General features: G+C 44.4%; 5 pseudogenes across 1 annotated transcript; 1 reads left to right on the top strand and 4 right to left on the bottom strand.

Moving 5' to 3' along the window:
- Positions 1–20,455: 20,455 nt before the first annotated feature.
- LOC147988381 (uncharacterized) lies at positions 20,456–22,030 on the bottom strand (annotated as a pseudogene).
- Positions 22,031–22,512: 482 nt separating this feature from the next.
- On the bottom strand, positions 22,513–30,366 carry LOC125532552 (G-type lectin S-receptor-like serine/threonine-protein kinase At2g19130 pseudogene; annotated as a pseudogene).
- An 8,092-nt stretch (positions 30,367–38,458) lies between these two features.
- Positions 38,459–40,227, bottom strand: LOC147988380 (uncharacterized; annotated as a pseudogene).
- A 4,196-nt stretch (positions 40,228–44,423) lies between these two features.
- LOC125531772 (uncharacterized) lies at positions 44,424–50,695 on the bottom strand (annotated as a pseudogene). Its single transcript, XR_015616709.1, has 12 exons — positions 49,950–50,695; positions 48,661–48,776; positions 47,751–47,784; positions 47,578–47,655; positions 47,390–47,491; positions 47,050–47,303; positions 46,752–46,961; positions 46,571–46,663; positions 46,387–46,488; positions 45,759–46,222; positions 45,508–45,672; positions 44,424–44,651 (listed from the first exon to the last, which is right to left on the bottom strand). The product of XR_015616709.1 is annotated as an uncharacterized LOC125531772 (transcript).
- A 19,577-nt stretch (positions 50,696–70,272) lies between these two features.
- LOC147988379 (uncharacterized) overlaps positions 70,273–72,089 on the top strand; it is a 3,704-nt pseudogene continuing 1,887 nt past the window's right edge.

Below are 72,089 nucleotides of genomic sequence, written 5' to 3'. Positions count from 1 at the left end.
GGGGGTGCACCAGCCCACCTGGGGCTGGTCCCCTCCCACACTTGGCCCATGCAGCCCTCCGGGGCTTGTGGCCCCACTTGGTGGACCCCCGGGACCCTCCCGGTGGTCCCGGTACGTTACCGATAAACGCCGAAACTTTTTCGGTGACCAAAACAGGACTTCCCATATATAAATCTTTACCTCCGGACCATTCCTGAACTCCTCGTGACGTCTGGGATCTCATCCGGGACTCCGAACAACATTCAGTAACCACATACAAACTTCCTTTATAACCCTAGCGTCATCGAACCTTAAGTGTGTAGAACCTATGGGTTCGGGAACCATGCAGACATGACCGAGATGACTCTCCGGTCAATAACCAACAGTGGGATCTGGATACCCATGTTGGCTCCCACATGCTCCACGATGATCTCATCGGATGAACCACGATGTCGAGGATTCGATCAATCCCGTATACAATTCCCTTTGTCTATCGGTACGATACTTGCCCGAGATTCGATCGTCGGTATCCCGATACCTTGTTTAATGTCGTTACCGGCAAGTCTCTTTACTCGTTCTGTAACACATCATCCCGTGATCAACACCTTGATCGCATTGTGCACATTATGATGATGCCCTACCGAGTGGGCCCAGAGATACCTCTCCGTTTACACGGAGTGACAAATCCCAGTCTTGATTCGTGCCAACCCAACAGACACTTTCGGAGATACCCGTAGTGCACCTTTATAGCCACCCAATTACGTTGTGACAGGCACACCCAAAGTATTCCTACGGTATCCGGGAGTTGCACAATCTCATGGTCTAAGGAAATGATACTTGACATTAGAAAAGCTTTAGCATACGAAGTACACGATCTTGTGCTAGGCTTAGGATTGGGTCTTGTCCATCACATCATTCTCCTAATGATGTGATCCCGTTATCAACGACATCCAATGTCCATGGTCAGGAAACCGTGACCATCTATTGATCAACGAGCTAGTCAACTAGAGGCTTACTAGGGACATGGTGTTGTCTATGTATCCACACATGTATCTGAGTTTCCTATCAATACAATGCTAGCATGGATAATAAACGATTATCATGAACAAGGAAATATAATAATAATCAATTTATTATTGCCTCTAGGGCATATTTCCAGCAGTCTCCCACTTGCACTAGAGTCAATAATCCAGTTCACATCGATATGTGATTAACACTCAAGGTCACATCCCCATGTGACTAACACCCAAGAGTTCTGGGTTTGATCATGTTATGCTTATGAGAGAGGTTTCAGTCAACGGGTCTGCAACATTCAGATCCGTATGTACTTCGCAAATTTCTATGTCATCTTGTAGATGCAACTACTACGCTACATTTGGAGCCACTTCAAATAACTGTTCTACTTGGAGCTATTCTAAATTGTTGCTCCATTATACGTATCCGGTATCTCTACTCAGAGCTATCCGGATAGGTGTTAAGCTTGCATCGACGTAACCCTTTATGACGAACTCTTTTACCACCTCCATAATCGAGAAAATTCCTTAGTCCACTAGTTACTAAGGATAACTTTGACCGCTGTCCTATGATCCATTCTTGGATCACTCTTGTACCCCTTGAATGACTCATGGCAAGGCACACTTCAGGTGTGGCACACAGCATAGCATACTGTAGAGAGCCTATGACAAAAGCATAGGGGACGACCTTCGTCCTTCCTCTTTCTTCTGCCGTGGTCGAGCTTTATGTCTTAACTTCATACCTTACAACTCAGGCAAGAACTCCTTCTTTGACTGATCCATCTTGAACACCTTCAAGATCATGTCAAGGTATGTGCTCATTTGAAAGTACCATTAACCGTTTTGATCTATCCTTATAGATCTTGATGCTCAATGTTCAAGTAGCTTAATCCAGGATTTCCATTGAAAAACACTTTCCAAATAACCCTATATGCTTTCCAGAAGTTCTACATCATTTATGATCAACAATATGTCAACAACATATACTCATCAGAAATTCTATAGTGCTCCCACTCACTTCTTTGGAAATACAAGTTTCTCATAAACTTTGCATAAACCCAAAATCTTTGATCATCATCAAAGCATACATTCCAACTCCGAGATGCTTACTCCAGTCCTGAGAAGGATTGCTGGGGCTTTGCATACTTGTTAGCATCTTTCAGGATTAACAAAACCTTCTGGTTGTATCACATACAACCTTTCCTCCAGAAAATCGTTGAGGAAACAATGGGTTTTTTGACATCCTATCTGCAAGATTTCATAAACAATGCAGTAATCGCTAATATAATTCCAACAAACTCTTAGCATCGCTACGAGTGAGAAAGTCTCATCGTAGTCAACTCCTTGAACTTGTCGGAAAACATCTTAACGACAAGTCGAGCTTGTGATACTTACCATCATTGTCCGTCTTCCTTTTCAAATCCATATGTACCCAACAGCCTTACGACCATCAAGTAGTTCTTCCAAAGTCTACACTTTGTTTTCATACATGGATCCTCTCTCGAATTTTATGGCCTTGAGCCATTTATCGGAATCCAGGCCCACCATTGCTTCTCCATAGCTCGTAGGATCATTGTTGTCTAGCAACATGACTTCCAAGACAGGATTACGTACCACTCTGAAGTAGTACGCATCCTTGTCATCCCACGAGGTTTGGTAGTGACTTGATCTGAAGTTTCATGATCACTATCATAAGCTTCCACTTCAATTGGTGTAGGTTCCACAGGAACAACTTCCTGTACCCTGCCACACACTAGTTGAAGAGACGGTTCAATAACCTCATCAAGTCTCCACCATCCTCCCACTCAATTCTTTTGAGAGAAACTTTTTCTCGAGAAAGGACCCGATTCTAGAAACAATCCCTTATCGCCTTCGGATCTGAGACAGGAGGCATACCCAACTGTTTTGGGTGTCGTATGAAGATTTATTTATCCGCTTTGGGTTCAAGCTTATCATCCTGAAACTTTTTCACATAAGCGTCGCAGCCCCAAACTTTTAAAAAATGACATCTTAGGTTTCTCTAAACCATAGTTCATACGGTGTCATCTCATCGGAATTACGTGGTGCCCTATTTAAAGTGAATGTGGTTGTCTCTAATGCCTAACCCATAAACTATTGTGGTAATTCGATAAGAGACATCATGGTATGCATCATATCCAATAGGGTGCAGTTATGATGTTCGGACACACCATCACACTATGGTGTTCCAGGCTGTATTAGTTGTGAAACAATTTCCACAATGTCTTAATTCTGTGCCAAACTCGTAATTCAGATATTATCCTCTTGTCACGACGATCTTTCAACTTCACCCTGAAATTACTTGAACCTTTCAATAATTCAGACTTGTGATTCATCAAGTAAATATACTCAACATCTACTCAAATCATCTGTGAAGTAAGAACATAACGATATCCACTACACGCCTCAACACTCATTGGACTGCACACATCAAAATGTATTACTTCCAACAAGTTGCTTTCTAGTTCCATTTTACTGAAAAACGAGGCTTTTAGTCATCTTGCCCATGTGGTATGATTTGCATGTCTCAAGTGATTCAAAATCAAGTGAGTCCAAACGATCCATCTGTATAGAGTTTCTTCATGCATATCTACCAACAAACATGGTTCGCATGTCTCAATCCTTTCAAAAATGAGTAAGTCCGAAGATCCATCAACATGGAGCTTCTTCATGCGTTTTATACCGATATGACTTAAGTGGCAGTGCCACAAGTAGGTGGTACTATCATTACTATCTTATATCTTTTGGCATGAACATGTGTATCACTACGATCGAGATTCAATAAACCATTCATTTTAGGTGCAAGACCATTGAAGGTATTATTCAAATAAATAGAGTTACCATTATTCTCCTTAAATGAATAACCGTATTGCGATAGATATAATCCAATCATGTCTATGCTCAACGCAAACACCAAATAACAATTATTTAGGTTTTAATACCAATCTCGATGGTAGAGGGAGCATACGATATTTGATCAACCTTGGAAATACTTCCAACACATATCGTCATCTCACCTTTTAGCTAGTCTCCGTTTATTCCGTAACCTTTTGTTTTGAGTTACTAACACTTAGCAACCGAACCGGTATCTAATACCCTGGTGCTACTAGGAGTACTAGTAAAGTACACATTATAATGCATATCCAATATACTTCTGTTGACTTTGCCAGCCTTATCATCTACCAAGTATCTAGGGTGGTTCTGCTTCAGTGACTGTTCCCCTTATTACAGAAGCACTTAGTCTCGGGCTTGGGTTCAACTTTGGGTTTCTTCACTAGAGCAGCAGCTGATTTGCCGTTTCATGAAGTATCCCTTCTTGCCCTTGCCCTTCTTGAAACTAGTGGTTTCACCAACCATCAACAATTGATGCTCCTTCTTGATTTCTACTTTTGTGGTGTCAAACATCGCGAATATCTCAAGGATCATCATATATGTCCCTGATATATTATAGTTCATCACGAAGCTCTAGCAGCTTGGTGGTAATGACTTCGGAGAACCATCACTATTTCATCTGGAAGATCAACTCCCACTCGATTCAAGCGATTGTTGTACTCAGACAATCTGAGCACAAGCTCAACAATTGAGCTTTTCTCCCTTAGTTTGCAGGCTAAGAAAATCGTCGGAGGTCTTATACCTCTTGACGTGGGCACGAGCCTGAAATCCCAATTTAAGCCATCGAAACATCTCATATGTTTCGTGAAGTTTTAAAACGTCTTCGGTGCCTCAACTCTAAACCGTTTAACTGAACTATCACGTAGTTATCAAAATGTGTATGTCAGATGTTCGCAACATCCACAGACGACGTTCGAGGTTCAGCCCACTGAGCGGTGCATTAAGGACATAAGCCTTTTACTGTCTGCATAATTTCTACTATCAACTTTCAACTAAATTTTCTCTAGGAACATATCTAAACAGTAGAACTGAAGCGCGAGCTACGACATAATTTGCGAAGACCTTTTGACTATGTTCAGGATAATTAAGTTCATCTTATGAACTCCCACTCAGATAGACATCCCTCTAGTCATCCAAGTGATTACATGATCCGAGTTAACTAGGCCGTGTCCGATCATCACGTGAGACGGACTAGTCAACATCGGTGAACATCTTCATGTTGATCATATCTACCATACGACTCATGCTCGACCTTTCGGTCTCTTGTGTTCCGATGCCATGTCTGTACATGCTAGGCTCGTCAAGTTAACCTAAGTGTTTCGCATGTGTTCCGAGGCCATGTCTGTACATGCTAGGCTCGTCAACACCCGTTGTATTCGAACGTAAGAATCTATCACACCCGATCATCACGTGGTGCTTTGAAACGACGAACTTTCTCAACGGTGCACAGTTAGGGGGAACACTTTCTTAAAATTTTAATGAGGGATCATCTTATTTACTACCGTCGTTCTAAGCAAATAAGATGCAAAAACATGATAAACATCACATGCAATCAAATAGTGACATGATATGGCCAATATCATATTGCTCCTTTTGATCTCCTTCTTCGAGGCTCCATGATCATCATCGTCACCGGCATGACACCATGATCTCCATCATCGTGTCTTCATGAAGTTATCTCGCCAACTATTACTTCTACTACTACAGCTAACGGTTAGCAATAAAGTAAAGTAATTACATGACGTTTATGTTGACAGGTAGGTCATAAATAAATTAAGACAACTCCTATGGCTCCTGCCGGTTGTCATACTCATCGACATGCAAGTCGTGATTCCTATTACAAGAACATGATCAATCTCATACATCACATATCATTCATCACATTCTTCTTGGCCATATCACATCACATAGCATACCCTGCAAAAACAAGTTAGACGTCCTCTAATTGTTGTTTGCATGTTTTACATGGCTGCTATGAGTTTCTAGCAAGAACGTTTCTTACCTACGCAAAAACCACAACGTGATATGCCAATTGCTATTTACCCTTCATAAGGACCCTTTTCATCGAATCCGATCCGACTAAAATGGCAGAGACAGACACCCGTCAGCCACCTTATGCAACTAGTGCATGTCAGTCGGTGGAACCGGTCTCACGTAAGCGTACGTGTAAGGTTGGTCTGGGCCGCTTCATCCCACAATGCCGCCGAATCAAGATTGGACTAGTAACGGTAAGCATATTGAACGAAATCAACGCCCACAACTACTTTCACTACAAGAATCCTGTTAATACATGACAGTTTTAGTCCGTCACAGACCTCTACAAAACTTTCATGCAAAGGTATGTGTGACGGATTTAAAATCCGTCATGTATATCGCGTCATAATTTGACCACCCTACACTCCATGACAGATCATTGAAAACCGTCACCGACCATGACGGATCTTGACCGTCATGACTATAGTGCTCGTAACGACGTTAACTTCCGTGCCACATCATCATCTGACATGGATCTGACATGGCAGCCTGTGTAGTAATCAGCCCATCTAAGTTTTGGCCCACTAAATTTCAGCCATGTCCAAGAGTGGCGGCCCATATAGTAATCAACCCAATTATAATTTAAGCCCATTAATTTCAAGGCCCACTAATTTCAGTCCAAGAGATTCACGCATCTCTCATTTTCCATGGAAAATTTACACCAATAAGAATTTGACAGAAAGTATATGCTCATGTCATTAGAAAAACAAAATTACAACATATCCAAAAATACACCTCTACAGGAGCGGAAAAAAAGACCCAAAAAACATTAATTTGAAAAGCATGTGCCGAAGAACACTATCCTACTCTACAACCAGCACCACACCCACAAAGCGATGGCCACTCTTATCAGGCAGCCACACACCAACTAGGGGTCATCCAAGCAGCAAATCCACCCGTCCATGCCAAAGTTGTCAAAACGCATGTCTTTCTTGTTGAAAATGCTCCCATAACCAATATCTGCCACATGATGAAAAATATGTCGCGTTATAAAATATTACAGCCAGTAGGTTAAACTACAAGTAGCTTACTACACATTATCAAGTTCTATATTTTTTCACTCCCAGGATGCAAAGTAGTGCAACAAATTAACCAAGGTGTGAAAAGAAACAACTGGTGGCAACAAAAAGAAATGATGAGCATACATAGACCAATAGAGTTGGAAGTAAACTCCGTTTTTCTTATTTTAAACAATCACCACAATAAACTTGATAATGCATCCCAACTGAATAATGTGCATTAATGAAAATACCTAGCCATTGTTTCTCATCTCAAAAGGTAAAAAAGAATGAAACAATTCCATGATGATTATGTCTTGATGGAATATGTGTCCTATCTAATATGATACTCCACAAGAAAATGATCTGGCATATTTGGCTTACGATTAATCTAGATGAAAAGACATTTGTAAGGTAGTCCTATAGATAAAAATAGTCCAACTACATATACAACATATATTGTGTAGAAGACAAAGGATTGGATCAAGTAGAAGTCATTTTTTGTACGTATTATTACACATATAAAAATAGTCTGACTATAGATACAACAAATATTATGTAGTATCACACTTCAATATATGACGGGCATTACCTGCCCTTACATATTTAGCTAAAAAGGCCTAAAAAGTTAGTATAACACATTCTGATTGTATAGCATTCAATATCCATACTTCGTTCCCAAACCATCAAATGCTTGGTACACACTTTAATTAACATCAATACAAACAGTTTTGATCATTATAAATTTATAGTTCACCATATCTAAGATTAACTTTGGCATGTTAGTCCAAGGAGATCATCTAGGGATTCAATACAGCGACACATGAATTCTAGGAACTACACAATTAGGACGATATGTCATATCTCAAATAAATAATGCACACTTCATAATGGTAGCTAGTTATTTGCACAATATTTCAAGTGTCTTCTATGGAGTGAATCTGCGAGGTAACATAGAAACAGTTGCTGGTGACATTAGAAGATAACTCTAAGTGAAGACAATGTAATTACAGTAAAACATTGTTTCCCCCTCCATACTATCTGTTATTGGTAGTAATCTCATTCAAAATGGATTGGACAGAAAAAAGGAAGTTAATCAAGCCAGAAAGAAGATAATTTTTGGCATCCAAACAAAAAGATATATGCAATACACATCGACTAACAATTTTTTAGTTCCAGCCTACTTATCACGTAGTACATTTTCTCCATTTTCAATGAGAAAATACTATTACAGTGACCTACATATATTTGTAATAGAATCTGACCTACATATATGAATGTTTTATCATCTCTCAGTTCTTTTTAATTCACACACCAGGCTAAACATCCGGTTAACCATACTTTTCTACCTTATCTTACCAGGCTAAAGATCATCACCAACTCTGGAGCTATTCCTGTAGCATTAAAAGGATGTTTTTGGGCATCAAGAGAGAAGGTTAATTCCAATTTTGCAACTCTCAACACTTGAACTGATCAGAAAAGTGACATCAACATAACGAGAGACACGGCTAAACTACAATTTATAAATCCATGCAAGTTAAACATGCCAAAACTAAGTTGAAATCCGAATATATTATTTTCCTTTTAATATGTGTATATCTAAGAAATCAGACATACTAACACATGGATGCTGCGCTACATATATACGATTACTTAGCATGATACATAATCCAGATAAACGGCTTGCATATTCTGACAATGTGTGTGGTTTCTTGATATTTATGCATTTTTTATGACATCCAAATTTATAGTTATTTCCAATTAATAATTAGACAGTGTTTCAGTTAAATAATTAGGTTTTTCTCAAGTACTACATACACGTATCTGCAAAACAAGTCGATTCTGGCAAGATATAGAGTCACAGCTGAATTTATATCTAACAGGTTGAAGTTACCAAATTAACTCCCAAAAGATCTGTACCAAAGCAACATGAAGACCTGTACATCTTAGATTTTTTAGCTATATCATACTATGGATTAACATTAGCTTGCCTTGATTAAATTATGTGTAACAGTGCAAGAGAACCAGATCCACATAAGCATGAGCAACTAACCAACCTCACATGTTCATCTAAGCAATTGAATTCACCACTAAACTGAACAAAAACATGATTCGTATTTAGATTGCAGGTATCATCCAGATTTGGGCGTAAAGGGGGGAGATGGGAGAAGCTCACCACACTAGGAGGGCAGAACGCAGCCGTCAGTGAGCTCGTCCATGTGCTGCAGGATAGGAGGCCAAGGGGGTGCTGGACATGCTGCTCCACCTCCTCCGGCAAAGAGAGCTCATTGGGGACAGCCGCATCAAGGAGGAGGACGTCCTGTACACCATTGGATGGGTGGAGAAGGCAGTAGTCATTAGTAGCACAGAAATCAACCCCAATAAATAGTACAGCCAAGTACACCAAGTAACCAAAAGACATCATTTTGTTGCTTCGTATGTTATCTCCAGTGCTTCAAATTATTCAGTGAAGTCTTGTGCGTGTTTGTGTTACATGTAAATTGTTGAGTGCTGGTTGTAGAACAGGTCCTAAGTCTATATCATATATGTTATTTTTTATCTTTATATCCAGCTACAACTATGGTTCAGAATTTCTCCCCTTCAAGTTCTCTTCTCCTATGTGTGTATTAAGATTGTGTAGGCTACAACTGTAGCCTCGGATAAATATCAATAACTCTGTACTGCAGGCTGCAGCTATGATTAATGTATTGCCAATTAATTGGTAAGTTTTTTCTAAATATAATTGGCATTAGCATTTCTTCATGATCTATTCTATTTGAATAAGTAAATCTTTGAACACTCTTCAAACAATATAGATTTTTTAAGAAAAAAATGGTTTGTATATGATATTTTTTTGACTAAATTGTATATGTTAATTTAATTGTATATGTTAACAAGATGACCACTACAGACTAACCACATCTAGCACAAGCAATCTGGCCCATCAAATTGTTTACTCCAGGAAATATAGGCACGACAGCACAACCTTACCTGTCGCCATGGCCATTGTTCAGGGGCAGGGCATCCTTCTGCTGTACCAGTGCTCCTCCTTGAAGGTCGAGAATGAGGAGCAGCACCGGCGTTCGCCGCAACCGTCATCGAGCAGGACAAGGACGCAGTGTCTGCCCTCCTCCCGGACCGGCAGCTGCAGGGTGCGCTACCACAATGGATCCTACGGGAGAAGATCCTCCGCGCCGCCCTGCTCGAGATGGAACATCAGAAGGCAAGGGCGCACGTGGGGGAGCTAAAGACGGTGGAGAAGGGCCGCCAGAGGCCGTCGGAGATGCGCTAATAACGAAGGCGATGCCAGAGGCCGAAACCCTAGCACGGGTGTGGGATTTGGGCGAGCGGTAGAGGCCGGGAAGGGAAAATCTTGCCGGGGGAGGACGGAGCCGAGCGAGCCGAGCTCGGCGGTGTGCACCGCGCCGGCGATAGCTGCCGGAATCGCCGGAATCAGGAGTGGGCAGTTGTGGCGGCTGAGGAAACGGAGGAGAGAATGGGGATTAGGGTTAGATGGGGATGGATCATGGGTTAAATAGGCTGGCTCCAAAATTTTGCCACGGGCCGCGTCGGTGACTTAAAATTTCCCATGTCCACGCGCGCGCTCGAAATTTCTGGCGCGTCCTCCTTTTATTTTTAACTTCTATTATATTACACATTTAACTGACATATGGGCCAACCAAGAAACACCACACGACACATCAGCGGGAGCCATCGGTGACGGTCCGGATGACACATAAAGAAAGAAAAAAACTAGACCTGCAAGTTGATATGTGACAGTTTCCGTGACGGCCCATCGATGTCCATCATAAAGGGGCTACCTTTTTCGAAAGGAGTCACATCCTACAGATCGATGACGCTTTCCGTGACAGATAAGAGAAAACCGTCGTCGTCCATGACGATTTCTAAGAACGTCATCAGAAATCCGTCATGTATTAACATGTTTCTTGTAGTGTTTGTGTTCTACTCGTGCATAGAATCTACGCAATAGACCTAGCTCATGATGCCACTGTTGGGGAACGTAGCAGAAATTCAAAATTTTCCTACGTGTCACCAAGATCTATCTATGGAGAAACCAGCAACGAGGGGAAGGAGAGTGCATCTACATACCCTTGTAGATTGCTAAGCGGAAGCGTTCAACAGAACGGGGTTGAAGGAGTCGTACTCGTCGTGATCCAAATCACCGGATATCCTAGTGCCGAACGGACGGCACCTCCGCGTTCAACACACGTACAGCCCGGTGACGTCTCCCATGCCTTGATCCAGCAAGGAGAGAGGGAGAGGTTGAGGAAGACTCCATCCAGCAGCAGCACAACGGTGTGGTGGTGGTGGAGGAGCGTGGTGATCCAGCAGGGCTTCGCCAAGCACCGCGAGATATGAGGAGAAAGAGAGGTAGGGCTGCGCCAACAAGAGGAGAGGAACTCGTGTGTATTGGGCAGCCCAAACCTCAACTATATATAGGGGGAGGGGAGGGGCTGCGCCCCCACCTAGGGTTCCCTCCCTAGGGGTGGCGGCAGCCCCTAGATCCCATCTAAGGGCGGCCAAGGGGAGGGGAGAGGGGGAGGCGCACCAGGGTGGGCCTTAGGGCCCATCTGCCCTAGGGTTTGCCCCCTTCCCCTCTTCCTTGCGCCTTGGGCCTTGGTGGGGGGGGGGGTGCACCAGCCCACCTGGGGCTGGTCCCCTCCCACACTTTGCCCATGCAGCCCTCCGAGGCTTGTGGCCCCACTTGGTGGACCCCCGGGACCCTCCCGGTGGTCCCGCTACGTTACCGACAAACCCTGAAACTTTTCCGGTGACCAAAATAGGACTTCCCATATATAAATCTTTATCTCCGGACCATTCCGGAACTCCTCGTGACGTCCGGGATCTCATCCCGGACTCCGAACAACATTCGGTAACCACATAGAAACTTCCTTTATAACCCTAGCGTCATCGAACCTTAAGTGTGTAGACCCTACGGGTTCGGGAACCATGCAGACATGGCCGAGATGACTCTCCGGTCAATAACCAACAGCGGGATCTGGATACCCATGTTGGCTCCCACATGCTCCACGATGATCTCATCGGATGAACCACGATGTCGAGGATTCGATCAATCCCGTATACAATTCCCTTTGTCTATCGGTACGATACTTGCCCGAGATTCGATCGTCGGTATCCCGATACCTTGTTTAATCTCGTTACGGGCAAGTCCCTTTACTCGTTTCGTAACACATCATCCCGTGATCAACTCCTTGATTACATTGTGCACATTATGATGATGCCCTACCGAGTGGGCCCAGAGATACCTCTCCGTTTACACGCAGTGACAAATCCCAGTCTCGATTCGTACCAACCCAACAGACACTTTCGGAGATACCCGTAGTGCACCTTTATAGCCACCCAGTTACGTTGTGACGTTTGGTACACCCAAAGTATTCCTACGGTATCCGGGAGTTGCACAATCTCATGGTCTAAGGAAATGATACTTGACATTAGAAAAGCTTTAGCATACGAACTACACGATCTTGTGCTAGGCTTAGGATTGGGTCTTGTCCATCACATCATTCTCCTAATGATGTGATCCCGTTATCAACGACATCCAATGTCCATGGTCAGGAAACCGTGATCATCTATTGATCAACGAGCTAGTCAACTAGAGACTTACTAGGGACATGGTTTTGTCTATGTATCCACACATGTATCTGAGTTTCCTATCAATACAATTCTAGCATGGATAATAAACGATTATCATGAACAAGGAAATATAATAATAATCAATTTATTATTGCCTCTAGGGCATATTTCCAACACACCGGGATGTGCAGGTGCCGACGACCAGGGCGGAAACACGTCGCCGCCGGCGGAGGAGGGGGAAGGGAAGCACGGGAGGACGAGGCGCCGGGGGTGCCCTTGCCCTTGCCCTTTGTCATTGCTGCTGCCGAAGAGGCCCATGGACGCGCTAGGGTTTGCGGTCGCCGGCGAGGAAGCAAAGCGAGTGGTGGGGGGCCAGATGTGGACGGGAGAAGTGGATGAGGCCGACCCCACCGCACGCGTGGTTAAAAAAAGGACGCTTCCACTAGCTGACGCATGGGCCCGCTGTCGGTGGTCATCATAAATAAGACGACCGGTGGCGGTTGGGTGGCCGCCATGTGGGGACGCGGCGGACGGCGAGGAGACGCGCGGCGCGTCCGCTTCGCGTTCGCGCCGACATATTCCAGGCGCAATTTTGGGCCGGAAATGGGCCGGCACGGACGCCAGACTGACACGATTTGAGTTTGGGTCGGTGCGTTGGGCCACCACTTTTGTCTGTGCCGACCCAAACGGACGCGGGCGGATGAAATGGGTCGCCTCATTGGAGTTGCTCTAACAACACAAGGACAATTGCTAGCCAAGTTGCAGGTGACCGGCAACATCAGCGCTCGTCTGGCTCCCGGAAAAAAGATTCTTCGGCCCCTCAGCACATGACCTCTTGACTTGGTCCAGTCCAAGGAAGCAGCTTCCTCATTCAACTGAATAGATAATAAATGTATCTTTAGAATCGCAGAAAATTTAAACTGAAGAGATAAGAACCAAACAGAAAATCAGAAGTGCCTAAAAAACCACTTTATTAAGAGCCAAAAACGTTGGCATCATGACCAGAGTGCACCATATGTGCCTGAAATAAATAAATAATGATACGGATTAAAAATGCTAGCCTGTAATTATAGTGAAAAAGATGATCTGCATAAACAATTTCTACCTAATGAGATTAACAAATAACCTCCCAACTTCACCAAAGAAAGGAGATTTACCTTATGAGAAAATATTTGTATGCGGGCTGTGGAAAAGAAAAACAGTTCATATTCACCTTATCAAAGCCTAGAATGCACTTCGGACTAACACCTACATATCCTACTAGTGTCATTTCAGAACAACATTAGAATCATAGATGCCATGATTGGCTTATCCAGGATTATACAAATCACACGGAAATTTGAAAATACCTGAAAATTATACAGCTTATGTTGTCTCTTGGTCATATCCACCGACAACTTTCAGATCTGACATCTTCCTCCTCACCCAACTTCAACAACAGTTGCAGTTTGATTGTGCACACTTTTAAAACAATTATTTCACTAGAAATTCTCAAGTTCCCATCCCAGGTCGGACAAGAACCAAACATACACATATCTCGATCATGGTATTAACCTAAGCTTAAATTCACCAACCCTCATGGCAATGGCTTCAATGAGCATGACAGCTGGCAGAATAGGGAAATGGCAACACAGAGAACAGCAAAGTAATTTGGCAATTTCGATAAATCCTAAATAAGTGACAGCGAGGGAGCTTCCTTCTATATCTCCTCCAGTCCATTGCAGGGCACCTTTTTTTATCTATAGAAAATCACACTGCAGGTGCTTCCCCAGTAGTATTTCAGTCCCAAAAAAAAGGAACAGTGGAAGCAGTGGCAATAATAGAGTGCCAGGCCACCTCTTCAGGACTGTTATGTAACCATCCTAGGCTCATTGGACCATGGTCCAACCCAGACATAAGATTCATCAATCCCTCTCATTAGGTCGATCACATGCCTACTGTGAAGACAGTCGATTCTTCCTCTCAATGAACTTGTAAGTGTGAATGGTTAATCTACAGAAGGTCAGAAAGAAAGCAACTTATGTGCAGCTTTTCTTTTATAGCATTGCCAAGTCAAGATGGGGCAAAGATGTTGTACAGACCCATCTTGTTACAAAACATGGAAAAAGTTTTTTTCAGGGAGTCCTTGCGTAAGTACATCTGCTACTTGACTGGCTGAAGTTACATATGGTAGGCAAATTATCCTTTATCAAGCTTCTCCTCGATGAAATGACGATCAATTTCTATGTGCTTGCTTTCATCATGCTGAACAGGGTTATTTGCAATATCAATGGCAGCTGTGTTGTCACAATACAACATCAGAGGTTTGTGCTTGTACAACCGCAGCTCTGCTAGGAGAATCTGCAACCATAATAACTCACATATGCCGTGAGCCATAGACCTAAACTTGGCCTCCGCAGTAGACCGAGCCACCACATTTTGTTTCTTACTTCACCATGAAACTAGGTTTCCTCAAATAAATGCACAGTAACCAGATGTTGAGCGCATGTCATCTAGGGAACCAGCCCAATCAGCATCAGTATAGCACTCAACTTGCAAGTCCCCTTGTCTGGTATATAAGAGGCCTTTTCCTGGGCACCCTTTAAGATACTGTAGGATCCTATTTACAGCTTCCATATGAACTTGTTTTGGGTCATGCATGTATTGGCTAACTACACTCACAGCAAAGGCAATATCTGGACGGGAATGAGATAAATATATTAATCTTCCAACTAGTCTCTGGTAGCGCTCTCGATCCACTGGTGTCCCAGCATCACTACATAACCGGTGATTTTGCTCAATCGGTGTAGCAGCAGGTCGACTACCAAGCATACATGTTTCCTTGAGCAGATCCCAGATATATTTTCACTATGAGAGAAAAATACCTTTGACCCAAGTCCTTCACTTCAAACTCATGTGCAAGATGACACTTCAGATCTGCAACTTCCTTGGAATCATCTCCAGTAATCACAATGTCATCGACATACGCTATCAAGATTGCAACCTTGCCATTAATATGCTTGTAAAATAGCGTATGGTCAGCATTACTTTGAAGATAACCCCTCTTTAGCATATCATGTCTAAACCGATCAAACCAAACTCGTGGGGATTGCTTTAAGCCATATAAAGAATGATGTAGGCGCAATACCTTTCCAACAGTTTGACTTGACTCAAATCTAGGCGGTATATGCATGTATACTTCTTCTTGGAGATCACCACGAAGGAAAGCATTCTTCACATCCATCTGGTAAATATCCCAATCAAGGTTTACAACACATGATATAAGTGTCGTTACTGAATTCATCTTTGCCACCGGTGCAAAGGTGGTCTCTTCATAATCGATTCCATATGTTTGTGTGTAGCCTTTTGTTACAAGGCAGGCTTTGTACCTCTCCACCTTGCCCTCAGGGTGTGTTTAATAGTGAAGACCAACTTACAACCTATAGGCTGCTTACTTGGTGGTAGATCCACAAGCTCCCAAGTCCCATTCTTCTCCAAGGCTTTCATCTCATCAAGCATTGCTTCCTTCCAATTTGGGTCCTCTATAGCTATTTTCCAGTTTGATGGTATGGAGATAGAATCTAAAGATCCAATAAAGCTTTTGAAGGGTGGAGTAAAATATTCATAGGAAATGAAAATGGCTATATCATGTTTGAAATCTTTGAGGTGTCCTGAAATTTTTAGATTTCTAGTAGATTTCCTCACAGCAATAGGTAGATCATTTTCAGGAGCAAGAATAGATAATTGGTTATCACCCTGTCTTGTGGTGCTAATAGTACCTGGGTCCTCATGCCTGTGAAGCTCACCATCTTGTGAAGGAAGTGAAGAGTTTCCTGTTGCATCTTGTATGTCTCCATGACCAGAACCATGATTACACCCATCACTATGTGGGTCCTCCCCCTGATTTTGAACATTATCTAGAGTGGGTAAACCATCCGAAGTTGAAACAAGATTACGACTTAATGGAGAGCCTTCATTACCCCTCTCCCCTTCTTGTTGCACTTCAGGTGGGGATAGGGCAATGCCAGTGTCACTGGTTGAGCCATAATATGATTCATGTTCACGGAATGTCACCTCCATGCTCACAAAAAAACGGTGCTTCGAAAGGCACCAACACCTATAACCCTTTTGAGAGGGAGAATAACCCGTGAAAACACATTTGAGAGCATGGGGGTCTAATTTTCCAACAGAGTTCTATAATCATGCACAAAGAAAACACACCCAAAGACCTTTGGAGGAACTACAAAATCATTAGATTTCAAGAGACACTCAACAGGAGTCTTATGGCCAAGAACCCGAAGAGGCATACGGTTTATCAAATATGTTGCAGTTTTTATTGCTTCCCCCCAAAGAAATTTAGGCACGTTCATTGTAAACATAAGTGAGCGTGCAACCTCAAGAAAATGTCTATTTTTATGCTCTGCAACACCATTTTGTTCTGGATTGTTAACACGGGTAGTTTGATGTTCAATACCGTTTGAGAGAAGGAACTGTCCAAACTCCTAGTGCATGCATTCTATACCATTGTCTGAACATAAGGTTTTAATAGTTGCCTCATGTTGATTTTTAATCAGAGCACATAGATCTTTAAAAACTGAGCACACATCACTCTTATGCTTCAAGAGTAGAGCCAGGTGTAATGACTAAAGCAATCGATAAAAGTTACAAACCATCGATGCCCTGAAATCGAACGAACCTCACAGGGTCCCCTAACATCTGAGTGAATCATTTCAAATGGTTTGGCACTTCTTAATCCTATACTAGGATATGAACCTCTTGTATGTTTAGCCAATTCACAAGCATCACATACAAGTAGCTCCCTAGGACACAACTTGAAAAGAGAGGGGTATATACAAAACAATGCTGCAAAAGAGACATGCCCAAGCTCGCGATGGTGTAGTAGTAGCACTTGACCAGGAAACAACTTCATCACTCCCTTCATCAAGATAGTAGAGTCCATCATGCACGGTCCCAGACCCCATTAGTCTGCCTGTCTCTAGCTCCTGAAAAGCTCAACAAGTAGGATAAAACAAACCTCTACAATTGAGAGATACGGTAATAGAGCTAACTGACAAGAAATTGATTGGAAATTTAGGAACATGCAAAACATGAGATAAAGGACAATGTCTTAGGTGGCGTTTGGTTCATCGGCTATCCCTCGGTTAGACATGGATAGCCAATTTTCTAAGGGATGCCACCTGTTTGGTTTAGAGGGATGATAAGATAGGGATAGCCAAGATGCTGAGAATATTCCTCAAAAAACTGGTCGACAAGAGCCGGCAAAATATGGCGGATGAGGGTACTACTATATTTTATCATATCTTTTTTCCTACGTATTTGCGATGTTTTTGTACATATTTTATACAGTATTCTAATCATATCTTAAACATGCAATATGCTCATCATATCATACACATAATAGTCTCATCATATCATCCAACACAAATCATGCCGTCACATCATAATCACGATATAGCTATACAAGTTACATGACATGTCTCATCATACATAATGTAGTACTTCTTGGGGAATCGGTTCGTATCCCTCGCACTAGCATGAACCTAACCTGACTACATTCCGCTTCGGCTCTGCTATCGAACCCTCTCTGGCTGTCGCTCGGAAACCGGTACACCTGATCCTGACACTCCGGCCACTCATCGTATACTCTTGGTGTAGCACTTCTTCGTCATCGATGATCTATGTACCTGCATCATCACATGAGTCGATGATATGCAACATATATAGTTGAGCAACAGAAAGAGACAGACTTGGCAAAAATAGAAGCAACATATCGTAAGCATATATAACAAAGTTCATCGTATCCAAAATGACCTAACTAGAGTGATCTTTGCTAGTTGAGGAGGACGGTTTAATAGAAATTTATATTTTTATATCGAATTATTTTCTCTAAACTAAATACTACTGCCCTAATTAACATCTAATTCAAAAACTAAGTTAGAAGAAAATTCAGTTAACTACTAATAGAACAAAATTCAGTTAACTTTAGTGCTCTATAATGATGAAATGAAAAAAATCCAGTTAACTACTAATTTCATTCATTTAGGTCATTCATTTAACTTCACCTAATTAACCTACTGTACCACTACTACTAGCAGCACTACTAACCTAATTAACCTAGTAAAACCCTATTGCCCTAACTAAAAAACGGCTAATTAACATCTACTAGTACCACTATATATACTACTAGCAGAACAGCTGTAACATTTTCTTCATTTTGTTCTTTTAAATTAAAAGAACATTTATGAAAACAAAAACCATAATTAAACCCTACTGCCCTAACTAAATTTTCACTCTAAACCCTACTGCCCTAACTAAATTTTTGCTCTAACCTAGACAACCTAGTTACCTAACTAGTTAACCTAATGAACCAAATTAACCTAGCTAGTTCACTTAGTTACTTAACCTACCTAGTTAACCTAGTTAACCTACTTAACCTAGCTAATTCCTAGGGTTCATAACTAAATTCACCTAAGTAAATTAACCTAGAGAGGAGGGGTGGGGGCTTACAGAGAGGATGAGCACATTGAACTATCCATGTGGCTGAGAGCCCTCACAGCCCAGGCACAACGACGCAATTATCAGGGGCGCGCTCTACCACTGAGCTAATAGCCCGTCGCGCGGGCCTCCCAAAGGGAGGCCTGCTACGCCAAAAGCGAGAAAAACTCCATCCCTAACAGGCTGATCTTCCCCAAGAGTCCACATCGACGGGAAGGTTTGGCACCTCGATGTCGGCTCTTCGCCACCTGCCATCCTAAGGTGCTACTAAATGGAAGGATCTTATCAACGTCCATGAATGTGAAATCATAGATCGAACTGCCGAATTGGCAAAATTCGGTGCTATCGCTATCATAGTATCCGCTAAGTTCACGGGCTGGAGATAAGCGGACTCGAACCGCTGACATCCGCCACAGGGTAAACCACCGCCTCTCATAAGTTCCTGTATGAGTACTGCGCCTAACATAAAGCTTGTGACTGGTTGCGGGGAGGTGCTTGGGGGAGACGGTGGCGTGGAGGGCGTCGAGGGTGGCTCTGGTGGCTTCTACGGCGTCTCCGGTGATAGCGAGGGAGGCAGGGGCGGCGAGGACCGGACGAGGGTGGCTCCGGGGGCGTCGAGGGCATGCAGCTCCGTTGGCGGGGATGGCGCGCGGCTTCGGTGGCGAGTCCGGTGACGACGACGGAGGCAGGGACGGCGAGGGAAAGGTAGGGGAGACGCGAGAAATATGGGGAATTGGCGGAAGGAGGAACGCCCGCACAGGGGCAAGTCAAACTTAGTAGTAGCGTTGTTTCCCGACAAGCGCTATAGCTACTTAGCTATAGTGCTTTTTGACGGAACGCGCTACTGCTACGGATAAGTTAGTTATATCGCTTGTTCGTGAAAACGCGCTATAGCTACCGCTATAGCTAAAGTAGCTATAGCGCTTCCGTGAAAACGTGCTGCTACTATTGCTTACATTTTTTCTTTTTCTTTAATTTTCTTTTTCTTTTTTCTTTCCTTTTCCTTCTCTTAGTTGCAGCACTGTTGCCTTAAAATGCGCTGCTTTTATTTTGGTAGCAGTAGCGCTGTCCTTAGAAGGGCGCTACTACTATACCAAGCCTGGCGGCAACGGTGTAATAGTTATAGTAGTAGCGCTTTTTATGACGGACGCGCTACTGCTATTTATGTAGCAGTAGTGTGCTTTTTCATGCCGCGCTACTGCTAGATAGCAGTGGTGTTGTGTTTTAACAAGCGCTACTGATTAGCCTCTGTGTATAAGCTTTTCCCTAATAGTGTGTATAGGAAGTGAATATATTTGAAGCTCCTGTCATGTGATTGGTAGCTCCTGTATCAATAATCTAAAATTTTGAATGCGTTGTAGAATTGTGGGTCTGGTGAGGTGTCATACCTTGGTGTGAAGTGGCATGCAAACTAGTTTCAGCTTTAGAGGAATCCTGGAAGGAAGGTAAGTCTTCTAAGAGTCTGATCATGGAGGTGAAATCCTCAAGAGCTCGCACATCTACTACCGGTAGCTCCCTTTTGGATGTAGTGAGGTTCGCCTATCTTTTATGAGCTCCCTGACCTTCCCCTGGCTGAGACTTTCCTTTTTCCCATCAAGTTGGATAACCCTGCAGCTCTAAGCATGAATCCTTTGTGTGTCCAGGCCTTTTGCAGTGGTTGCAAAAAAGTATCCTTTTATCTGTTTTAGCAAAGGTCTTAGGATCACGACGAGCTTGTATGGATAGGGCTGCACGTGCATCTGATTTTTCTTGAACATGCTCATTGGGTTGAGCAAGATGAGTCTCCTCCTCAATCACACGATATCATCAAGGCTTAGCAATTCAGTTTTGAAGAATATTAGCTGGCGGCGGAGATCAAACTCCTGATTTAGGCCATCAAGGAAGAGCTTACCCACAAATGGTTCAAACCAGGTATGGTGAACAGCCACATCATTCTTGTCAACGGGTTGAAAAGGATGGTAATAATGCAACTCCATGTACAATCTCTCCATCTCACATGCATACTTAGTCGCTGATTTCATGCTTGCATGATGCGAGTAGCATGCATCTTATTTGATTTTTCTGAAACTTGCTTCTCCAAAGCTTTCCACACTTCAAATACAGTGGTTATAGTCTCAACTTGTTCTCATATCGGTGGTTCCATGCTTTCTAATAACCACACCAAAACTCTATCATTGATCTGTTTGGTAATAGTACCACTTTTCAGTTTCTCTTCATCGGCGCTAAGCAATTCTTGATAGCCATGAGAACTCAGAATTAACTGGGCATGCCGTGCCCACTTGATGTAATTGCCTGGTCCAACCAACTTCACTAGATTAGGCTCAAGTGCAAACTTGACAGCTCCAGGAACCACTTTGAGTTGTTGTTGCTGCTCAAATACTTTGCTTAAAGTTTCATACAACTTATCCACACTAGTATCCCCTAATTTCCCCTTTGTTGGATCTGCCATAATTTACCACCACACACAAAGAAAAAACCAGACAGACAAGACTTGGTTTTTGTAGATCTCCACTAACAACAACACACAGACAGTACTAGCCAAGTAGATATAACTGTGCCGGTTGCTCTCAAATGCACACAGACTGCACAAGTATTTTAATCCGGCCACTAGGCAAAGATGAGCTATCCGGCTGCACTAATCACGGTTCTTCAACGGCAGCCACAAGTATTAGTACCACTATCAATTAACTACAGAAACCAGCTTACTGCTTGGACAGGGACGGCACAACGGCAGCCAGCAATTTTTCCGCGAGAGCACAGATTCACCAGGAGGCAGTTCAACAGGCTACCTTAGGTTGGTCGCAGCACTCCATGCCGTACCTTGCAGATGATGTCGCAGGTCTCGGCGGCAGCTCGAGTGCACACGGCAGTAAATCACGGCGACACAGCACCGCAATTAGCTGTCACCAAGGTCGAAATCACACAGGATTAACCTGCTCCGATGCCATGTTAAAAATCGTCTGAGATTCGAGGGATTTGAGCTAGGGATTGGAGGGAGCGTGAAGAGCATTTGGAGAAATTCCGGATCGTTCCTCCCCGATCCCTTCTCTGTATTCTGATTTATATTTGTTTGTACAATTTACATTTTAGACCCTAAGGATTCTTCTAATTACATTATCTATACACCAACAAAAGCAGAGCACCCATAGAACAGGCTGCCACTATTGTTAGAACAGGAAATATGAAAAAAAACGAGAGCAGCAAGTAAAAAAACAAACCTTTTTTGGGAGAAGAAAGAAAATCAACAACTTCATAATGCTCAACACATCACTTAGCGACGCTTTTCTAAGAAGTTGTTAGTAGCACGCACTCAGAACACAAAAACCTAAATAACAGATGGTTTCGCAACTGAAAGCTTGCCTTCTTCCTTTATTCCTTCCACTCCAGATTACAATTTTAAAGAGAAGTTGCTGAAACAAAGATGAATAACATCGATCGTATGTGAAGCACCCTATGAATTATTAATATTACACTGAAGTTGCAGCACCAAACTGTTCTGTTAGAGCTGCAAGTAGTCTCAGCATTGGGGGCATATTAATCTCCTGTAGACCCTCGAGAATCCGGACCACTTCACCCATAGTCGGCCGATCAAACTCATTATCTTGGATGCACCAGCATGCAACTTTGCAAATCCTCTCAGCCTCTTCCAAATTGAAGTCACCATCCAACCATGGATCCACCAAACTCTTGACATCTCCACCATGAAGCTTGCTGATGGCTTGCACAGGGAAATACTCCTCAACATTCTGGTACCTAGTGCTGCTGCTTCTAGTGTTGTATGGTATTTCTATTGGGGAATTCCTCCTTCCTGATATGATTTCCAGAAGTACCATGCCAAAGCCATAAACATCAATTTTTGGTGTGATTGCAACTCCGGCAAGCCACTCTGGGGCAAGATAACCAGCAGTCCCTCTGAATGTAGTCATAACTCGGCTAAAATCCCTTCCCATAAACGCAGCCAACCCAAAGTCTGCGATTTTAGGAACAAATGATTCATCCAGAAGTATGTTCTCTGGCTTAATATCGCAGTGTATGATGCACTCACAACAACCCTGATGCAGGTAGCACAATCCTCTAGCAACTCCTAGGGCTATCTGACATCTGATGTTCCAATTCAGGGCCACAACATTTGCATTGCTCTTCTTAAATAGATGACCATCAAGAGACCCATTTAACATGTGCTCATACACAAGTAATCTGTGATCACCTTCGCAGCAAAAACCTATCAATTTGACTAGGTTTATGTGTTGGATAAGTCCAACTAAGCTCACCTCAGCCCTGAATTGCTTCTCTCCTTGACGGGCACCATCAAGCCTTTTCACTGCTACAATAGTCTTCGAGTCAGTTAACACTCCCTTGTATACAGAACCAAAACTTCCAACACCTAACTTTTCATAGAAGTTTTTAGTAGCACGAACTAAATCAGTATATTTGAAGGCTATAATCCCGCCAACACTACCTTGATTGTCATAGTATAATGGCAGAAAACCACACCACATGAATTTGTTCCTCCAATTCAGTAACAAGAACAGGAGAATGAGTAACCCAAACCCAGTAATGCTTGTGGCAATAACAACTCCAACGTTTGGTTTTCTTTTGTTTTTTCTCAAACTTGGCAAGAAATCTTTGGCAGAAAGACGGAGATAAAGAACATCTTTAGAAGTGATAGTAATGTCGTTGTTAAGATTTACACTAAGCAATTCCCCATTCCAGACATAGCATCTGCTATTGTTATAGGAATAAGCAGTGCAGGAGCAGGAACTGAGACAAGCTTCTTCACATTTGCTCTGAATAGAAGCAACGACTGTGCTCTGCGGGTTGTAGGGCAATGTAACTTGAGAAATGGGATGGAACATGTCTGTTGAACTTGTGATGTTTCTGTCACTAGTGCAATGCAATGGTCTATTTCTGATGCATCCTTCTGTTCTGTCCTCAAATTCCCAATCCTGCGGTGACTTCTGAGAGAAGCTCTTCATACAGTCACATGATGGATGTGCATTGCCATTGCAGACCGTGTAAGGTCCACAAGTAGCAGGAGGAAAGCAGGGATCATCGGGTATGGCATATATGGTTTGCCAAGATTGTTTAGCTTGTGACCAAAGATTAAGCTTTATCTGACCAGAGACATCCAGTAAGATAAAAAAGGAAGACGACTCCTCAAGCGATATGTACATGTAGTACTCCTCTTGGTTGTTATCAACATATGTTGCATTTATCAAACCTTTGGTGCGAGGATCCATATCTAGCACTACCTTGACCATTGGTACAAGATTCAACGATGATTTTGTGGAGGATGCATAAAGCCAATATTCTACCGAGGGGTTGTGGCGCTTGAGGACGAGCCCCTTGGTTTGTTCTAGTTCATAATAGTATGAGCCAAGACCCGGGTCAATCAGGCTCTTCTTTGAGATGGTCTGGTAACTAAAACCAGTGACCTTGTCCCGACCAAACTTTGCACCAGGAAGTATAACATCTGTTGGGTAGTTGAAGCTCTGCCAGACCGGTAGGTCAGATGACGGGCTCTCTTTGAAGGCAAGGTTTCCACTGTTCAAGAGAACAGCGGCACTAGTGTTGTTTGTGTTGATGTGTGTCCTATTATTTACAATGTGAGAGGACCAAACAATGGATTCATTGTTGGCGGCATGGTTTATGATGACAAGATTGCCATCACTTGATATCTTGAACCGTGTTTGGTTGATGCTGGGGTTGGTGATGGGCTGATCCCTATTAGCAACCCATACTGTTTCTTGAACCGTGTTTTCCGCTTCGACAATTTTTTTAAATCATAAAATTCCAAAGGGAAAATAGAGTTTTTGGGCGTTTTAGACGTTTTTAGCGTTTAGTGCTAGGGTTTAGATTTCAGAGTTTAGGGTTAGGTTTTATGGTTTAAACCCTTAGCTTTTACTGTTTAGCATAGAGTTTCCGACGTTTTAAGTCCCGGGATTAGGGTTTAGGACAATTTTTGAAATGACAAAATTGTAAAAGGAAAAAAATATATGCTCTAATTTATGTTTTTTTGAATTTTGGTTAAATCTTGTCAAACCGGTCAAACAACTGATTCAAGAAATATAGAGTGTTACTAAATAATTACGCAATACTATTAGTGTTACTAAATAAGTATCTCAGTTTTTTTGAATTTTGGCCAAATCTGGTCAAACTGTGGTCAAACTATGGTCAAACTACTTATTCAAGAAATATTAGTGTTAATACATAATTACTGTTTTTTAGAATAATACTTTCAAACTCAAACGGTGAAACGTGTGACTTCATGCTCAAGCTAAACTACTGAGAGTTAATAGGATTGACAACTTACATTTGTCAGGAAAACAACAAGTGCAGACTTGGAATGTAGGACGAATAGAACTCCGAAGTTAAGCCTGCTCTGGCTGGGGGAGTGAGAGGATGGGTGACCGGCCGGGAAGTCAGGCGATTTGGAATGAGTGATCCACACTTGAGCAGTTATGAGAGGTGATTAGAGACTAAATCATCAAATAATTCAGAAAAATTAAAAATCGAAAAAAAATCAAAAAAAAATTCCAAAATTTTCAAAAAAAAATTCAAAAACGAAAAACCTTACCAACCGGTACTGAAGGTCCCCCATACCAGGGCGCGAGCTCATGCCACGTGGTGGCACTTTAGCGCCGGTTCGTGCCGAACCGGTACTAAAGGGGGGGGGGGGCTTTAGTGACCACCCTTTAGTGCCGGTTATGGAACCGGCACTAAAGGCCCTTACGAACCGGCGCTAAAGCTCCGTTTTCTACTAGTGTCTGTGTTCACCTAACTGCCACGAATCATAAAAGCATGCACATAATGAGGTAGATTTTGTTTATGCATTTTCTTTGAAGTTTCCGGATGCTATAACTGATTAATAAAACATTGTTCAACCTTCTATGAGTCCACCTAGGGAGCTGTACAAATTTGGAACAACTTCCAGATCAGGCATCCAAGTATTTTCGTCTGCTACCAGTAAGCTGCCAGAGCAAGATAGCTGGGATGTCGAGTCCCTAGGGCAATGGTGAATCACAAATTGCCTGATATTCGATTGGAAGCATCAAACAATACCAACGTCGAGTAGTAAGATCTGATTGTTCAGCTGATAAGGCCAAGATAAGTGTGCGCGCATCCCCTTTTAGTCCAGATTTAGAAAAATATGATTTCTGCTATGATAGTTTCCAGAACAGTTTGGCCCTTGAGACACTTCCATTGTATGTGTGTGTGTTCCTTTTCATTCCAGAGATATGCATGTCTATAGATATTATTGGAATTGGTTCGACAAACAGTGTATATGTGACTAATTTACTAATATACTGATATGGAATGAAATAAATATCCGTGCTTTCTCACACAGAATCCCCTAGAAATGTTAGGTACATAGGATATGGATAGTCTTTTTCAGTGCGATAAAATAAAGCGACATCCTGTCTATTTTTCTTTGCTAAAGGGGTATTTCCATGTCGTATTGAATGATCACACTTAAGAACACAGAGGAGATCTCGACCGGGGGAGGATAAGTGGTGACATAGATGGGGTGACACATTGAAATAAAGAGCGTGGACATGTGCGTTGGGATCGGGTGCTTTTTGTTATGCCGTTGCAATGCACGGGCATGTTTACCCGATTGTTTTATAAATAGTAATTAATATTTCCATAATTACGAAAGTAATAAAGGATACATGCAAATTTTAAAAATAGTAAGGACGCTATGGACAAGAGCGTCCCGACCTGGACGCAGATGCTAACAACGTCCTAGTGTGGTTGCTGTTTTTGCTAGCATCCATTATCTGGTTTGACTGGCGGCCGCCGCACCCATCTGGTCTCCATCTCCCACATCCATCTACCTGCCTGCCACGGCCGGCCCTGGCCTCCACACCCATCTCGTCCCCATCTCCCACCTCCATCTCCCTGCCTACCACGGCCGGCCCTGGCCTCCAAATGATCCCCGCCGCCCACCTTCCCACGGACCGCCTCAGCCTCGGCGTCGCTGCCGACATCCTCACGACCGCCCCAACCGCCGGCTCATCCCCGATGACCACACCCTCACGGCTACCCCCAACCTCCTCACGGCCAAAGTGGTGGGTTGAGGGCGCCGCCGCGGCTACATCAGCAAGTCGGTCGAAGGTGGTCGTCCCTCTCTCTTCTCTCCACTGCTTCTCTGTACATCGCCCAAACCATTGATTGCATCTTGTTGTAGCTTTACTAATTTCACTTACTGCCTAGGCATAGCTGAAAACATTAGATTGTTTGACCTTTATTTATCAGTGTAGATTGTGAAGAATAAATTCAAATGATTGCTTTGATATTTTACCTCAACATTTACTCGCTCCTTTTATGCTGTAACAGGGTTTTGAAATGGATAGAAATGGATGTTTCAGTGATTTGCTATGGGTGCCTCACAGCCAGCACAAAATATCCAAAACTTGGGAAAATGTGAGTGATTTCGCATGTCATTTGTTAGACTTAGTGGTTAAATAAAGACTAATTTTTGTGTGTATTGATGCAGCCTAACATTTGCTTGAATGTACGGTGTCACCGTGTTGGCATCCCATTTGATCCTCTATGTACATCAGCTTTAGAGAACCTTGGTTTTTTCAGGTTGCTAAGATGAGGAAAATCAATGTCGGCAAATACTTGATATCGGCATTGGTGGAGCGTTGGCGGCCCGAGACAAATAGTTTTCACCTACCTGTAGGAGAAATGACTATTACGTTGCAAGATGTCAGTTGTTGGTGGGGGTTGCCTATCCAGGGTAAACCACTTGTTGGCAAAGCTGATGCACAATGGTCAGAATTAGTTGAGAGGTTGTTTGGGATTCCTGTGGATGAACAACACATGAAACAAAAAAAGGCGAAAAGGCGATGATAATATTGTTGTTAGGAATTCGCAATACTCTCTAAATTTGGGTAAACTGCGGGAACGCTTCCATGTGTTGCCGGATAATCCAATGGATAGTGAGATTCATTGGCATGCTCGAGCACTTGTTCTAGATATCCTTGGCTCCATAGTCTTTACTGATACATCTGGAGATGGAGTCCCAACCATGTATCTCCAATTTATGCAGGATTTCGGACAACAAACAGAGTATAATTGGAGAGCAGCTGCCCTTGCTGTGCTGTATAGACAATTGAGCATGGGTGCTAAGAAGGGGAGACTAGAAATTTCAGGGCCTTTATTGCTGCTACAGTTATGGTCTTGGTCCCGTTTGCCACTTGGTCGCCCTAAAGTTATTTTTGAGAAGCCCAAAGAAGTAGATGAACCTGATGAAGAAGAAGATGAACACGAAGTACACTTGGATTATAACCCTGTTTTTGGAGCAAAGTGGTGTGCTGCACATGCGTTTGATGTCCCTCACAATGCTGGTTTGTATTCTTCTCACCAAATTTGTTACACATCATTTGTGGTATGACAAACAATTTTAGTAACTTGCAATCAAATATATAGGTACTGAATATTATCGAAATCAAATTGATTTGATTTGAGAAGGTGTAGTTGATTGGCAACCATATGATGATCTTCTAGAGCAGATGCCTTTCGAAGTTCATCAAGATTCTTATTGGTGGTTTGCTAGAGTACTGCTCATGCATTTTTGGATTGTGGAGTTCCACTATCCACATAAGGTGATCCGACAATTTGGATTAAGACAACCCATTCCACCTTCTCTTCCACGTGGCGAGGCAGAGGTTCGGAGACTTCGAAAAATTAAGCATTCTGCAGGAAAATCGAATGATTGGGAGTTAGTCCATGCGAATTATGTTCAAGAATACAATCATGTTGAAGCAAGAGTGTGGCCAGAGGACATTCACTTTGATGTAGCTAGTTTACCTGAGTATAGACATTGGTTCCAGCAAAATGGTATGTACACAATATTATTTGACTCTCAATGCTTAGGAGGCCTAAATGAACCTATCACATATCCTCGAGATAGCATCGAATGGACCGGCTACATGCCTAGCGGCCCGCCATTGGCTCACATTGTAAGTGTGTGCAAGATTTTAATTATTTCTTTGCAACACATTTACAATCACATGATTTGAAATTCGTATTGTCTCTTGTAGAGCCTACGTGAGATAAAGAATGCTGCATGGGGGATCAAATGTGCTACTACTACTGGATGCAAGAAGATAGGAAGATCTATATTGAGGTCTTGTGTAGGAAACCTGATGGATTTGAACATGGAGCCTAGGCTATGAAGCATGCTCGCTGAGGCTAGATTGCCGCTGGATATCGAAGATATCCCATCTGATGATGAGGTGTCAGATATTTCTCACCCACCGAGTCCCCCAAAGGAAAGCAACTCCGATGTATTTAATGAGTGGAATTACTCTGGGAGAGGTTTTACAACATATCTCAAGGTTGAAGAAGCCATAGGAGATGGAGGACGGACAACACAAGATGCAAGTCAAGCTCCCAGTTTTCGGTCAAGGAGTTCTTCACAAGTAGTAAATTAGAATGGATCATATGGTGATATGCTATGGCCATCTGCACCGACCTAGAAGTGTAACTGACTAGATGTTTCTTTCTTTTTGCTCAACAAAAACAGTTCATGGTTCTGCTTTGTAACATGCCAGACATGGGTTGTAATCCTTTCAAGCTATGTCACTCCTCCTTGGCGCTAAGCTCAATGGAATTTTCCCAGAATACTAGTCATCATATGGTTTTGTGTCCAAATTTCAACAAATCACATGGGTCAATTAAACAAAGACTGAAACCAACAGAGTGCAAGACGACCTTACCCCAAATCATATGCGCCAACCACGAGATAGATTGGAGGATCTTAACCGTGAGCGGGGAACAAGAGAGATAGAGATGCCGTGATGATTAGAGATGTGAGTGTTGGAGGCTGGTTAGCACATGGCGACGTTGAGGAGCGACGAATCCATGCGTACTAGGGTTTACTGGAGACATAACATCCGTCTATTAGAGGAAAACGACTCGGTTTAATCTATTTAGGGTGCAGACCAAACCATTTGCTGGACGTTGTTTGTATTGGCGTCCAAACCGGACGTTCTGCACAATAGCGTCCAGCTGTGGACGCTGTTTTCCCTCGCGTCCTTTCTATTTTTCAGATTTTGGCTAACCCTTTCCCACTATCGTAATTACGTCATTACTAATTATTAGTAATAAAAAATCAGCATGTTTACTAGTAAACATAATAAACGTAATTAAACATAAAAGTGGCTGATCAAACGCCAGCCAAAGGCCACCTACATCTAATAAACACTAAATAGAACATTAAATAAAAGTCTGCGCCCGCCTGCTGCCATCCCGCACGCTACCCTAGATGTAGTCGGCCTTGCTCTTGCCCTTTCCATCGATGCCGCCATCGTCGGTGAGGTCGATGAAGACCGGAACAGGGCCAGCCCACCCGAACGACGCCTGGTACGCTGCCAGGGCAGCCTCCTCCGGTGTCTACAGGGGCAGCGGCATTGCGGCCAGCCGTGCACGCTCCTCCTCCTCCTCCTCGAGCCGGAGCGCCTCCGCATCGCGTTGGAGCATGGCCTCGTAGTGCATCTGCTCCTCGCCGTCGGCCTGCTCCTGGCGGAGCCAGTGCTCCTTCCATCGCTCGAGGTGGGCCACCTCCTCCTGCGGCGTCGCGGCGAAGTGGACGGAAGGCACGCTCACCCACTCGCGGTACTGGCCCGTCCATGAGTAGGCCTCCTCCGGCCATGTGGGTGGAGGAGGGGAGCGCTTACGCGTCGGCTCCGGCTCCGGCTTGGCTGGATGGGCGGCGACAGTGGCGGTGGCGGCATGAAGAGCGGGGTGTGGACGGAGTCCCCCGTCGCCGACAGGGCAAGGGCTTGCTCTAGCCCATCCCAGTGCGCGTCCTCCTCGAGGCGGCTAGCCTCCAGCGCGTGTTGTAGGGCCTCCTCGTGGACGGCTTGATACTCCGCCTCCGCCTCCATGTCCTCCGGCTCTACCTGCGGTGGCGGCGATGGGAACGGCGAGGGACGGCGTCGACACCTGAGCGCCGTTGCTCCTCGTGTTCGCAGGCGAACCACGCCTCCCAGTTAGGGGAGTCGGTGGCGTACTCTAGCAACCGACGCTGCTTCGGCGTGAGCTGCACGTGGCGCCTGCGCACCTCGTCGTCGTGCGCCCGCTTGGTACGCGGAACAGCCGGCACCGGGATCCGCTGCGGATCCAGATGCCAACGGTGCGACAGCGTGACATCGGGGTATGACAGTGTCTGCCTGTACTCCTAGTGCCACCGCGCTTGGTGCACCGGGATGTGCAGGTGCCGACGACCAGGGCGGAAACACGTCGCCGCCGGCGGAGGAGGGGGAAGGGAAGCACTGGAGGGCGAGGCGCCGGGGGTGCCCTTGCCCTTGCCCTTGTCATTGCTGCTGCCGAAGAGGCCCATGGACGCGCTAGGGTTTGCGGTCGCCGGCGAGGAAGCAAAGGGAGTGGTGGGGGCCAGATGTGGACTGGAGAAGTGGATGAGGCCGACCCCGCCGCACGCGTGGTTAAAAAAAGGACGCTTCCACTGCCTAACGCATGGGCCCACTGTCGGTGGTCATCATAAATAAGACGACCGGTGGCGGTTGGGTGGCCGCCATGTGGGGACGTGGCGGACGACGAGGAGACACGCGGCGCGTCCGCTTCGCGTTCGCGCCGACATATTCCAGGCGCAATTTTGGGACGGAAATGGGTCGGCACGGACGCCAGACTGACACGATTTGAGTTTGGATCGGTGCGTTGGGCCGCCACTTTTGTCCGCGCCGACCCAAACGGACGCGGGCGGACGAAATGGGTCGCCTCATTGGAGTTGCTCTAACAACAAACAAGGACAATTGCTAGCCAAGTTGCAGGTGACCGGCAACATCAGCGCTCGTCTGGCTCCCGGAAAAAAGATTCTTCGGCCCCTCAGCAACATGACCTCTTGACTTGGTCCAGTCCAAGGAAGCAGCTTCCTCATTCAACTGAATAGATAATAAATGTATCTTTAGAATCGCAGAAAATTTAAACTGAAGAGATAAGAACCAAACAGAAAATCAGAAGTGCCTAAAAAACCTCTTTATTAAGAGCCAAAAACGTTGGCATCATGACCAGAGTGCACCATATGTGCCTGAAATAAATAAATAATGATACGGATTAAAAATGCTAGCCTGTAATTATAGTGAAAAAGATGATCTGCATAAACAATTTCTACCTAATGAGATTAACAAATAACCTCCCAACTTCACCAAAGAAAGGAGATTTACCTTATGAGAAAATATTTGTATGCGGGCTGTGGAAAAGAAAAACAGTTCATATTCACCTTATCAAAGCCTAGAATGCACTTCGGACTAACACCTACATATCCTATTGGTGTCATTTCAGAACAACATTAGAATCATAGATGCCTTGATTGGCTTATCCAGGATTATACAAATCACACGGAAATTTGAAAATACCTGAAAATTATACAGCTTATGTTGTCTCTTGGTCATATCCACCGACAACTTTCAGATCTGACATCTTCCTCCTCACCCAACTTCAACAACAGTTGCAGTTTGATTGTGCACACTTTTAAAACAATTATTTCACTAGAAATTCTCAAGTTCCCATCCCAGGTCGGACAAGAACCAAACATACACATATCTCGATCATGGTATTAACCTAAGCTTAAATTCACCAACCCTCATGGCAATGGCTTCAATGAGCATGACAGCTGGCAGAATAGGGAAATGGCAATACAGAGAACAGCAAAGTAATTTGGCAATTTCGATAAATCCTAAATAAGTGACAGCGAGGGAGCTTCCTTCTATATCTCCTCCAGTCCATTGCAGGGCACCTTTTTTTATCTATAGAAAATCACACTGCAGGTGCTTCCCCAGTAGTATTTCAGTCCCAAAAAAAAGGAACAGTGGAAGCAGTGGCAATATTAGAGTGCCAGGCCACCTCTTCAGGACTGTTATGTAACCATCCTAGGCTCATTGGACCATGGTCCAACCCAGACATAAGATTCATCAATCCCTCTCATTAGGTCGATCACATGCCTACTGTGAAGGCAGTCGATTCTTCCTCTCAATGAACTTGTAAGTGTGAATGGTTAATCTACAGAAGGTCAGAAAGAAAGCAACTTATGTGCAGCTTTTCTTTTATAGCATTGCCAAGTCAAGATGGGGCAAAGATGTTGTACAGACCCATCTTGTTACAAAACATGGAAAAAGTTTTTTTCAGGGAGTCCTTGTGTAAGTACATCTGCTACTTGACTGGCTGAAGTTACATATGGTAGGCAAATTATCCTCTATCAAGCTTCTCCTCGACGAAATGACGATCAATTTCTATGTGCTTGGTTTCATCATGCTGAACAGGGTTATTTGCAATATCAATGGCAGCTGTGTTGTCACAGTACAACATCAGAGGTTTGTGCTTGTACAACCGCAGCTCTGCTAGGAGAATCTGCAACCATAATAACTCACATATGCCGTGAGCCATAGACCTAAACTTGGCCTCCGCAGTAGACCGAGCCACCACATTTTGTTTCTTACTTCACCATGAAACTAGGTTTCCTCAAATAAATGCAGAGTAACCAGATGTTGAGCGCATGTCATCTAGGGAACCAGCCCAATCAGCATCAGTATAGCACTCAACTTGCAAGTCCCCTTGTCTGGTATATAAGAGGCCTTTTCCTGGGCACCCTTTAAGATACTGTAGGATCCTATTTACAGCTTCCATATGAACTTATTTTGGGTCATGCATGTATTGGCTAACTACACTCACAGCAAAGGCAATATCTGGACGGGAATGAGATAAATATATTAATCTTCCAACTAGTCTCTGGTAGCGCTCTCGATCCACTAGTGTCCCAGCATCACTACATAACCGGTGATTTTGCTCAATCGGTGTAGCAGCAGGTCGACTACCAAGCATACATGTTTCCTTGAGCAGATCCCAGATATATTTTCGCTATGAGAGAAAAATACCTTTGACCCAAGTCCTTCACTTCAAACTCATGTGCAAGATGACACTTCAGATCTGCAACTTCCTTGGAATCATCTCCAGTAATCACAATGTCATCGACATACACTATCAAGATTGCAACCTTGCCATTAATATGCTTGTAAAATAGCGTATGGTCAGCATTACTTTGAAGATAACCCCTCTTTAGCATATCATGTCTAAACCGATCAAACCAAACTCATGGGGATTGCTTTAAGCCATATAAAGAACAATGTAGGCGCAATACCTTTCCAACAGTTTGACTTGACTCAAATCTAGGCGGTATATGCATGTATACTTCTTCTTGGAGATCACCATGAAGGAAAGCATTCTTCACATCCATCTGGTAAATATCCCAATCAAGGTTTACAACACATGATATAAGTGTCGTTACTGAATTCATCTTTGCCACCGGTGCAAAGGTGGTCTCTTCATAATCGATTCCATATGTTTGTGTGTAGCCTTTTGTTACAAGGCAGGCTTTGTACCTCTCCACCTTGCCCTCAGGGTGTGTTTAATAGTGAAGACCAACTTACAACCTACATGCTGCTTACTTGGTGGTAGATCCACAAGCTCCCAAGTCCCATTCTTCTCCAAGGCTTTCATCTCATCAAGCATTGCTTCCTTCCAATTTGGGTCCTCTATAGCTATTTTCTAGTTTGATGGTATGGAGATAGAATCTAAAGATGCAATAAAGCTTTTGAAGGGTGGAGTAAAATATTCATAGGAAATGAGATTGGCTATATCATGTTTAAAATCTTTGAGGTGTCCTGAAATTTTTAGATTTCTAGTAGATTTCCTCACAGCAATAGGTAGATCATTTTCAGGAGCAAGAATAGATAATTGGTTATCACCCTGTCTTGTGGTGCTAATAGGAGCGAGAGGACTAGAGGGGTTATTATATTGTTAGTACCTGGGTCCTCATGCCTGTGAAGCTCACCATCTTGTGCAGGAAGTGAAGAGTTTCCTGTTGCATCTTGTATGTCTCCATGACCAGAACCATGATTACACCCATCACTATGTGGGTCCTCCCCCTGATTTTGAACATTATCTAGAGTGGGTAAACCATCCGAAGTTGAAACAAGATTACGACTTAATGGAGAGCCTTCATTACCCCTCTCCCCTTCTTGTTGCACTTCAGGTGGGGATAGGGCAATGCCAGTGTCACTGGTTGAGCCATAATATGATTCATGTTCACGGAATGTCACCTCCATGCTCACAAAAAAACGGTGCTTCGAAAGGCACCAACACCTATAACCCTTTTGAGAGGGAGAATAACCCGTGAAAACACATTTGAGAGCATGGGGGTCTAATTTTCCAACAGAGTTCTATAATCATGCACAAAGAAAACACACCCAAAGACCTTTGGAGGAACTACAAAATCATTAGATTTCAAGAGACACTCAACAGGAGTCTTATGGCCAAGAACTCGAAGAGGCATACGGTTTATCAAATATGTTGCAGTTTTTATTGCTTCCCCCCAAAGAAATTTAGGCACGTTCATTGTAAACATAAGTGAGCGTGCAACCTCAAGAAAATGTCTATTTTTATGCTCTGCAACACCATTTTGTTCTGGAGTGTTAACACGGGTAGTTTGATGTTCAATGCCGTTTGAGAGAAGGAACTGTCCAAACTCCTAGTGCATGCATTCTATACCATTGTTTGAACATAAGGTTTTAATAGTTGCCTCATGTTGATTTTTAATGAGAGCACATAGATCTTTAAAAACTGAGCACACATCACTCTTATGCTTCAAGAGTAGAGCCAGGTGTAATGACTAAAGCAATCGATAAAAGTTACAAACCATCGATGCCCTGAAATCGAACGAACCTCACAGGGTCCCCTAACATCCAAGTGAATCATTTCAAATGGTTTGGCACTTCTTAATCCTATATTAGGATATGAACCTCTTGTATGTTTAGCCAATTCACAAGCATCACATACAAGTAGCTCCCTAGGACACAACTTGAAAAGAGAGGGGTATATACATTACAATGCAGCAAAAGAGACATGCCCAAGCTCGCGATGGTGTAGTAGTAGCTCTTAACCAGGAAGCAACTTCATCACTCCCTTCATCAAGATAGTAGAGTCCATCATGCACGGTCCCAGACCCCATTAGTCTGCCTGTCTCTAGCTCCTGAAAAGCTCAACAAGTAGGATAAAACAAACCTCTACAATTGAGAGATACGGTAATAGAGCTAACTGACAAGAAATTGATTGGAAATTTAGGAACATGCAAAACATGAGATAAAGGACAATGTCTTAGGTGGCGTTTGGTTCATCGGCTATCCCTCGGTTAGACATGGATAGCCAATTTTCTAAGGGATGCCACCTGTTTGGTTTAGAGGGATGATAAGATAGGGATAGCCAAGATGCTGAGAATATTCCTCAAAAAACTGGTCGACAAGAGCCGGCAAAATATGGCGGATGAGGGTACTACTATATTTTATCATATCTTTTTTCCTACGTATTTGCGATGTTTTTGTACATATTTTATACAGTATTCTAATCATATCTTAAACATGCAATATGCTCATCATATCATACACATAATAGTCTCATCATATCATCCAACACAAATCATGCCGTCACATCATAATCACGATATAGCTATACAAGTTACATGACATGTCTCATCATACATAATGTAGTACTTCTTGGGGAATCGGTTCGTATCCCTCGCACTAGCATGAACCTAACCTGACTACATTCCGCTTCGGCTCTGCTATCGAACCCTCTCTGGCTGTCGCTCGGAAACCGGTACACCTGATCCTGACACTCCGGCCACTCATCGTATACTCTTGGTGTAGCACTTCTTCGTCATCGATGATCTATGTACCTGCATCATCACATGAGTCGATGATATGCAACATATATAGTTGAGCAACAGAAAGAGACAGACTTGGCAAAAATAGAAGCAACATATCGTAAGCATAAATAACAAAGTTCATCGTATCCAAAATGACCTAACTAGAGTGATCTTTGCTAGTTGAGGAGGACGGTTTAATAGAAATTTATACTTTTATATCGAATTATTTTCTCTAAACTAAAGACTACTGCCCTAATTAACATCTAATTCAAAAACTAAGTTAGAAGAAAATTCAGTTAACTACTAATAGAACAAAATTCAGTTAACTTTAGTGCTCTATAATGATGAAATGAAAAAAATCCAGTTAACTACTAATTTCATTCATTTAGGTCATTCATTTAACTTCACCTAATTAACCTACTGTACCACTACTACTAGCAGCACTACTAACCTAATTAACCTAGTAAAACCCTATTGCCCTAACTAAAAAACGGCTAATTAACATCTACTAGTACCACTACTGCCCTAACCTAATTAACATCTACTAGTACCACTATATATACTACTAGCAGAACAGCTGTAACATTTTCTTCATTTTGTTCTTTTAAATTAAAAGAACATTTATGAAAACAAAAACCATAATTAAACCCTACTGCCCTAACTAAATTTTTACTCTAAACCCTACTGCCCTAACTAAATTTTTGCTCTAACCTAGACAACCTAGTTACCTAACTAGTTAACCTAATGAACCAAATTAACCTAGCTAGTTCACTCAGTTACTTAACCTACCTAGTTAACCTAGTTAACCTACTTAACCTAGCTAATTCCTAGGGTTCATAACTAAATTCACCTAAGTAAATTAACCTAGAGAGGAGGGGTGGGGGCTTACAGAGAGGGTTCTCGGGGGAACGGTTGCGGGGAGGTGCTTGGGGGAGACGGTGGCGTGGAGGGCGTCGAGGGTGGCTCCGGTGGCGTCTACGGCGTCTCCGGTGATGGCGAGGGAGGCAGGGGCGGCGAGGACCGGACGAGGGTGGCTCCGGGGGCGTCGAGGGCATGCAGCTCCGTTGGCGAGGATGGCGCGCGGCTTCGGTGGCGGCTCCGGTGACGACGACGGAGGCAGGGACGGCGAGGGAGAGGTAGGGGAGACGCGAGAAAAATGGGGAATTGGAGGAAGGAGGAACACCCGCGCAAGGGCAAGTCAAACTTAGTAGTAGCGTTGTTTCCCGACAAGCGCTATAGCTACTTAGCTATAGTGCTTCTTGACGGAACGCGCTACTGCTATGGATAAGTTAGCTATATCGCTTGTTCGTGAAAACGCGCTATAGCTAAAGTAGCTATAGCGCTTCCGTGAAAACATGCTGCTACTATTGCTTACATGTTTTTCTTATTCTTTAATTTTCTTTTTCTTTTTTCTTTCCTTTTCCTTTTATTAGTTGCAGCATTGTTGCCTTAAAACGCGCTGCTTTTATTTTGGTAGCAGTAGCGCTGTCCTTAGAAGGGCGCTACTACTATACCAAGCCTGGCGGCAACGGTGTAATAGTTATAGTAGTAGCGCTTTTTATGACGGACGCGCTACTGCTATTTATGTAGCAGTAGTGTGCTTTTTCATGTCGCGCTACTGCTAGATAGCACTGGTGTTGTGTTTTAACAAGCGCTACTGATTAGCCTCTGTGTATAAGCTTTTCCCTAATAGTGTGTATAGGAAGTGAATATATTTGAAGCTCCTGTCATGCTCCTGTATCAATAATCTAAGATTTTGAATGCGTTGTAGAATTGTGGGTCTGGTGAGGTGTCATACCTTGGTGTGAAGTGGCATGCAAACTAGTTTCAGCTTTAGAGGAATCCTGGAAGGAAGGCAAGTCTTCTGAGAGTCTGATCTTGGAGGTGAAATCCTCAAGAGCTCACACATCTACTACCGGTAGCTCCCTCTTGGATGTAGTGAGGTTCGCCTATCTTTTATGAGCTCCCTGACCTTCCCCTGGCTAAGACTTTCCTTTTTCCCATCAAGTTGGATAACCCTGCAGCTCTAAGCATGAATCCTTTGTGTGTCCAGGCCTTTTGCAGTGGTTGCAAAAAAGTTTGCTTTTATCTGTTTTAGCAAAGGTCTTAGGAGCACGACGAGCTTGTATGGATAGGGCTGCACGTGCATCTGATTTTTCTTGAACATGCTCATTGGGTTGAGCAAGATGAGTCTCCTCCTCAATCACACGATATCATCAAGGCTTAGCAATTCAGTTTTGAAGAATATTAGCTGGCGGCGGAGATCAAACTCCTGATTTAGGCCATCAAGGAAGAGCTTACCCACAAATGGTTCAAACCAGGTATGGTGAACAGCCACATCATTCTTGTCAACGGGTTGAAAAGGATGGTAATAATGCAACTCCATGTACAATCTCTCCATCTCACCTGCATACTTAGTCGCTGATTTCATGCTTGCATGATGCGAGTAGCATGCATCTTATTTGATTTTCCTGAAACTTGCTTCTTCAAAGCTTTCCACACTTCAAATACAGTGGTTATAGTCTCAACTTGTTCTCGTATCGGTGGTTCCATGCTTCCTAATAACCACACCAAAACTCTATCATTGATCTGTTTGGTAATAGTACCACTTTTCAGTTTCTCTTCATCGGCGCTAAGCAATTCTTGATAGCCATGAGAACTCAGAATTAACTGGGCATGCTGTGCCCACTTGATGTAATTGCCTGGTCCAACCAACTTCACTAGATTAGGCTCAAGTGCAAACTTGACAGCTCCAGGAACCACTTTGAGTTGTTGTTGCTGCTCAAATACTTCGCTTAAAATTTCATACAACTTATCCACACTAGTATCCCCTAATTTCCCCTTTGTTGGATCTGCCATGATTTAACACCACACACAAAGAAAAAACCAGACAGACAAGACTTGGTTTTTGCAGATCTCCACTAACAACAACACACAGACAGTACGAGCTGAGTACAAAGCAGAGTTGGTACTAGCCAAGTAGATATAACTGTGCCGGTTGCTCTCAAATGCACACAGACTGCACAAGTATTTTAATCCGGCCACTAGGCAAAGATGAGCTATCCGGCTGCACTAATCACGGTTCTTCAACGGCAGCCACAAGTATTAGTACCACTATCAATTAACTACAGAAACCAGCTTACTGCTTGGACATGGACGGCACAACGGCAGCCAGCAATTTTTCCGCGAGAGCACAGATTCACCAGGAGGCAGTTCAACAGGCTACCTTAGGTTGGTCGCAGCACTCCATGCCGTACCTTGCAGATGATGTCGCAGGTCTCGGCGACAGCTCGAGTGCACACGGCAGTAAATCACGGCGACACAGCACCGCAATTAGCCGTCACCAAGGTCGAAATCACACAGGATTAACCTGCTCCGACGCCATGTTAAAAATCGTCTGAGATTCGAGGGATTTGAGCTAGGGATTGGAGGGAGCGTGAAGAGCATTTGGAGAAATTCTGGATCGTTCCTCCCCGATCCCTTCTCTGTATTCTGATTTATATTTGTTTGTACAATTTACATTTTAGACCCTAAGGATTCCTCTAATTACATTATCTATACACCAACAAAAGCAGAGCACCCATAGAACAGGCTGCCACTATTGTCAGAACAGGAAATATGAAAAAAAACGAGAGCAGCAAGTAAAAAAACAAACCTTTTTGTGGGAGAAGAAAGAAAATCAACAACTTCATAATGCTCAACACATCACTCAGTGACGCTTTTCTGAGAAGTTGTTAGTAGCACGCACTCAGAACACAAAAACCTAAATAACAGATGGTTTCGCAACTGAAAGCTTGCCTTCTTCCTTTATTCCTTCCACTCCAGATTACAATTTTAAAGAGAAGTTGCTGAAACAAAGATGAATAACATCGATCGTATGTGAAGCACCCTATGAATTATTAATATTACACTGAAGTTACAGCACCAAACTGTTCTGTTAGAGCTGCAAGTAGTCTCAGCATTGGGGGCATATTAATCTCCTGTAGACCCTCGAGAATCCGGACCACTTCACCCATAGTCGGCCGATCAAACTCATTATCTTGGATGCACCAGCATGCAACTTTGCAAATCCTCTCAGCCTCTTCCAAATTGAAGTCACCATCCAACCGTGGATCCACCAAACTCTTGACATCTCCACCATGAAGCTTGCTGATGGCTTGCACAGGGAAATACTCCTCAACATTCTGGTACCTGGTGCTGCTACTTCTAGTGTTGTATGGTATTTCTATTGGGGAATTCCTCCTTCCTGATATGATTTCCAAAAGTACCATGCCAAAGCCATAAACATCAATTTTTGGTGTGATTGCAACTCCGGTAAGCCACTCTGGGGCAAGATAACCAGCAGTCCCTCTGAATGTAGTCATAACTCGGCTAAAATCCCTTCCCATAAACGCAGCCAACCCAAAGTCTGCGATTTTAGGAACAAATGTGTCACATCCCTAGTTCTATTAATGCCTAGTGCTAGCATCTGGTGTTGCATCATGTTTAAATTTCAGTTAAACCTGAAATGGGGATTGCCTAAACCCTAGCACCAAATGAATTCAACTAGGTTCAATAAAAAAATATTTTCAATGATCCCAATTGCCCTTTAGAAAAGTTCATGATTTTTGTTAAAGGTCAAAAGCTCTGCCAAAAGTCATGCACATATTCCTAGGCCATTCTGGATTTTTGAACTAAATCATATAGTATTTGAATTTGGGCATTTAAATACTATAAAATAATTAAAATGTTCAAATAATCCTAAACTGAAATGTTCCATGCTGGATATATTCCAAATAGTGGCCATGAGCAGTTTGGAGATTTTTGAGTGTGCCTAAATATTTTTAATAAAGCCCAGAACAAAATAACAAAATAGAAAAGAGAAATAAAATAGAAATGGAGAGAGAGAACCTCACCTGGCCTCACTGTGCAGCCCACCTAGTCGGCCCAGCTGGCGGCCCAGCCAGCTGGCCAGCCCACCGAGGGCAGGGGCGTCTTCTTCCTCCTGCCAGAAGGCAGAGGAGAAGACAGCCACGGCGCCGCGGCGTGCCACGCCGGCAGCTGCCTGCCTGGCTGCCCCCTCGTCGCCCTGGACTCCCTCTGCGACGCCACGCTACCCCCCTGGACCCCCTTGACGCTCTCGCTCTCTCCCTCGCTCTCTGCTCCCTCTCCTGAGCACACCCGAGCGGAGCTCGTCGTCGCCGACGCAATTTGCCGCGACCACCGCCGTCCCGACGATGCCCCGAGCTGTTCCCGAGCTCCTGCACCTCGTCGCCAACCTCCTCACCGACTCACGCCACCAGGAGAGCCCAGAAGCGACGCCCTCAACGTCATCTCCAACCACGGCCAACCGAGATCGCCGCCGTCAATTCGCCGTCGCAGAAGCTTCCCCGAGCCCGCTGAGTTTCTCTCCCGACCACTTGTGAGCTCCTGCACCTTCCCTATGCTCGCCCCCTCTTCGTTTCTCTCCGCTAGCTCGATTCCGCCGGAGTCGAGAGCTCATCGCCGCCGTCCATGGTGCCGCCCTCGTTTTAGCCACCATAGCTCGTGCCTGATCGCGTCAACGCGTTCGGTGCCTTCCCAGGAGCACGCAGCTCCCACCAGCTCCTCCTCCCGAGCACATTAACGCCGAGCCCGCACCAACCCCGAACTCCGGCCGCCGCCTTTGAGCTCGTGGCCGTCGACTCCGGCCACCCCAGGCCCAGCTACTGCCACCAGGCAACGCGTTGCAATGCCAGCTACCCGTAGAGCCCAACCGCGGCTCAAGCCGCGGCCTGTACACGAAACCCGAGCAACTCCGGCGAGTTGCCGCCACGGTTTTGGTCGCCGGTGACTTAACTCCGGCCGTGCCGACGTGGCACCATCATTAGTGGCTAATGACGCCACTAAACTAACCCCTAGCTCACTAACGAATGGACCCCACACCTAACCCCGGGTTTAGTTTCCTCTTTAGATTAGTGCTAACCCTATGGACCCCACGTGTCAGCTTTGACTTTGGTCAAGTCAACGTTGGCCGGTCCCACTTGTCATCCACCCAAACCAGCCTGAGACACTGACGTGTGGGTCCCAGCCGTCAGGTTTGACCTGGGCTGATGCCTTTGACCTGCTGATGTCACGGTGACGTAATGCTGACGCAATAATTCATTTTCTGGAATTAGTTAATTCTAAATAATTCAGAAAATTCCAGAAAATGCCCAAAACTTCTAAAAATCATAGAAAATCAACCGTAACTCTAAATTAAATAAATTATATATGAAAAATTATCAGAAAAATTCAAGGAATCTGTTTATGGCATTTTCATGCATGTTTGAACAACTTAACCTCACTGTTTAGTCCAAAACATGATAATGCACTATTTGAATTCATAGTTTGAATTTGAATTTGAACCTAGGGTTCAAACCAACTTCATTTAATATGGTCGCTAGTTGCATTAGCTCAAACAACAGCATATTTCCATGACATGATCATGCATCATATTGTGCATTGCATTGATTGTGATTCTTTCTTTGCTGCCGGTATTTGTCCCCTCTCGATAGACGTGGTTTCAATGATGAGATCGATGACAGCGATGAAGAACTATACTATCTTCAGAAGTGCCAGGCAAGCACAACCCCCTTGTTCATTCTGATACAAGCCCACTCTCTCGCTCCTGCTCTCTTTTACTGCATTAGGACAACAACGATCATCTGTTACTTGTTGCGGTAGTTGAACCCTTATCCTCTGCATGACCTGTCATTGCCACAGTAAATAGCTGAAACCCACTAGCATGAGTAGGAGTTGTTTGAGCCATGATGTGCCTACTCATTCAAGCTTGTTTGTCATGCCTCACTACAAGGATTCGGGTCTATTGCAACAAAATCGTTTGTTGCAAGACATGTTGTTTCGTGGCGATAAGTACCTATTGCCACGAAACGACATTCGTTGGCAGCCGTTGCGACTGGACACATGGTAATAGGTTATCACCACAAAAAAATAATTGTGGCAACAAAGTGTGCTATTGCAACATCCATGCGGGAAGTTGCCACATGTTTTCCCGTGGCAGCACTCACCTGATGCCACAATTTGATTTGTGGAGATAGCTTTAATGCAACATGTAATGAATTGTGGAGACTGATATGTCGTAGCGATAGACATTTGTGGCAACAACCTATGCCAACGACGGCCATTTCGTGGCGCATTACTCTTTCGTGGCAATAGTCAATTGTGGCAACAAACTATGGCAACAATCCTTGTTTTTGTTGCTTTAGGTATGTTGCCACGACCCACTATAATTGTGGCAATAACCTACGACAACAATTCTTGTTTTCATGGCATTAGGAATATTGCCACGACCCACTGCGCTTGTGGCATTAATTTTTGGCAACAAATATTCCAATCGTCGTAACAGGAAATTGCAACATACTTGTTTTGATGGTGACAAATAGGTATCACCACAAGTAACATCTTTGTAGCAAGAAATTATTGCGACAATTTAAACTTTCCGTGGCGATGCTCTATTTCAACAAACTTACTTTGGTGGCGCCAAACTGTTATCGCATCATGAAATTTTTTGTGGCGCCAAACTATTACAACAATATAAAGTGCTCCATTGCAACATCCTAGTGCAACAAAACAGATAGGTGTAGCAACTGAGATATGATGCAACACTATATTTTTAGTGGTGGTAGCATGTGGCAACCAAAAGTGGGTTGTGGTAATAGTCTATTGCAACCGTAAAAAAATACAAGCTTTCAATTACAATATTCAAAACCATACGTATAATATGTAGATTCATACAATTCATAATTCTGATAGAAAATATCCATCAAATAAAACTGAAATGTAATTTAGCCATCCTAATTAACTTCGAAGACTAAACTGCCCGTGATCTAGAGTCCAGTCCAGCTAGTTCTTTGGATCCTGCAACCAAGAAATAAAAAAAGTTCTAGTTAATGAGTCGAACATAACATACGCCATACAATTATGCCAGCTCCATTGTTAAAAACTATTGCTAGACTAACTAGCTAATACTGTGTCAGCAAGCATGTAACTAAGGCATCAGAACAACTATACAAGTGTGAATGGCTAAGGCATAACCACAAGTACATCTACTAAAAGTTTTTTTTTAGAAAAAAACATTGCTTTTAACTTAACAGTGCTGGGCTGAATCACCCAAAGCACGGAGCAGCCACAAGGGCTGGTACATCAGCCTCCCCATTCCAGTTAGGTTCTAACATCCTATCAAGTCTAGCAAGCGCATGAAAAACAGAGTTTGCCGAGCGACAACATACATTTATTTCATAATAAGAAAACCATAATTTGAGCGGGTACTTGGTATCCTCAATAACAGCAGCATAGGCCGACGAGTCCACCTTATTGATATTAAGTGCTTCCATCAGGAGTTGCGAGTCCATTTAAAAAACGACCCTCACAACCCCTATATCAGCGGGAAGAGATACTACATGGGACATTGCAGTGGACTCATCAGCGAAGGCATCACGCGCATGATCATGACATCCTGCTCGTGCATACAGAATGGTACCATCATCCGATCATACATCTACTAAAAGCTCCTGCTATTGATTTAAGTTATGACTAGATGTATAGTTTCAGTTAAGTTCATGTCCCTAGCTATCACATATTCGTTTTTTGTTGAAGTTGTGACTCGATGCAGCAACAACACATGGTAAAAGAGAAGAAGCAGCTAGCTAATTATGAAGACCAATGACGTATAAAATGCAGGTGAACATGAAGAGAAAGCAAGGTTGTGACTTACCATTGCTTTAAACATTCGAGATTGCCTTGTTGCAGCTTGTATGAGCGCATTTGAAGAAATAGCAGTCGGCCTTGAACCTGGAGTCTTACTAGGACTAGATGTCTGTGAAAGAATATTTTGCAAGTTTGGATTACTATTTTCTTTGTCAACCCTCTTCGTAGGCACCTGTAAATAGAAGTGCACTTTTAGCAATGCAAGTAAGCAACATAAATCTTACAAGGTCGGAAGCATATGACTGTAATCACCATCACCTGTTGGGTTCCCATCTGTTTGCTCAATTCTACAAACTTTGCCATCATGTTTTTTTCCAATTCCAGCCTTGATGTTCGCTCCTCTTGCAACAATCTTTCCCTTTCAGCACGCTCTTCTTTTAACCTCTCCTCAAGTTGTTCTCTCTCAGCACGCTCCAAGTTAATCCTCTCTTGTGTGTTAGCACGTTCAGCTTGTAGTTGATCTTCTAAGTCATTGACCTGCTGGCTGAGCTGAGAGTTTCGCTCCTGGGTGGCTGCTGTAGCACGAGCTTGCTCTTCAATCTGGATAGAAACTTTTCAGAACTAGTTGAAGTTTTGGCCATGTATCCGTACCCACGAGGCTGCGATGACTTGCATTCCAGAGTGTCTTTGCAAGCGGTTTGGAAAATATTGTTTTTCTGCTCACTTGAAAGTGGACCTTCAGTTTCAGCTTGTTTGTTTTTAACCTCTTCAAGTGCTTTGTCCTAAAATGAAAGGAACAATTATAGGTGCAGCATCAATATTGACACTATAAAAGATGAAACAAGAATAACACGGTCCAACGCATGAATAATCGCATCTGATGATGAAACATGCCGAATTCACATCATTGACTAACTATAGAATAACCAAAAGTCAGTGTACTCACGTAAAATTTCTGGGAATCTGTGTTAGACCATGTTCCATCGTTTGTCTGGGTGAGTTCCCATAGAGCAATACAATCTGGCTCTTCTCCAGTTTCCAAGTTTCTCTGCAAGTAATATAACAATGAGATGCTTGAAACATGACACCATATTTAGCAGCAAGGCATACATATTTAGTTGGACTCATACCTTCTCAAAACTAACTTGCGAGTAAGATTTTGATCCCATTATGTGTTTTGTCTTCTGTTTCTTACGGTTATCGGCGTTCATTTGGCTGCGTTCCTATCAATTCATTGAAACCAGATATAACCAGTGAGACTAGCCATTTGATCTTAACACGTAATAGACAAACCGTGATCTTAGAGATAACCTGAAATTTTGAATCAGTGCCAAAGTACTCAATCATCCATTCCCACTCTTCTGGTTGTAAATCTTCTGGCAGATTAGCCAATCTAGCTGCATCTGTTTTGTATGCCTTGTAAGTGGAGCTTAGAGTTGATCGCCAGCCTCTATATCTCTCTTTCACAATTTTGAGAACTTTTTCTTCTGTTTCTGGTGTATCTTCTAGGTCCCATCTGTCCTATAAAGCATACAGCAAATAAATATACATAAGCACTGCATTATCGATGGTAAAATAAGATAACACATGTGAAAAATGTTGTACGCACTATCATATCTGCAACAATGAGTTGATGAATGGTAGGGTGAATGTCCGACCACGTCCTCACTCCAATGAGTGGTAACTTTCTTTTCATTATGACTACCACGTCATCCTTGAACGAACGATAGTTCATTCCTACTGTACCACCCAATTTTTCAGAGAATGTAATATTTAGCTTTGCAGATCCATTGGTAAAACGCTTCTTAGATGCTTTAAAACCTTTTAGAACACCTCGCCCTTTCTTCTTCTGTCCACCAGCTTCTACAGCCCAGATCATACAAGAAAAATTGTATTACTCAGCATTAGATTATAAAAATGATGACATAAATGTAAACGAAAGCAAGTACCATCCTGTAGTAGCGCACGGTTGCGGCGAGCATGGGATGGCCATTCAGCAAGGGAACACATGTCATTAGCAGATACTGGAATGTCAGATTGTTCTGGAGTTCCTGTAAAAGATTTTGTAGTCTTGAAGGTTTAGCTATTTAACCCACACCAAGATTTTATGCATTATAGCAAATGCTAAACAATTTACCAGATTTGGGTTGTCCACGTTGGTTTTTGTATGCCGTTATACTTTCCATCCTTGTTAAGAGAACAGAGCCTTTCTTTACTGCACACAAAAACAATCATGGGACTTAGCATTAACAAAGTATTGATATTCTGCACCATTCAGATAGGTGATTATGAAGTAAGGATGTTGTGTACCCGGAGCATCCTCCGTAAAATTCATCATTGTGCCCTTGTGTAGGTAAACTAGACATATGTGAATGGACATGAAAGGCAAAGTATCAGTGATAGGTTCATGAAAATACTACTCTGAATCTATAGGGAAAAAATCCAATGTGACTCGTGTAAGACCAAATATCTATTAAAAATCATCTTATGGTAATCTGAATCAAATGCAATGCAGAGGATGACTAAACCTGGATATGCAGCGGCAAAGCTGCTCATACAACAATCAATTAAGCTGCTTGTATTAGCTAGCTAGCTAGCTTTGTACATACAGAGTACGTCTATATCTTTCAGTTAATGGATCTAATGGATCTAATGTTCAAAAACCAATCTAATCGACCCCCTTTGGCGTCCAGGAGGAAACAGAGCGAACCAGGAGCAGAGATGGTGGAGAGGTCTGCAGGCATCTCGGGCACGCTGGGGTCGGGTGAGGCAGTAACCAGCGCCTGGCCACCACGTCACGACACCGGCGTGCACAGCCAAGACGGCTGCGGCCATGAACCGGGCTGGGAGGCCCCGTCGAGCCCCAGTTCAAGGCCGAGGCGAGCTCCATGGCGGCCAGCCTCCAGGCCAAGGTGAGGCGCTGCGCCGACCCTCCAGGCCGCGAGCGCCTCCGCCGAGGCGGCCAAATCGAGGCGCGATGGGAAAATGCCACCGGCGGCGGCATGTCCCCTGCCCTGACTTCTTTTCTACGGCCAAGCGGCAAGCGGAGGAGAGAAGGGGCAGCCCCTCTGAGTGGATCGGGATCGAGAGAGCCGCGCACCGAGGAGGAGCTCGTGGGGGTTTGATCCCGGACAGATGCGGGCGCAGAGGAGAGGGAGGAGGGGGAGATTGAGGAGGACTGGATTTTTCAGCGATGGAGGAGATCAGGAGGAGGACTAACCTGACGCCGTGCACCTGATGTGGTTCGTTCTGTTGACGCCGTCATGACGCCGGCAGCACAGATGAACCGAGACGAGAGCTCAGATCCAATCGCCCGTGAAGACGCCGTCGTTTGGTCTAGAATTATATATTCGTGGGTTGTTAGGAAGGTATTTAGCGGGAAGCTAATTTTTTGGTGGGAACAAAGACGCTAATTTGGGACCTTTTAGCGGGAGGTTAAAAAATATTGGCGCGTACACCTAAATTAGGTGGTGGGAAAGTAACTCTTTCTGTTTAAAAGAATGCAAATTTGCCATGATGTAAAATGTTTGCCATGGCACAAACATACTGCATGTTAATTGACATGGCAAAATTACCTGGGTGGATTTGCAGTAGTAAGTACAAAAGCAAAATCAAATCTCTTAAAAGTTGCAATGCTTAATGTGGTCATCATCAATCCTACAAAGTCAAAAAAAGGGAAACAAACACATATTTCTACAATCAACTCAAATTTGTTTTTTTACTACTCCATGTGAACATGGCCAAAGTTGTAGTGGTGACATGGCGAAAACTATATTAGAGGCATGGCAAATAGATTAGCAAATTTGCCATGGTAAAAAAATATGTGTATGTCATGCCAAAAGTTATAGTGGTGACATGGAAAAAGCTATATTAGAGGCATGCCAAAAGCTATAAAATCCTTTTTGCCATGGCAAAGCAGTGTTCAACAATATATACTTTTGATTCATGGCAAAATCTAGAGAAAATCCGATTCATGATTCATTTCAAAGCTAGAGTTTGTATGTACTGATCACATGGCAAGTTTACAAAATTTGCACTACAGACTAAATACAGGAGGACAAATGCCATGGGAAATTACTGAATATAATTCTCGCAGGAGGACAAACAACACTAAACAGTGCTAAACACTACACACTAGTTGCCAATTTGCCATATTGTACTAAATATCATGTTCTACACAATTTGCCATGCTCAAAAGAAACTATTCCAGAAAAAATATTGTCAAGATGTACCCAATGTGTACCCATGTGAACCAGAAATCTAAAATCTGCTCGATGCACATATCCTATCCCCGATACTCCAACTCCCTGTACAACAAAAGTGCAAAGTTTCAGTGTACATTAAGCTGAACCTGAACCATTCTTTGTGACGAAACTTCCTGTTCTAACTAAATCTGCACGCATGTGCTCTGCTGTTGTGCTCGTCCCAGGTCAGTAGCAGTAGGAGAGCTCAGCTAACGGCAAGGCACATGAGCACAGCTCGGGCGGCTACTAGGAGGCGGCGGAATACCTGGGCTCGGGGTGAATCCCGGTGAGCAGTTCACCATCCGCACATCACTAGAAGAAAATGGCGTCCCCGCCGGCGAGCAGATCCCTATTGGCGCATCGGCGAGCAGGTCGGCTGCGAGCCGCAAGGCCTCGTCCACCTCCTAGTTGACCTCCATGAAGCGCCGCGGCGTCAGCGTCAGCACCTCCACTGCTCTCTCCCTCCGCGCCCCGCCTCCTCGAACAGCACCGCGCCCGTCAGTACCTCCATTGCTTCTCCCCCTTCCGCGTCCCGCAGCCTCGTGCGCCACCAGGCCCCGCCTCCCGGTGTAGGATGACGGCGCCGCTGCTTCAGCTGGTCGCCATCGCCTCCCTCGCGCCCAGGGCCTCGCGGACATCGCCATCGCCGCCGGGTTGGAGGTGGGCGCATCGCAGGGATGGTGCGGGCAGCGTCGCCCCGAGCGCGGCGGCCTGGTGCTCGCGGCGGCGCTCGGCCTCGGACCGCGACGGCACCTCACTCCGGTCGGCGAGGAGCTGAGTCGTAGCGCGGCAGTACCTGGTGCTCGGATGTAGCGAACGCCAAATCCCTGGCCCCCTCCGCGGATCCCTCGACCCCTGCCGCCGCGACTGTGGCGGGATCTGGTCAGGGAGGAGCCTCGTCGCCGGCGAAGGCCACTCCTCTCTGTATTGCGTGGCGGAGACAGAGCAGTGTGCTCTGAGCGGTGGAGCAAGGGGAGAAGAAGATAGGATTGATGCTGGCGTTCGGGATGAAGCCTGGTTTAGACTGTTTTACCGAACGAAAACAAAACGTGACGTGTCGGACCTCAGTTGCTATGAGATTCGTGCCTGTAGTCAATGGCACAGAGATTCTAAATTACGGGTTTTTCAGGAGTTAGGAGTTATAGATTCCGAAATTTATTTGTAAAAATTTATATCATGGTGAAAAAAAACACCAAATACGAGTACCAAGCACCTATAAGATGTGCAAAAAAATCACTTAGTGCCGATGGAGAACACTGAAACCTCATTTAATATTGAGATTTATCGTCTTAGGAATGTGTTGTTTCATCTTGGATCTGCACTTAGGTTGGGATATGTCAAAAATTTGTGCCTTGGTCAGTTGGTCAAAGCAGCAAAAAAATGGCTAGTTTAGAACTACAGGTCACAGAAACCTCATGCGACCCTCACTTTAAACTATTAGGTTATACTCTTGTCTCGACACATAAGTACTGATGGGATGGGTTGATGAGACAGTCGATCTATGTCGGTCCCGATCTAAAATTCCGATCTTGAGATGGGGTGATCTCAGCATCATTCATTTTATCGGACAATCCGTGGAGGGTTCGTCCAAGCCAGAGTAGGTCGAACATAATTATGTCGCTTTTGTTCAAATGATAATCATAGAGATTCAACTATGTAAATCAAACAACCAAACCAATTTTGTTTTGAGATTTATTGTGTTAGGACCGGGTCGGAACACCACTGGTCTAGGGGTCGCCGCCACCAACGACGGCGGCGGGGAGGAAGGGAAGAGGGAGGGCTTGGGAGGAGGGGCCGGGGGTGGATGGACGGAGAGCTCGAAAATGGATCGCACAGTCTTGGAAGCTTTCGACGGAGCCGCCCCCGGATTCGTGGGAGACGAGTTGCCCTGAGCCTCAATAGCGGCGGGGAGGCGTCGATGGGAGGAATTGAACAGCCAGGTGACTCTCCGGGACACATGGACGGTTAAGGAAAATTGGCTGGTGCCAGGACCCGGGTTGTACTTGAATAGAATTACTATCTTCTTTCAAACAGAAAAAGAAAGGGGTGAAAAAATATCCAATTGCCCGTGAACATATTTCAGTAAAAAAAATTGCGTGGACATATTTCAGTAATATACGTTATCCGACCTTAAAAGAAAGTATATACGGCAGAAGAGCGTGTCTGGTCACCCGGGCGATCGAAGCACCCAATGGCGCGACCGACCAGACGACCGGTCTGATGCCACGCGCCCCGGGCGATCGAAGCACCCAGTGGCGCGACCGACCAGACGACCCGTCTGATGCCACGCGCGGCTGAACCACAAAGGAGGGGATCGAAGGAAAGAAAAGGGGCGCGACATCATTTCTGTCACCCCTCAAAAAAGAAAAAAAAATCAAAGCGAGAACAGAGACAGGGGAGACACCAAATCGAACCCAGAAAAGAGAAAGGAGAGAGACAGGTCGAAGGAAGAGGGAGGTGAGAAGAGGGTTTCGGGAGGCTCGTGTAACATCCCAAATTTTCAATTTGGAATGTTATACATTAGATCATGCGTATTTTATTTATTGCATTTTAGGTCCGTAGAAAAGTTCATTTTGTTCGGCTCATTTTTAGGAGTCGAGGAAAATTTACTTCATTAGTTTTGGAGTCCGGTAGATTTTGTTTTCTGTGTTTTTCAGAGCACGGAACTGTTTAAAAAAAAAACTGGACCAAGGCCGGCCAGGCCAAGGCCCAGCCGGGCCGAAGGCCACCGCCCCAGGGAGCCGCGCGTGCCTAGCGCTGGCGCAGGAGGCCGCCGCCTCTTGCCTCGCCTCTAATCTGTTTTGGACTAGGGTTAGTCCTTTTCCTTGTTTTGTTTTTCCTAGTCCTACTCCGTTTGCCTTTTTCTTTTAGGATTCCTATTCCTAGTCTATTTCTTGTCTCCTACCCCAAGTCTCTGTTGGGGAACGTTGCAGAAAACAAAAAATTTCCTACGGTTTCACCAAGATCCATCTAGGAGTTCATCTAGCAACGAGTGATTAGATGCATCTACGTACCTTGTAGATCGCGAGCGGAAGCGTTCAAAGAACGGGGATGATGTAGTCGAACACGACGTGATTCAAATCACCGATGTTCTTAGCACCGAACGGACGGTGCCTCCGCGTTCAACACACGTACAGAACGGATGACGTCTCCTCCTTTCTTGATCCAGCAAGGGGGGAAGAGAGGTTGATGAAGATCCAGCAACACGACGGCGTGGTGGTGGATGCAGGGCGTCACAGTAGCAGGGCTTCGCCTATACTGCGAGAGAGAGACGTAACGGGGAGAGAGGAAGCACCAAAGGCTGAGGTATGAAATCCCTCCTCTCCCCCACTATATATAGGAGGGCCAAGGGGGGGTGGTGCGCCAGCCCAGGACATCTAATCTCCTTGGTGCGGCGGCCAGCGGAGGGTTTCCCTCCCCCCCCCAAGGCACCTCGGGGTGCCTTCCACCACTTGGACTCCTCCGTGGTGGAAACCCTAGGCGCATGGGCCTAGTAGGGCTGGTGCCCTTGGCCCATATAGGCCAAGGCGCACCCCCTACAGCCCATGTGGCCCCCCCCGGGACAGGTGGCCCCACCCGGTGGGCCCCCGGGACCCCTCCGGTGGTCCCGGTACAATACCGATAACCCCGAAACTTGTCCCGATGGCCGAAACAACACTTCCTATATATAATTCTTTACCTCCGGACCATTCCGGAACTCCTCGTGACGTCCGGGATCTCATCCGGGACTCCGAACAACATTCGGATTACTGCATATACATATCTTCATAACCCTAGCGTCACCGAACCTTAAGTGTGTAGACCCTACGGGTTCGGGAGACAAGCAGACATGACCGAGACGACTCTCCGGTCAATAACCAACAGCGGGATCTGGATACCCATGATGGCTCCCACATGCTCCACGATGATCTCATCGGATGAACCACGATGTCAAGGATTAATCAACCCCGTATACAATTCCCTTTGTCAATCGGTATGTTACTTGCCCGAGACTCGATCGTCGGTATCCCAATACCTTGTTCAATCTCGTTACCGGCAAGTCACTTTACTCGTACCGTAACGCATGATCCCGTGACCTACCACTTGGTCACCTTGAGCTCATAATGATGATGCATTACCGAGTGGGCCCAGTGATACCTCTCCGTTATATGGAGTGACAAATCCCAGTCTCGATCCGTGTCAACCCAACAGACACTTTCGGAGATACCTGTAATGCACCTTTATAGTCACCCAGTTACGTTGTGACGTTTGATACACCCAAAGCACTCCTACGGTATCCGGGAGTTACACGCTCTCATGGTCAAAGGAAAAGATACTTGACATTGGAAAAGCTCTAGCAAACGAACTACACGATCTTTGTGCTATGCTTAGGATTGGGTCTTGTCCATCACATCATTCTCCTAATGATGTGATCCCGTTATCAATGACATCCAATGTCCATAGCCAGGAAACCATGACTATCTGTTGATCAACGAGCTAGTCAACTAGAGGCTTACCAGGGACGTATTATGGTCTATGTATTCACACGTGTATTACGATTTCCGGATAATACAGTTATAGCATGAATAAAGACAATTATCATGAAAAAACAAATATAATAATAATACTTTTATTATTGCCTCTAGGGCATATTTCCAACAGTCTCCCACTTGCACTAGAGTCAATAATCTAGTTACATTATGATGAATCGAACACCCATGGAATTCTGGTGTTGATCATGTTTTGCCCTAGGGAGAGGTTTAGTCAACGGATCCGCTACATTCAGGTCCGTATGTACTTTACAAATCTCTATGTCTCCATTTTGAACATTTTCACGAATGGAGTTGAAGCGACGCTTGATGTGCCTTGTCTTCTTGTGAAACCTGGGCTCCTTGGCAAGTGCAATAGCTCCAGTGTTGTCACAAAAGAGTTTGATTGGCCCCGACGCATTGGGTATGACTCCTAGGTCGGTGATGAACTCCTTCACCCATATTGCTTCATGTGCTGCCTCCGAGGCTGCCATGTACTCCGCTTCACATGTAGATCCCGCCACGACGCTCTGTTTGCAGCTGCACCAGCTCACTGCTCCACCATTCAACATATACACGTATCCGGTTTGTGACTTAGAGTCATCCAGATCTGTGTCGAAGCTAGCGTCGACGTAACCCTTTACGACGAGCTCTTCGTCACCTCCATAAATGAGAAACATGTCCTTTGTCCTTTTCAGGTACTTCAGGATATTCTTGACCGCTGTCCAGTGTTCCTTGCTGGGATTACTTTGGTACCTTCCTACCAAACTTACGGCAAGGTTTACATCAGGTCTGGTACACAACATGGCATACATAATAGAACCTATGGCTGAGGCATAGGGGATGATACTCATCTCTTCTATCTCTTCTGCCGTGGTCGGGCATTGAGCTGAACTCAATCTCACACCTTGCAAAACAGGCAAGAACCCTTTCTTGGACTGATCCATTTTGAACTTCTTCAAAATCTTATCAAGGTATGTGCTTTGTGAAAGACCTATGAGGCGTCTTGATCTATCTCTATAGATCTTGATGCCTAATATATAAGCAGCTTCTCCAAGGTCCTTCATTGAAAAACTCTTATTCAAGTAGGCCTTGATGCTGTCCAAGAGTTCTATATCATTTCCCATCAAAAGTATGTCATCTACATATAGTATGAGAAATGCTACAGAGCTCCCACTCACTTTCTTGTAAACGCAGGCTTCTCCATAAGTCTGCGTAAACCCAAACGCTTTGATCATCTCATCAAAGCGAATGTTCCAACTCCGAGATGCTTGCACCAGCCCATAAATCGAGCGTTGGAGCTTGCACACCTTGTCAGCATTCTTAGGATCGACAAAACCTTCCGGCTGCATCATATACAACTCTTCCTTAAGGAAACCATTAAGGAATGTCGTTTTGACGTCCATTTGCCATATTTCATAATCATAGAATGCGGCAATCGCTAACATGATTCGGACGGACTTCAGCTTCGCTACCGGTGAGAAAGTCTCATCGTAGTCAACCCCTTGAACTTGTCGATAACCCTTAGCGACAAGCCAAGCTTTATAGATGGTCACATTACCATCTGCGTCTGTCTTCTTCTTAAAGATCCATTTATTTTCTATGGCTCGCCGTTCAACGGGCAAGTCAGTCAAAGTCCATACTTCGTTTTCATACATGGATCCTATCTCGGATTTCATGGCTTCCAGCCATTTTTCGGAATCCGGGCCCGCCATCGCTTCTTCATAGTTCGTAGGTTCACTGTTGTCTAACAACATGATTTCCAAGACAGGGTTGCCGTACCACTCTGGTGCGGAACGTGTCCTTGTGGACCTTCGAATTTCAGTAGGAGCTTGATCAGAAGTATCTTGATCATCATCAATAACTTCCTCTCTAGTCGGTGCAGGCACCTCAGGAACATTTTCTTGAGTTGCGCCATTTACCGGTTCAAGAGGCAATACTTCATCAAGTTCTACTTTCCTCCCACTTACTTCTTTCGAGAGAAACTCTTTCTCTAGAAAGGATCCATTCTTGGCAACAAAGATCTTGCCTTCGGATCTGAGGTAGAAGGTATACCCATAAGTTTCTTTAGGGTATCCTATGAAGACGCATTTTTCCGACTTGGGTTCGAGCTTTTCAGGCTGAAGTTTCTTGACATAAGCATCGCATCCCCAAACTTTTAGAAACGACAGCTTAGGTTTCTTCCCAAACCATAATTCATACGGTGTCGTCTCAACGGATTTCGACGGAGCCCTATTTAAAGTGAATGCGGCAGTCTCTAAAGCATAGCCCCAAAAAGATAGCGGTAAATCAGCAAGAGACATCATAGATCGCACCATATCTAATAGAGTGCGATTACGACGTTCGGACACACCATTACGCTGAGGTGTTCCAGGCGGCGTGAGTTGTGAAACTATTCCACATTTTCTTAAGTGTGTGCCAAATTCGTGACTCAAGTATTCTCCTCCACGATCTGATCGTAGAAACTTGATTTTCCTGTCACGTTGATTCTCAACCTCACTCTGAAATTCTTTGAACTTTTCAAAGGTTTCAGATTTGTGTTTCATTAAGTAGACATACCCATATCTACTCAAGTCATCAGTGAGGGTGAGAACATAACGATAGCCTCCGCGAGCCTCAACACTCATTGGACCGCATACATCAGTATGTATGATTTCCAATAAGTTGGTTGCTCGCTCCATTGTTCCTGAGAACGGAGTCTTGGTCATTTTTCCCATGAGGCATGGTTCGCACGTGTCAAATGATTCATAATCAAGAGACTCTAAAAGTCCATCTGCATGGAGCTTCTTCATGCGTTTGACACCTATGTGACCAAGGCGGCAGTGCCACAAGTATGTGGGACTATCATTATCAACCTTACATCTTTTGGTACTCACACTATGAACATGTGCAGTAATACGCTCGAGATTCATTAAGAATAAACCATTGACTATCGGAGCATGACCATAAAACATATCTCTCATATAAATAGAACAACCATTATTCTTGGATTTAAATGAGTAGCCATCTCGTATTAAACGAGATCCTGATACAATGTTCATGCTCAGACATGGCACTAAATAACAATTATTGAGGTTTATAACTAATCCCGTAGGTAAATGTAGAGGTAGCGTGCCGACGGCGATCACATCGACCTTGGAACCATTCCCGACGCGCATCGTCACCTCGTCCCTTTCCAGTTTCCGTTTATTCCGCAGCTCCTGTGGTGAGTTACAAATATGAGCAACGGCACCGGTATCAAATACCCAGGAGTTACTACGAGTACTGGTAAGGTACACATCAATTACATGTATATCAAATATACCTTTGGTGTTGCCGGCCTTCTTGTCTGCTAAGTATTTGGGGCAGTTCCGCTTCCAGTGACCCTTCCCTTTGCAATAAAAGCACTCTGTCTCAGGCTTGGGTCCATTCTTTGACTTCTTCCCGACAGCTTGCTTGCCGGGCGTAGCAACTTCCTTGCCGTCCTTCTTGAAGTTCTTTTTACCCTTGCCCTTCTTGAACTTAGTGGTTTTATTCATTATCAACACTTGATGTTCCTTCCTGACTTCTACCTCTGCTGATTTCAGCATAGCAAATACTTCAGGAATGGTCTTTACCATCCCCTGCATATTGAAGTTCATCACAAAGCTCTTGTAGCTTGGTGGAAGCGACTGGAGGATTCTGTCAATGACCGCGTCATCCGGGAGATTAACTCCCAGCTGAGTCAAGCGGTTATGTAACCCAGACATAGTGAGTATGTGCTCACTGACAGAACTATTTTCCTCCATCTTACAGCTGAAGAACTTATCGGAGACTTCATATCTCTCGATCCGGGCATGAGCTTGAAAAACCATTTTTAGCTCTTCGAACATCTCATATGCTCCATGTCTCTCAAAACGCTTTTGGAGCCCCGGTTCTAAGCTGTAAAGCATGCCGCACTGAACGAGGGAGTAGTCATCAGTACGTGTCTGCCAAGCGTTCATAGCGTCTTGGTTCTGTGGGACGGGTGGATCACCTAGCGGTGCTTGTAGGACATAATCTTTCTTGGCAGCTATGAGGATGATCCTCAGGTTCCGGACCCAGTCCGTATAGTTGCTGCCATCGTCTTTCAGCTTGGTTTTCTCTAGGAACGCGTTGAAATTGAATACAACGTTGGCCATTTGATCTACAGGACATATTGTAAAGATTTTAGACTAAGTTCATGATAATTAAGTTCATCTAATCAAATTATTAATGAACTCCCACTCAGATTAGACATCCCTCTAGTCATCTAAGTGTTACACGATCCAAGTCAACTAAGCCGTGTCCGATTAACACGTGAGACGTACCAGTCATCGTCGGTGAACATCTCCATGTTGATCGTATCTTCCATACGACTCGTGTTCGACCTTTCGGTCTCTGTGTTCCGAGGCCATGTCTTCACATGCTAGGCTCGTCAAGTTAACCCTAAGTGTTTTTGCATGTGTAAAACTTCTTACACCCGTTGTATGTGAATGAAAGGATCTATCACACCCGATTAACACGTGGTGCTTCGAAGCGACGAACTGTAGCAACGGTGCACAGTTAGGGGAGAACACTTCTTGAAATTGTTGTAAGGGATCATCTTATTTACTACCGTCGTTTTAAGTAAACAAGATGCAAAACATGATAAACATCACATGTAATCAAATAATAATAGTGACATGATATGGCCAATATCACATAGCTCCTTTGATCTCCATCTTGGGGCTCCATGATCATCCTTATAGATCGTCATACTCATCGACATGTAAGTCGTGATGCCTTGTACAAGAACATGATCAATCTCATACATCACATATATCATTCATCACATCCTTTTGGCCATATCACATCACATAGCATACCCTTGCAAAAACAAGTTAGACGTCCTCTAATTGTTGTTTGCATGTTTTACGTGGCTGCTATGGGTTTCTAGCAAGAACGTTTCTTACCTACGCAATGACCACAACGTGATATGCCAATTGCTATTTACCCTTCATAAGGACCCTTTTCATCGAATCCGATCCGACTAAAGTAGGAGAGACAGACACCCGCTAGCCACCTTATGCAACTAGTGCATGTCAGTCGGTGGAACCTGTCTCACGTAAGAGTACGTGTAAGGTCGGTCCGGGCCGCTTCATCCCACGATGCCGCCGAATCAAGATAATACTAGTAACGGCAAGCATATTGAACAAAATCAATGCCCACAACTACTTTGTGTTCTACTCGTGCAAGAGAACTACGCATAGACCTAGCTCATGATGCCACTGTTGGGGAACGTTGCAGAAAACAAAAATTTTCCTACGGTTTCACCAAGATCCATCTAGGAGTTCATCTAGCAACGAGTGATTAGATGCATCTACGTACCTTGTAGATCGCGAGCGGAAGCGTTCAAAGAACGGGGATGATGTAGTCGAACACGACGTGATTCAAATCACCGATGTTCTTAGCACCGAACGGACGGTGCCTCCGCGTTCAACACACGTACAGAACGGATGACGTCTCCTCCTTTCTTGATCCAGCAAGGGGGGAAGAGAGGTTGATGAAGATCCAGCAACACGACGGCGTGGTGGTGGATGCAGGGCGTCACAGTAGCAGGGCTTCGCCTATACTGCGAGAGAGAGACGTAACGGGGAGAGAGGAAGCACCAAAGGCTGAGGTATGAAATCCCTCCTCTCCCCCACTATATATAGGAGGGCCAAGGGGGGGTGGTGCGCCAGCCCAGGACATCTAATCTCCTTGGTGCGGCGGCCAGCGGAGGGTTTCCCTCCCCCCCAAGGCACCTCGGGGTGCCTTCCACCACTTGGACTCCTCCGTGGTGGAAACCCTAGGCGCATGGGCCTAGTAGGGCTGGTGCCCTTGGCCCATATAGGCCAAGGCGCACCCCCTACAGCCCATGTGGCCCCCCCGGGACAGGTGGCCCCACCCGGTGGGCCCCCGGGACCCCTCCGGTGGTCCCGGTACAATACCGATAACCCCGAAACTTGTCCCGATGGCCGAAACAGCACTTCCTATATATGATTCTTTACCTTCGGACCATTCCGGAACTCCTCGTGACGTCCGGGATCTCATCCGGGACTCCGAACAACATTCGGATTACTGCATATACATATCTTCATAACCCTAGCGTCACCGAACCTTAAGTGTGTAGACCCTACGGGTTCGGGAGACAAGCAGACATGACCGAGACGACTCTCCGGTCAATAACCAACAGCGGGATCTGGATACCCATGATGGCTCCCACATGCTCCACGATGATCTCATCGGATGAACCACGATGTCAAGGATTAATCAACCCCGTATACAATTCCCTTTGTCAATCGGTATGTTACTTGCCCGAGACTCGATCGTCGGTATCCCAATACCTTGTTCAATCTCGTTACCGGCAAGTCACTTTACTCGTACCGTAACGCATGATCCCGTGACCTACCACTTGGTCACCTTGAGCTCATAATGATGATGCATTACCGAGTGGGCCCAGTGATACCTCTCCGTTATATGGAGTGACAAATCCCAGTCTCGATCCGTGTCAACCCAACAGACACTTTCGGAGATACCTGTAATGCACCTTTATAGTCACCCAGTTACGTTGTGACGTTTGATACACCCAAAGCACTCCTACAGTATCCGGGAGTTACACGATCTCATGGTCAAAGGAAAAGATACTTGACATTGGAAAAGCTCTAGCAAACGAACTACACGATCTTTGTGCTATGCTTAGGATTGGGTCTTGTCCATCACATCATTCTCCTAATGATGTGATCCCGTTATCAATGACATCCAATGTCCATAGCCAGGAAACCATGACTATCTGTTGATCAACGAGCTAGTCAACTAGAGGCTTACCAGGGACGTATTATGGTCTATGTATTCACACGTGTATTACGATTTCCGGATAATACAGTTATAGCATGAATAAAGACAATTATCATGAAAAAACAAATATAATAATAATACTTTTATTATTGCCTCTAGGGCATATTTCCAACAGTCTCCCACTTGCACTAGAGTCAATAATCTAGTTACATTATGATGAATCGAACACCCATGGAATTCTGGTGTTGATCATGTTTTGCCCTAGGGAGAGGTTTAGTCAACGGATCCGCTACATTCAGGTCCGTATGTACTTTACAAATCTCTATGTCTCCATTTTGAACATTTTCACGAATGGAGTTGAAGCGACGCTTGATGTGCCTTGTCTTCTTGTGAAACCTGGGCTCCTTGGCAAGTGCAATAGCTCCAGTGTTGTCACAAAAGAGTTGGATTGGCCCCGACGCATTGGGTATGACTCCTAGGTCGGTGATGAACTCCTTCACCCATATTGCTTCATGTGCTGCCTCCGAGGCTGCCATGTACTCCGCTTCACATGTAGATCCCGCCACGACGCTCTGTTTGCAGCTGCACCAGCTCACTGCTCCACCATTCAACATATACACGTATCCGGTTTGTGACTTAGAGTCATCCAGATCTGTGTCGAAGCTAGCGTCGACGTAACCCTTTACGACGAGCTCTTCGTCACCTCCATAAATGAGAAACATGTCCTTTGTCCTTTTCAGGTACTTCAGGATATTCTTGACCGCTGTCCAGTGTTCCTTGCTGGGATTACTTTGGTACCTTCCTACCAAACTTACAGCAAGGTTTACATCAGGTCTGGTACACAACATGGCATACATAATAGAACCTATGGCTGAGGCATAGGGGATGATACTCATCTCTTCTATCTCTTCTGCCGTGGTCGGGCATTGAGCTGAACTCAATCTCACACCTTGCAAAACAGGCAAGAACCCTTTCTTGGACTGATCCATTTTGAACTTCTTCAAAATCTTATCAAGGTATGTGCTTTGTGAAAGACCTATGAGGCGTCTTGATCTATCTCTATAGATCTTGATGCCTAATATATAAGCAGCTTCTCCAAGGTCCTTCATTGAAAAACTCTTATTCAAGTAGGCCTTGATGCTGTCCAAGAGTTCTATATCATTTCCCATCAAAAGTATGTCATCTACATATAGTATGAGAAATGCTACAGAGCTCCCACTCACTTTCTTGTAAACGCAGGCTTCTCCATAAGTCTGCGTAAACCCAAACGCTTTGATCATCTCATCAAAGCGAATGTTCCAACTCCGAGATGCTTGCACCAGCCCATAAATCGAGCGTTGGAGCTTGCACACCTTGTCAGCATTCTTAGGATCGACAAAACCTTCTGGCTGCATCATATACAACTCTTCCTTAAGGAAACCATTAAGGAATGTCGTTTTGACGTCCATTTGCCATATTTCATAATCATAGAATGCGGCAATCGCTAACATGATTCGGACGGACTTCAGCTTCGCTACCGGTGAGAAAGTCTCATCGTAGTCAACCCCTTGAACTTGTCGATAACCCTTAGCGACAAGCCGAGCTTTATAGATGGTCACAGTACCATCTGCGTCTGTCTTCTTCTTAAAGATCCATTTATTTTCTATGGCTCGCCATTCAACGGGCAAGTCAGTCAAAGTCCATACTTCGTTTTCATACATGGATCCTATCTCGGATTTCATGGCTTCCAGCCATTTTTCAGAATCCGGGCCCGCCATCGCTTCTTCATAGTTCGTAGGTTCACTGTTGTCTAACAACATGATTTCCAAGACAGGGTTGCCGTACCACTCTGGTGCGGAACGTGTCCTTGTGGACCTTCGAATTTCAGTAGGAGCTTGATCAGAAGTATCTTGATCATCATCAATAACTTCCTCTCTAGTCGGTGCAGGCACCTCAGGAACATTTTCTTGAGTTGCGCCATTTACCGGTTCAAGATGCAATACTTCATCAAGTTCTACTTTCCTCCCACTTACTTCTTTCGAGAGAAACTCTTTCTCTAGAAAGGACCCATTCTTGGCAACAAAGATCTTGCCTTCGGATCTGAGGTAGAAGGTATACCCATAAGTTTCTTTAGGGTATCCTATGAAGACGCATTTTTCCGACTTGGGTTCGAGCTTTTCAGGCTGAAGTTTCTTGACATAAGCATCGCATCCCCAAACTTTTAGAAACGACAGCTTAGGTTTCTTCCCAAACCATAATTCATACGGTGTCGTCTCAACGGATTTCGACGGAGCCCTATTTAAAGTGAATGCGGCAGTCTCTAAAGCATAGCCCCAAAAAGATAGCGGTAAATCAGCAAGAGACATCATAGATCGCACCATATCTAATAGAGTGCGATTACGACGTTCGGACACACCATTACGCTGAGGTGTTCCAGGCGGCGTGAGTTGTGAAACTATTCCACATTTTCTTAAGTGTGTGCCAAATTCGTGACTCAAGTATTCTCCTCCACGATCTGATCGTAGAAACTTGATTTTCCTGTCACGTTGATTCTCAACCTCACTCTGAAATTCTTTGAACTTTTCAAAGGTTTCAGATTTGTGTTTCATTAAGTAGACATACCCATATCTACTCAAGTCATCAGTGAGGGTGAGAACATAACGATAGCCTCCGCGAGCCTCAACACTCATTGGACCGCATACATCAGTATGTATGATTTCCAATAAGTTGGTTGCTCGCTCCATTGTTCCTGAGAACGGAGTCTTGGTCATTTTTCCCATGAGGCATGGTTCGCACGTGTCAAATGATTCATAATCAAGAGACTCTAAAAGTCCATCTGCATGGAGCTTCTTCATGCGTTTGACACCTATGTGACCAAGGCGGCAGTGCCACAAGTATGTGGGACTATCATTATCAACCTTACATCTTTTGGTACTCACACTATGAACATGTGCAGTAATACGCTCGAGATTCATTAAGAATAAACCATTGACTATCGGAGCATGACCATAAAACATATCTCTCATATAAATAGAACAACCATTATTCTTGGATTTAAATGAGTAGCCATCTCGTATTAAACGAGATCCTGATACAATGTTCATGCTCAGACATGGCACTAAATAACAATTATTGAGGTTTATAACTAATCCCGTAGGTAAATGTAGAGGTAGCGTGCCGACGGCGATCACATCGACCTTGGAACCATTCCCGACGCGCATCGTCACCTCGTCCCTTTCCAGTTTCCGTTTATTCCGCAGCTCCTGTGGTGAGTTACAAATATGAGCAACGGCACCGGTATCAAATACCCAGGAGTTACTACGAGTACTGGTAAGGTACACATCAATTACATGTATATCAAATATACCTTTGGTGTTGCCGGCCTTCTTGTCTGCTAAGTATTTGGGGCAGTTCCGCTTCCAGTGACCCTTCCCTTTGCAATAAAAGCACTCTGTCTCAGGCTTGGGTCCATTCTTTGACTTCTTCCCGACAGCTTGCTTGCCGGGCGTAGCAACTTCCTTGCCGTCCTTCTTGAAGTTCTTTTTACCCTTGCCCTTCTTGAACTTAGTGGTTTTATTCATTATCAACACTTGATGTTCCTTCCTGACTTCTACCTCTGCTGATTTCAGCATAGCAAATACTTCAGGAATGGTCTTTACCATCCCCTGCATATTGAAGTTCATCACAAAGCTCTTGTAGCTTGGTGGAAGCGACTGGAGGATTCTGTCAATGACCGCGTCATCCGGGAGATTAACTCCCAGCTGAGTCAAGCGGTTATGTAACCCAGACATAGTGAGTATGTGCTCACTGACAGAACTATTTTCCTCCATCTTACAGCTGAAGAACTTATCGGAGACTTCATATCTCTCGATCCGGGCATGAGCTTGAAAAACCATTTTTAGCTCTTCGAACATCTCATATGCTCCATGTCTCTCAAAACGCTTTTGGAGCCCCGGTTCTAAGCTGTAAAGCATGCCGCACTGAACGAGGGAGTAGTCATCAGTACGTGTCTGCCAAGCGTTCATAGCGTCTTGGTTCTGTGGGACGGGTGGATCACCTAGCGGTGCTTGTAGGACATAATCTTTCTTGGCAGCTATGAGGATGATCCTCAGGTTCCGGACCCAGTCCGTATAGTTGCTGCCATCGTCTTTCAGCTTGGTTTTCTCTAGGAACGCGTTGAAATTGAATACAACGTTGGCCATTTGATCTACAGGACATATTGTAAAGATTTTAGACTAAGTTCATGATAATTAAGTTCATCTAATCAAATTATTAATGAACTCCCACTCAGATTAGACATCCCTCTAGTCATCTAAGTGTTACACGATCCAAGTCAACTAAGCCGTGTCCGATTAACACGTGAGACGGACCAGTCATCGTCGGTGAACATCTCCATGTTGATCGTATCTTCCATACGACTCGTGTTCGACCTTTCGGTCTCTGTGTTCCGAGGCCATGTCTTCACATGCTAGGCTCGTCAAGTTAACCCTAAGTGTTTTTGCATGTGTAAAACTTCTTACACCCGTTGTATGTGAATGAAAGGATCTATCACACCCGATTAACACGTGGTGCTTCGAAGCGACGAACTGTAGCAACGGTGCACAGTTAGGGGAGAACACTTCTTGAAATTGTTGTAAGGGATCATCTTATTTACTACCGTCGTTTTAAGTAAACAAGATGCAAAACATGATAAACATCACATGTAATCAAATAATAATAGTGACATGATATGGCCAATATCACATAGCTCCTTTGATCTCCATCTTGGGGCTCCATGATCATCCTTATAGATCGTCATACTCATCGACATGTAAGTCGTGATGCCTTGTACAAGAACATGATCAATCTCATACATCACATATATCATTCATCACATCCTTTTGGCCATATCACATCACATAGCATACCCTTGCAAAAACAAGTTAGACGTCCTCTAATTGTTGTTTGCATGTTTTACGTGGCTGCTATGGGTTTCTAGCAAGAACGTTTCTTACCTACGCAATGACCACAACGTGATATGCCAATTGCTATTTACCCTTCATAAGGACCCTTTTCATCGAATCCGATCCGACTAAAGTAGGAGAGACAGACACCCGCTAGCCACCTTATGCAACTAGTGCATGTCAGTCGGTGGAACCTGTCTCACGTAAGAGTACGTGTAAGGTCGGTCCGGGCCGCTTCATCCCACGATGCCGCCGAATCAAGATAAGACTAGTAACGGCAAGCATATTGAACAAAATCAACGCCCACAACTACTTTGTGTTCTACTCGTGCAAGAGAACTACGCATAGACCTAGCTCATGATGCCACTGTTGGGGAACGTTGCAGAAAACAAAAATTTTCCTACGGTTTCACCAAGATCCATCTAGGAGTTCATCTAGCAACGAGTGATTAGATGCATCTACGTACCTTGTAGATCGCGAGCGGAAGCGTTCAAAGAACGGGGATGATGTAGTCGAACACGACGTGATTCAAATCACCGATGTTCTTAGCACCGAACGGACGGTGCCTCCGCGTTCAAAACACGTACAGAACGGATGACGTCTCCTCCTTTCTTGATCCAGCAAGGGGGGAAGAGAGGTTGATGAAGATCCAGCAACACGACGGCGTGGTGGTGGATGCAGGGCGTCACAGTAGCAGGGCTTCGCCTATACTGCGAGAGAGAGACGTAACGGGGAGAGAGGAAGCACCAAAGGCTGAGGTATGAAATCCCTCCTCTCCCCCACTATATATAGGAGGGCCAAGGGGGGGTGGTGCGCCAGCCCAGGAGATCTAATCTCCTTGGTGCGGCGGCCAGCGGAGGGTTTCCCTCCCCCCCAAGGCACCTCGGGGTGCCTTCCACCACTTGGACTCCTCCGTGGTGGAAACCCTAGGCGCATGGGCCTAGTAGGGCTGGTGCCCTTGGCCCATATAGGCCAAGGCGCACCCCCTACAGCCCATGTGGCCCCCCCCCGGGACAGGTGGCCCCACCCGGTGGGCCCCCGGGACCCCTCCGGTGGTCCCGGTACAATACCGATAACCCCGAAACTTGTCCCGATGGCCGAAACAGCACTTCCTATATATAATTCTTTACCTCCGGACCATTCCGGAACTCCTCGTGACGTCCGGGATCTCATCCGGGACTCCGAACAACATTCGGATTACTGCATATACATATCTTCATAACCCTAGCGTCACCGAACCTTAAGTGTGTAGACCCTACGGGTTCGGGAGACAAGCAGACATGACCGAGACGACTCTCCGGTCAATAACCAACAGCGGGATCTGGATACCCATGATGGCTCCCACATGCTCCACGATGATCTCATCGGATGAACCACGATGTCGAGGATTAATCAACCCCGTATACAATTCCCTTTGTCAATCGGTATGTTACTTGCCCGAGACTCGATCGTCGGTATCCCAATACCTTGTTCAATCTCGTTACCAGCAAGTCACTTTACTCGTACCGTAACGCATGATCCCGTGACCTACCACTTGGTCACCTTGAGCTCATAATGATGATGCATTACCGAGTGGGCCCAGTGATACCTCTCCGTTATATGGAGTGACAAATCCCAGTCTCGATCCGTGTCAACCCAACAGACACTTTCGGAGATACCTGTAATGCACCTTTATAGTCACCCAGTTACGTTGTGACGTTTGATACACCCAAAGCACTCCTACAGTATCCGGGAGTTACACGATCTCATGGTCAAAGGAAAAGATACTTGACATTGGAAAAGCTCTAGCAAACGAACTACACGATCTTTGTGCTATGCTTAGGATTGGGTCTTGTCCATCACATCATTCTCCTAATGATGTGATCCCGTTATCAATGACATCCAATGTCCATAGCCAGGAAACCATGACTATCTGTTGATCAACGAGCTAGTCAACTAGAGGCTTACCAGGGACATATTATGGTCTATGTATTCACACGTGTATTACGATTTCCGGATAATACAGTTATAGCATGAATAAAGACAATTATCATGAACAAAGAAATATAATAATAATACTTTTATTATTGCCTCTAGGGCATATTTCCAACAGTTTCCTCACCCCTCCCCAATATAAATACCCAAGCACCCCCCCTCTAAATCATCAAACTCAAAGCCTAGAGCTCCACCACACCCCGCGCCGCGCCACTCCTCACCCGCGCCGCACTTTAGCCACCGCGCCGCGTTGCCCTACACCACCGCCGCTGCCGCGCCCTGCGTCACCGCCGCCGCCGCCCTTGTGCCCGCACCGCCGCCCCTTGCCCAACGCCCACGCCGCCGGAGCCCCGTTCGCCGGAACCTCGCCGGAGGTAGCCCCGCGCCGCATCTATTCTTTTCATCGGATCGTTTTCTTCTAATCGTTCCGATTCTTTTCTTCTAAACCGTTCCGGTTTTCTAGATCGGTTTTTCGTTTCGATTTCTTTTCCGAAAACCCTAGATCGGTTTTCGTTCTTCTTTCGGACCGTTCGTCTCAACGAACGTGATCACCGATTCTTTCCCGGTTAATGACGTCCGTTCGTTTAACCGTTCTTCGTTTTCTTTCTCGTCGGATTTATTCCGCGATCGCGATCTCAGATCCGATCTTCTTTCTAGTTTTTCTTCTCGCTCGTTTATCGGAATCAGGTGATTCAAGCGCCTAGAGTTTCGTCTTGAAACCGCTGTTCCGTCTAATCAATTTGAACAAGCTTTTGCCACAGTAAAAATTTGACCTAGTTTCAACTTGCTAGAACCGAGTAGTTTTCCGCCGTTTGTTTTCTGTTTCTTTGTTCGGTTCCTTCTTTCTTTGCAACCGGAGTTCTTAAGTTGAACTTTCTGGTTCGTTCTCTTGTTCGAGTTTTCCTGTGCGTTAGATGAGTACTTATTGTGTGCTTGCTTGTTTGTCTGCGATAGATTGACCGGAGTGTGACGAGTAGGTCTATCAAGAGTTTTGAGTGCGAATCATCTTCATCAACATTGCAGGCAAGTTCACACTTTGATCATACCTTTTCTACAACCCAGTTTTATTGCATTAGATCAATCCTCACACATTGCATGATTAGGATCTAATTAAATTGTGGCATGGGAAGTAGATGAGGTAGTACCTATTACCTGGTTACCATGAAACCTTTGGGAGTTACTTCTACGTTTGCTTATTATGCCATGCTATGCTAGTAGACGTGGATTGGGTGAGTGATATCCATGACAGATGTGAGTTTGATAATTTTTAATGGTTTATCTAAGGTGGCAACTTAAACACACATCTGGGTGGATTGAGGCACCTGATGTCTATCAGGACTTGCCTGTTTTTTTTTGGACCGCCACCAACGACCTGAACAACAATAGTATGATTATCCCCTCATGTTTCTCTCTGTTTTTTTCATTGCAAGAGCAGCAAATTTAGATTGAAAATACATCACATGAGCATTAGTACTGTGCTATACATACAACATAAGGATGCTGATTTTAGTTTGAAAGTAGCAAACTAATTTTCCCTTGCTTGTTGTTTTATCGGTAGCTACTTTCATGTTCTTCCACATCTGCAATAATAAGATGGTTCAGGCAAATAATAAGATAGAAAACCCACGCAAATTTCAAAACTGAATCTGAAGAACATGAATGCCGTTCATATACTTCAGTTCAGTTCAATTTGTTCCCTGCTCATGTGCTTATATAATCGCAAAGCTGCTGTCTCGAGCTCCTTGGCTTAAGATGGTGTCTTCTTAGTGATGTTGCTCCAAAACATTTTGGCTGCTTCACACTGAACCTCAAACCAAAGGGAAATTAAACAAAAAACACACTGAATGGAACTTAAGCAGAAACACATAGGAGCTTTAATTGAGTGAATCATTCAAATTAAACCATCTATAAAAATTAATATATGGCTGCAACCATTCAACTGAAACTCCTAAAGTAAAATTGCATGACAAGTATCATACACTGAATCAAGTAATGAATCAAGCAAGTATCTTGAATCTGATATGTAGCGTGAGGTATGTAGAATAACACATTCATGGAGATCAGTAGCATAAAGGTATGCTATGTTCTTCAGCATAAGTCAAACAATCTGGTTGTTAGTTTTGAGCCGTGATCTCTTCAATGTCCCTGAATTTCTGTTTTTGCATTATCTAGCCAACTACTAAACTAAACTTATGTAAACTCATGTCACATATACTACCATGTGATAGTAGTACTATTTCTTCTTCCATCAACCAAATTTTGCTTTACCATGTGACAGTAATATTTGTATGTATGTATCCCTGTTGTCTTTTCTTGTAATGCAGCTAGTGATGCTGTTGGCTGTAATTTAGCTACTAAAGCAGCTGTTATGTTTTTTTAACGGGACTGGCTTTACGGAGATAAGGCAAAAATGACACGAGATAAGAGCTGGATGGACAGGGAAAGAAATTCTGTTGAGTGGCAAACTGGCATGAAGGATTTCTTGAATTTTGCCTTCGATGGTGCTCACCCGGACTCAACAGTCCCATGCCCATGTAGGAGATGTCTCAATGTTGTTCCAAAAACGAAAAAGGATGTTCATACTGACTTGTTGTTCAATGGGATGGATCCAACCTACACTCACTGGATATACCATGGTGAACAATCCGATGAGGGAAGCATGTCTGAAGATTCTGATAATGAAGACGCTGGAGATGATGGTGCTGGGGTATGTGACATGCTCAATACTCTCATAAGGGGCACAAACATGGAAAGCAATGCAGACATTGGTGAAGGTGCGGGAGACATTCATGTGGATGCTTCCAGCGGTGATGAAAGGAACCAGGAACCAAATGCAACAGCCAAGGTCTTCTTCGAACTATTGAAAGAGGCAAAAAAAGAGTTGTACCCAGGTTGCAAGGATTTCACGAAGCTATATTTCATTGTGAAGCTTTACCAAATCAAGTGCGCGTCTGGGATGACCAATAGAGCATGTGACTTAGTTCTGCAGATGTTCACACAGGTGTTGCCAAAGGGTCACTGCATTCCTACTAATCTTGCTAAAGTAAGGAAGGTGATCCGAGATCTTGGGCTGGACTACAAGAAGATACACGCGTGCGTTAATGATTGTGTGCTATTCCGTAATGAACATGCTGATGCAGAAGAATGCCCTGTCTGTCATGCCTCTCGATGGAAATCTACTCCTGCTACTGATGAAGACAATGCATCAAGTCGTAAATCAAAGAAGCTAGTGCCACAGAAAGTGCTAAGGTATTTCCCGCTCATTCCAAGACTGCAAAGGCTGTACATGACAGAACATATGTCATCACATATGAAATGGCATAAGGAGGGTCGGATGGATGATGGCGTAAAGAGGCATCCTGCAGATTCCAAGGCATGGAAGCATTTTGATAGGAAATATTATAAGAAATTCTCAAAAGATGCTCGCAGTGTTCGGCTTGGCCTTGCTTCAGATGGATTCAACCCCTTTGGGCTCATGAGTATATCACACAGTACATGGCCAGTCATTCTTATTCCATATAACTTGCCACCTTGGATGTGTATGAAACAAGAAAATTGGATTATGTCAATGATTATTCCAGGACCAAAGTCTCCAGGAAATAACATAGATGTGTACTTGCAGCCCTTGATTGATGAACTGAATGTTCTATGGGAGGATGGTGCTGAGACATATGATGCTGCAACTAAAAAAAATTTCCAGATGTATGCATGCTTGTTGTGGACCATTACTGACTAACCAGCTTACGCAATGCTGAGTGGTTGGAGCACAAAAGGCAAGCTAGCATGCCCGTATTGCCACAAACATACAGATTTTTTATGGCTCAAGTATGGTCGAAAGCATTGCTACATGGGACACCGATGTTTTCTGCCCAGGACCCACAAATGGCGTCGAAACAAGTGTTTGTTCAACAACAAGGCAGATAATAGAGAAGCTCCAGTGGCACTTACAGGTGAACAAGTTCTACGGGAACTTGATAGCATTCAGCATGCACCATTTGGACGGTCAAATAAGAGAAAGCGACCGGAAACTAGTAGCTGGCATAACTGGCGGAAGAGAAGTGTATTTTTCCAGCTCCCATATTGGAAGAACTTGCTCGTAAGGCACAATTTGGATGTTATGCACATCGAGAAGAACATTTGTGACAGCATTGTGGGGACGTTGCTTGAGATGGATAAGAAATCAAAGGATGGTGTGAAGGCTCGTCT

Source organism: Triticum urartu, chromosome 1A, assembly GCF_056163025.1.
Source record: "Triticum urartu cultivar PI428250 chromosome 1A, HENAU_Tu73, whole genome shotgun sequence".
In the NCBI taxonomy this organism is placed as follows: Eukaryota; Viridiplantae; Streptophyta; class Magnoliopsida; order Poales; family Poaceae; genus Triticum; species Triticum urartu.
This window is presented reverse-complemented; position numbering and strand designations above follow the sequence as displayed.